This window comes from Rattus norvegicus, chromosome 6 (genome assembly GCF_021556685.1).
Source record: "Rattus norvegicus strain SHRSP/BbbUtx chromosome 6, alternate assembly SHRSP_T2T, whole genome shotgun sequence".
Lineage (NCBI taxonomy): Eukaryota > Metazoa > Chordata > Mammalia > Rodentia > Muridae > Rattus > Rattus norvegicus.
In genome coordinates, this window is record NC_141539.1 from 7619360 (window position 1) to 7691448 (window position 72089).

Sequence of the window (72089 nt, forward strand, 5' to 3'; positions counted from 1 at the left end):
ATACATAAACATAAATAAATAAAATTCCTGCATGACACATGGGAGGAAGACACAAAGTTGAGCTCCAGCCAAGAAACCCTACACAACTTTAGCTGCTGAGAAAGCTAAAATTAGTTTTCTTCATTGGAGTATCACTGAGAATCCTGATCATACTCCAAGGAAAGCTTCATGCTCAGTAATAGTTGGCCAACACAAATTAGACTCCATGGTTTCTGTTTGTTTGTTTGATTGTTTTTGTTTTTTGAAGGGTGTAGGGTATAATTTATTTGTTCTCTTGTTTTGTTATTTTTTTAGTATAGACAAAATAAATGATAAACTTTAGTGGGTAAGAAGGTAGCACAGGAATGGGAAAAATTGGGAGAGAAAGAACAATAAGATCAATAAATAATTTACAAAATTCTTAAAGAATAAATAAAAACTTAAATAAGAAACAAAATATACATGCATAAGTATAAAATACCAATGTCTTTCCAAGCAATAGTTACAATGTTTTATGAATAAAATTTACATCACTCTTTCAAGTACATCTGTATTCTTTTGTGATTCCAGTGGACTTTCAAACCATTTTATGTCAGGTCTCCACAGCCCTCCTACTTGCCTGGGAATCAGGTACTTCACACCATCCAAACTTCACTGGGAAACAAAATGAACAACAGCAGCCAATGCACAGAAAATCCACCCAACAAAGATAAGACTAGATGTCTGCACCATGAATCCCTTTAAATATTAAAATTCTGGATGACTAGATCCTATCAAGAACCAAAACAACAAAAATAACAAAAATTTAATCAAAAGAAAACAAACAGAACAAAATAAAACAAACAAACAAAAAACAACTAAGACGATGCAAATTTAAGAATCAGTAAACCCTATTATAATTGGTCCTGGGAGAAGTAATATAAATTAATCATAAAACAAGAACATCACTGTAGCAATTATGATTATATACAAGGATAATAAAGAGTCTATAATTTAGTACCTTAATGAATATTATGAAACTACTACAAAGAACTGCTTGCACAAGTTGAAGCCATATAAATTCCCAGTACAGTAATGGAAAAGTAAACACAAAATACCACCCTCAACTCAGAAATTACTTAAAATTGATACTTGCTGGGAAAGGGGAAATAACTTTTTTGAATTCAGTGTCATTGAGTATAAAACTACACTTTAGGGAAAGCCCATCTACAGGTGTTGTTGGCCAAAATAAAACAGATTCTTTAGTCCTTATTTGTTTATTTTTACTTCTTCAGTTGGGAATGCAAACATGTATAACTACTCTGCAAATCTGGTGGTTTCTCAGAAATTTGGGAATATTTCTACCCTAAGACAACACTTTACCATTCCTGGGTATAAACCCCAAAAGATTTTCTACCCCAAAGACAAATGCTCCATTATGTTCATTGAAGCTTTATTTATAATTACCAGAAACTAAAAAAAATATGTTGCACTTCAACAGAAGAATATACAAAGAAAATATGGTTTGTTTACACAGTGGGATACTAAACAGATATTAAAATAAGGACCGTCTGAAATTTGTAGGCAAATTAATGGAACAGAAAATCTCATCCAAATTGAGGTAACCTAGTTCCAATATAATACTCATTACATGTACTCACTTGTAAGTGGATGTTGCCAAAAAAAGTACAGGACACTCATGCTGCAATCAATGTACTCAAGCCAAGGAGGGTCCAAGGGTGGAAGGCTTCCTTCATAAGTGGAAACAAAGTAGATATCAGAGGTCCATTGAAGGAGGGAACTGGGATGAATGAGGGAACAGTGTGAAAGGAAGGATAGGGAGAGTAATAGGGCGAGGGAGAGGAAATCGTGTTTCTGGAGAAAAGGGGAGAAAGAAATGGGATTGGCTGGCAGGGGGGACAATCTTTAGAATATGTCAGAGATGTAGTATGGGGAGAGGACACAGAGGGTCTATGGGGTCAACTCAAGTTGAGAGTACTAGGAGTAAAGAATATGGATCCTGAAATGGCCACTTGTTGTATTCAGACAGAACTCTCAATGTAGGGCTAAAGACAGCAACCCACCTACTAAGCCTTCTACCCTAAATCTATATGGGCTACAGGATATGTGCAGGGACAAAGATAGAACAGAGACTGAAGGAATGTTCAATATATTACTGACCCACATAGAATATATATATATATATATATATATATATATATATATATATATATATATATATATATAGAGAGAGAGAGAGAGAGAGAGAGAGAGACCCATCCCATGGGCAAGAACCAATCCCTGACACTATTAATCATGTCTGTGGCAGACAAGAACCTAGCTTAACTCTCCTCTTAAAGGCTCTTCCTAGCAGTCAATTGTAAGAGATTCAGAGACTAATATATACACATTAGATGGAGCTCTCATGGAAGAGTTGGGAGATATTGAGGTACCCAAAGAGAGTAGGGACCCCATGTGAAGATAGTATAGTCAACTAGCTCAGACCCTCGTAGATTTTCAGAGACTATAGTACTAACCAAAGAGCAAGTAGGAACTGCATCTAGGCCCCCTGCCCTTACGTTACAGATAAGTAGCTTTGTCTTTATGCTTGTTGCCAACAACTGGAGCAATGTCTATACCTGAGTCTGTTGACTGCCTGCCTGTGGATCTTGAATCCTTAAATGGGCATATGTGTCTGACCTCAGTGGAAGAGAATGAGTCTATCCGAACAATGACCTTATGTGAAGAAAAGGTAGGGGTTAAAGTGGTTGGGGGACACAGAGAGGGAGTCTTCAGTGTATGATCCAACCCTCAGAATTCTGTGGGCATAGCAAGCTGGAGTCAATGGTTATTTTAAAAAAGAAAGGATAATAAATGGCAAGAGAAAGATGTGGATGGATTTGGAGAAAGTGAGGGAGAGGTATGAAGTGTGAATGTAATTAAAATAGATATGAAATTTTCAAGTAAAATATTTTAAATAATTAAAAACAACAATGCTCAAAATATTCATCCTTGTCAAAAAGAGAAGATAATTATAAAAGTAAATAAAAAATTAGAAACATATACCAAGGTAATTAATTTTGGATACTGAAGGGATACATTAGTATGTTTATGCATACACATAACAGGCAAAGGCAAAACAAATAGTATTTGAAACACAGGAAAATATTTGAACAACTTTACCCTAAGCAGAAATCACATCAAAGTAGAAATAAGGTCAGGCAAATGGAGCCCTCTTTTGTGATTTGAAATAGAAAATGAGATAATTTTCTATTCCTGGAGTTTATAATACTTTATTTACTCATATACTTAGAGATGTTAGTAAGGTAACATACTGTAATGTAGTTTTTTTTAAATACACAATGGGACTGGCATAGTTTAAACAGAATGTTTAGTTGCAATATCACCCCATATTATCCTAGCAGGGACAACAAGGCAAAGCACCAATTTTGACTCCACATATATTGCAGATACAGAAAAATGGGTAAATTAGCTTCTTTTGTGCTCTTCTTGTTGCCTATCTTGACAATCAGGAGAACTGTGTGGCTGTGGTTTTGGCTCACAGAGAGGCTTGCAGAAGAGAAATTTAGGGGTTCAAACCTCATAGGGAAACATGGCCTACAAATTGACCAGCAGTCATCATGCTAAGAGAGTGAACATAGATTATATGATAGGAGGTATTCATTTTAGGTTGCAATCTGAACATGTCTGAACTCCAGCAAGGAAAAGGAACAGTCTATAAGCAGGAACAATTTTATAAGAGACAAATTTGGCTTTTAAACAATTAAAACTCAAAAGGTTATCAGCAAGCTCCCAAGATTTAATAAGTTATAATGTTGCAATTTTGTATCCCTATAACTGTATGAACATCAACAACCTACTTAACCTCTCTCTGCCTCAGAGTCTCTCTCTGGACAATAAAATCTGAAGATCAGAGATAGAGATATTATATGAGTTCCCTCCTCTCTTTATGGTTTGTGGGTCTATGAATAATAAAGGTAGAAGCCTTTGTAGTGCTTGGTCATATTAGCTGTAATGAGACACCTTGAAAACTTTTGTAGTATGGTGACTCACCTCCTACCTATGTATTTAACACTATTGTAGAATCTTAGATGTCTTAATGATAATTAAGTCACATGCTCTGATTTAATGATAATTTGTCAATCAATCCATCAGTAGTGAATATGTTTGAAGATTCATGAACTTAGAGCTGTGATTGCCTGCAAAATATCAAGCCAGATAATGTTATAGTATGGGGCAGAAAAGGTTTTATAAGCATATACTCCTCTGTAAGAAGATTTGGCCCTTGGAATCTCAAGGAGACAGTGTTCAGTTAGCTCAGTATTGTAATTCTTGGTCTTTTAGTTGTCATGTCCACCTGTTCAACATTTATTAGGTTGTTAAGAAGATTGATAGCTGTCATTGAATTAGACACTGTACCAAAGGTTTTCTCAATCTTTCTGATGATCAACCAAGACTTAATATATTAATTACCTAAGGCTAGTGAAAGGGGCTCAATTCTTTCTCCTCACCTACCAGAATACATTATACTTATATTGTTTTAACTTATTTTTGTTTCTTGACTTTATTGCTCAAACTTGCCTTCACATTATCCTGTGGGAGACCTATGAAGGATCTCCAAGCTGACAGTGTGGTTAGATTCCCAAGGCTTGTTTTTGCTTCGTTCATTCAGGTCACCATCCAGACTTCTTTCAGCTTGAGAGTTCACTGAGTCTTTGTTCCCACCTTGCTTGTCTCTGATGCACAGTCTCTTTCACGTATCTGACTGAATTTTTGTTTTCTCCCAAGAAGCTGCTATAGAGTAAATGTCCTCCTCAAAGTTGTGATTGTCAAAAACCGCTTTTATATGGATATAATATACAGTAGGGCATAAATTCCAAGTAGAGGGGAATTGGACTCACTAATCTTCAGTGACAATAATGTCCAGATGTGACCTGTGCTATTGGAAGAAAAGAAAAATTGGTATTAGAGGGAAACAACTAGGAGGCCTGGTCATTCTATGGCATATCTGTTCAACTGTCCAGGTTGGATCAGTGAAAAAAAAAAGGTAAAAGTTTAAAGTTGTATCTATGTATAAAAATCCCTCAGAGGTCAAACTAAAAATGATTAAGTGTCCTCATTAGCTACCCATACTGGCATTCAAGGTATTCTATTGGTTTTGACCACATTTTACCTAATGCTCACACATTAAATGAACTTTATTAGGAATGGCAGCCAGAGAATGATGTGACACTTAAAACAAAACAAAGCAGACAAACAAAAAACAACAAACAACAAACAAAGAAACAAAAAAAAAACCCCACCCTTTAGTTTGTTGGAGAGTCCTTCGGAATAACATATTTATATTATATTATTTTGTGTTAATGAGAAACAAACTCCATGCAGAGAAATTGTAAATGTCAAATCCTCTCTTGCAGACAAAGAAATGCCATCTTCTTTTCAATGACCCCTTTCTGTGTGTCTCTGAACCAGGGCAGGACATAGAAATGTATGTTTTAGCATAGGAATTATAACTTGAAGTCTATTGCCTTTTCCTGGGCAGTGATCCACTCCTTCAAAATTGTGTCCACTGGTAGTTTTCCTGCTGGTGTTTGGTCATACTTTTATGTCCTTTAAGAATGGAATTTATTTTTCTTGTCCTATAAGATGGTATTGTTTGTCATCATCAAATGCTTTCAGGATTTGAATTCATTAAGATGTTTTAATAGGCATGGATAGAATTTCATTTGGAAATGAGTCTTGATAATTCCAAACGATAAACTAATATAAGAGAATGCTATCATAATGTCAGAGAGTGAGACAACACAGATAAATTACATAGTTTTCAGCTCTAGCAATTATGAGTTAGAAAACACTAATCTGATGGGATTTGCTTATTTTTGGTGATTTTTGATTTCTGAATCTCAAAATATATGTGGGGGTTGGGGATTTAGCTCAGCGGTAGAGCACTTGCCTAGCAAGCGCAAGGCCCTGGGTTCGGTCCCCAGCTCCGAAAAAAAGAAAAAAGAAAAAAAATATATGTGAAAGTACTACTAATTTTTTTTTGAGACAGGTGAGTCCTAGGTACATCCTTGTAAATGATTTTCTGCACACAAACACGGAATATTGATGTTAAACACAATCCCAGAGATAAACAACACTTGCTGGCCTCTTTCAATAGTGCATTTACAGAGTATATCTTACACTTAAGAGTTACCAAGACATGTTACATTTAAACTTGAACTAGTGTTGTGCCCATATTGCAAGGGGAAATTAAGTGGGGTTTGCTAATGAGGTTTTCTTTATTGTGACAAAATTATCAAAAAACATGATTAGAACTATATTGTGAACCATCTATTTTATAGCTACAGATTCAGAATATCATCCTGGAAATCATCATATAGTAATCTTTAGAAATAAAGATGTGTATAATAATTTTGGCTTAAAATTGTTAGTAGTGATGTTTATTCCTCATTTTTTATACAGAAGATAAATAATGCACATGAATAAATAAGTCATTTGTATTGAAAATACAATGATTTATTGTGTATGATCTAAAACATTTTTGCATTTTTCTTTTCTGACGTATCTGATCTCAACCAGTGTACAGTTCCATAAACCTACCTAATACACCTGTGTCAAATCCTATAAATTCCTTTTAAGTTTAGATTTTCTTCTCTTTCCTATTTCTCCTTCCTCACTGTCCTTAACTTTCAACCATACTTCTCCATTTCATTGAAATGCAAATATCTATGGCCTAAACCACCCAGCTATGCTACAACAGAAATTATTGACAAGGACTGGTACATTTATCAGTGTTTTGAAACTAAAGTGTGTAAAATGAAATGAAACTTTAAAAATAATTGAAGCTTTTGCTGTCTCTGTTATTTATAAAATTGAAACACTGATATTTATGATGTATATACATGGAAACTGGACTTGGATCAACCATTGTTAATCACAATGATGCTGTAGCAAAAGAAATGACAGGTGTGACTTGCCAATTACATGAAGTAATGTATAGAGGACAGAGATGAAAAGAGAGTAACTATGTGAAATTGAACATTATTTCTTATCAGTATCTAAACAGAGGAGTGGAGGCTCAAACCTTTGAAAGACATAGACTGTATAGATATACTATGCAGGATGAGCTTCAAGACAACTTTTTTTCCTTCTGGAACTAAAAAATATTATCACTCACCCTTGTTAAAAGAAAGAAGGCTTGCTGTTTAAAGATTATACACAGGTCTTAAAGGGGGTAGTTACCTTATAACGCAATGTTTTCTTTCTCAGAGTCTATTGCCATCATTGTACCATACTTCTCAAGAAGTAGTAGGTCTACTTAAGGAGGAGAAGGATGATGTAAAGAATGAGAGGCAGTTGTATGATGTCCTTTTTATTATTATTAATCATTTCATTTGTTTTCATTCCAGATGTTATCCCCCTGTCTGGTCTCCCCTCCACAAACCCTCACCCTGTTTCTCTCTTTTTCCTCTAAGATGGTGCTTTCACATGAACACACCCAATCCTGCCTTATTCTTCTAGCATCCCCCTTCTCTGGAGCATCAAGACTCTATAGCACCAAGCACCTCACCTCCCACTGATGCCAGATGCCTTAGTAAAAAAAGGGCAGGATCATCTTGTCCATTATATTTGGAGTACAGACATGAGAGATCATATATATAGTCTTCTTCTGCTATATATGTAGTAAGAATCATGTACACTCCTTGGTTGGTGAGAATTTTGGGGGATCTGTTTAATTGATGATGTTGATGAGAAATGAGAAAATATTCTAATAATAAATATTAAAGATCATGAATATACTATTTAAAGGTTGAAAACATATTTTACACAAAACAGAATCAATGCAATCCCCATCAATATTCCAACACAATTCTTCACAGAGTTAGAAAGAGTAATTTGCAAATTCATTTGGAATAAAAAAAAAACCCAGTATAGTGAAAACTATCTTCACCAATAAAAGAACTTATGCGGGAATTGCCATCTCTGACCTGAAGCTTGATTAGACAGAAATATTGATAAAACCTGTGTGGTATTGGTACAGAGTCAGTAAGGTAGATCAATGAAATACAATTGAAGACCCAGAAATGAACTCACACACCTATGGTCATTTGATCTTTTACAAAGGAGTTAAAGCCATCCTGTGGAAGAAAGATAGCATTTTCAACAACAAATGGTACTGATTTAACTGGAGGTCAGTATATGGAAGAATGAAAATTGATCATTCTTATGGCTCTGTACAAAGCTCAAGTCCAAGTGGATCAAGGATCTCCACATAAAACAAGATACACTTAAACTAATAGAAGACAAATTGGGGAAGAGCCTCAAACATATGGTCACTGAGGAAAATTTCCTGAACAGAACATCAGAAACTTATGCTCTAAGATCAAGAATAGACAAATCAGACCTCATAAAATTACAAAGCTTCTGTAAGGTAAAGAACACTGTCATTAGGAGAAAATAGCAACCAACAGATTGGGAAAAGAACTTTATCAGTCCTTCATCCCATAGAGGGCTAATATCTAATTTATACAAAGAACTCAAGAAGATGGCCTCCAGAGAATTAAATAACCCTATAAAAAATAGGATCTAGAACTAAACAAAGAATTGTCAACTGAGGAATGTCAAATAGCTGTGAAGTCCCTAAAAAAAGTCCAACATCCTTAGTCATCAGGGAAATGAAAATCAAAACAACTCTGAGATTGTACCTCATACCAGTCAGAATAGCTAAGATCAAAAACTCAGGTGACAACAGATGATGGTGAGGATGTGGAGAAAGGAACAGTCCTCCATTGTTGGTAGAATTGCAAGCCTGTACCACCACTCTGGAAATCAGTCTGGAGTTTCTTCAGAAAAATGGACATTGTACTACCTGAGGACCCAGCTATTTCACTCCTGGACATACACCCAAAAGATGCACCAACATACAACAAAGACTCTTGCTCCACTATGTTCATAGAAGCATTATTTTAATAGTCAGAAGCTAGAAAGAACCCAGATGCCCTTCATCATAGGGATAGATACAGAAAATGTGGGATATCTACACAATGGAGTACTATTCCACTATCAGAAACAATGACTTCATGAAATTCATAGGATGGGAATAGAAAAATACCATCTTGAGTGAGGTAACCCAATACCAAAAGCCACTATCACTGATAAGTAGCTATTAGCCCCAAAACTTGAATTACCCAAGATTCAATTCATAGGGCACATGAAGCTCAAAAAGGTTGGCCAAAGTGTGGACACTTCAGTCCTTTTTTAAGGAGGGAATAAAAATATTCATAGGAGGAACTATGGAGAGAAAGTTTAGAGCAGAGAATGAAAAAATGGCCATTTAGAGCCTGTTCTACCTGGGGATCCAGCCCATATATATACAATCATCAAACTTAGACAATATTGATAAAGCCAAGAAGTGCATGCTGACAAGAGCCAGATACAGTTGTCTCCTGAGAGGCCCAGCTAGAGTTTGACAAATAGAGACAATTGCTTGCAACCAACCATTGAACTGAGAATGAAGTACCAAGTGGGAGAATTAGAAAAAGTATTGAAGGAGTTGAAGGGGCTTGCACCCTCATAAGAACAACAATAACAACCAACCAGATTTCCCAGGGATGAAACCACTACCCAGAGAGTACAGAAGGACATACTCATAGCTCCAGTTGCTTATGTTGCAGAGGATGGCCTTGTTGGGCACGAATGGGAGAAGTCCATTGTCTTGTTAAGGCTAGACCCCCCCCAGTGTAGGGGGATGTCAGGACAGGGAGGCAGGAAGGACTGTGGTTTTGGCAGGGAACACCCTTATAGAAGAAGGGGTAGGGAGATGGGATAAATGGCTTATGGTTGGGGAAAGCAGGAAATGGAATATCATTTAAAATGTAAATGAAAAATATCCCATAGAAAATTAAAAATAATACAAGACTTACTACTAACAGCCATTCCTATGATACTATTTTAATAGTTTTATAGTCTGGAAGCAGCTGTGTAATTAATGGAAAGTAACAAAACTGATGTGAAATAAGAACAATGATGGCTGCAGATGCTATTGAGGAAGTTGTGAGACAATGCCTTATGGACATATGAATTGTTTGTGTACCTGTGTTTAATAATCCTTAACTTTGGTTACTATAGTTTGTGATAATAATTTCAAATCCTTTTTTGGAGACAGTAAACCAAATGCTTTTCATCGTTTCGAAAATTGCTCTTTTCCTTAAGACTATCTACTTGGCTTTCAGGAGGTATTATTATTATACATTAGACACACAAGTTTTTGTGAAACTGAATGTTAAAATTTCAACATAAAACTTTTTATATTATTTCAAAATTGTTTTAACATTCATTTCTTCCTTATGAATGCAATGATCAGTTACATATAAATGCTAAATTGTTATAATTTCTGGAATTTATCTGATTGAAATATTGGAAATTTTCTAGATTTTAAATTTGTTCGTATCTGTTAGGGTAAACGCTAATGTTATGCCCTTATTTTAGTCACAAAAAATGTATAAAGAACATTGAAGATAAAAAGAATAATGAAGAATTCAGTTCTAAAAGTTCCTAAATAATTTGAAAATGAGAAAGCATACATTATTTGTTTATATTGATCAACCTGTAATTCTAATGCTCTTCTGAAAACTATCAGTGAAGATCCATTCAGTATTTCCAAATGTCTCTGTATTTTACTCAGAATGAGTCCCCTCCCTACTCAGAGCCTGCATTAAAAATGTAAGCATGTTCCTTAAAGCCAATCAACATTTTTCAATCTCAAGATATCCTTGATGTTTACATTAACAGGGAATGACAATGCTGGTACCTCAAACAGTTATGGAAAAGAAAACATACAGCACTTGAATAAAAAGCAACATTTAATAACGTAGAGTAAATTTAAAGTAAAATAGCTTTTGTATAACATATTGTCTATCTGTTGATAATTTAAAAATACATGTGAATTCTATTATAAATTGTTTAATACTATTTACTCAATGAATTTACATGATATAAGTTGTTGATTTTCATCTGAATGCTTGGAATCAGATGACTAATTATCTTTCAATGAGTTTATATGTGTCCGGACTTTCTGCTCCAATCAAGGTCTTGTAATGATCAGATATGTTAAAAGGAAATAGGACCTATTTTTAGGCACAGCACCTGTATATGGTAGGATATGATGCCTGGGCAATAAAAGAATCATAGGGAAGGTCATAGGATCTAAACAGCTGGCCAGTAAATGTGGCAAATATTAGACTTGAAAAGTTAATGAAACTTAAATTTAAATGAAGGTTTTCAGAGTCATCAACTGCTAGACCCACATTAAGTAGCTCTAGGAAAAGTAGTCAATGATCCGTAGACATTTATGAACAAAGTTAAATAAAGGAAAGACATATGGATTATGCATTTGGTCGAAATACTAAATAGGTAGGTTAAATCAAAGCAAAGACGCCTCTGTTAAATTTTCTCATGCTATCAGATTGCAATTTTAGTGTTTTAGTTGGCAAAATATGATTTTGCTAATACATTCCAAATGGTAGTAACACCTATTACATCATAATATGTTATGTCAAATAGAAAAGTAGGAATGGAATGGCTATTTAGAGGGCTAAAGATAAGTTAGGATGAATTGTAATTGGGCTGTGGACCTGCAACAGTCAAAACTCTCCAAACTCATTAAAATTCTTAATCACTTGTTTGACCTCACAGAAGGTTCTGTTGAAGGTGTGTTTTCATTCTGAGGACTGTTGTTCATGTTGCCAAAGTAAATCTTTAATAATTATCCATAAACAAAACACACCAAATTCTTGATTATGAAATTATGTTATGTGGGATGATTCAATATAACAAACAAAATCCAAATATAAACCATTATTTTCATGTTTGTAGGGATATTGAGACCAGTTAAACAATGCTTTCTATACATGTCTGTTTTCTGATAAGAATGGGTATACTTTACAGGTATTCAAATTGGACTATGTGGGTATTCATGTTTGAATCAAGGATTAAATTAGAAAATATGGTTGGAGTCACAGTTCAGTAATAAAGTGTTTCTCTAATATGAGAAAGCTTGTGTTTGATTCTCAGCAGAACATGGAAAGGAGAGAGAGGGAAAGGCAGAGAAAGAGAAAGGGAAGGAGGGATAGAGGAAGAGTAGAAAAGAATGAGTAGGAGAAATGAAATCCTCTCCTCATGACATGAAACTGGAAATCTAAAAGGAACACTATGAATGACCTTTATATTAACGAAAAAGCGTATTTTAGATGAAATACTAAGAGAAGAAAACACAAAATAAAATTGTATTTTTTAAAAATTAGAAAGACAAAGTTTATTTTACAATTAATATTAAATTTATATTTTTGCTGTTAGATGAAAGATTAAACATTATTTTCACGTGGAAAAATTAATAAAATAATATAATAAACCTGAAAAACACAATTTACTCCCAGTATGAGCGAGACCCCAGTGGCCATACCCTGCAGCAGCAGCAGCAGCACAGTGACAGCAGGGCCAGCAGGAAGCAACCCAACGGATAAGGATTTGCAGGCTAGTACCAGCTTCTCTTCCAACTAGCAGATAGAGAAAGAAACCAGGACTCCCATGAAGAAGGAAAGTAAAGTCAGTGTGAAAAAAAAAAAAGTCAAAGCTCCTATACACCATTGCTAAGAAGGAACTGGCTGACATCACTTTAGAACCTCCACTAAATTCCAGCACCAGTCCCAAAGGTCACATCTCTGAATAGAGATCAACCATTCTTGGGCTTCCAAGATCTGTTTATGAGGGTGGTGTCTTCTACCTCAATATCAGTTTTACACTACGATATTCTTTCTAGTCTCCAAAAGTTACATTTTTTTACAAGAATTTATCACTGTACTATCAATAGCCAATGAGTTATTTGCTTATACATATTGAAAGACAACTGGAGTCTGTCACTCCCTATCTCAAACGTCTTCTTTTTCTGCTCACTCCTTATAGAATGCAATCCTGCTGACTCTTTTGTTGGAATTATTGCCACCCACTGTATGACAAACATAGCAGAACATGGCAGAATGCCTAGGCAGTGAACCAAGAGATACACTATAGAAACTGTGTTGGTAATACTTACATATTTTGTCAGTCACAGAAGAAAAGTTCTTATAATTTTGAAAGCAACAAGGTCGTATTTGGTAAAGAGTAGGTTATTTCTATAACAGATATTATTCAGTCTTACTTTCCAGGATTTTGTTGTAATTTAAGGTATCTTGCTCTGGCAGAAAAACTGGTAATAATAACTTTAGAGCTGTTACTTTGCAATATATGCTGACTTTTAGTGCAACAGTAAAGAAAGCATGTGTAGACATTTGGGTTCCAATGATTGTACTCCACCATAATTTCAAAATCAGCTTATAATTTTAAAGATTACATAATGGTTATTTATCTAAAGTCCTACTTTCTTGTTTAAAAAATGGAATTTGTTTTCCCTTAGAACAAAACAGTGGTATTTAACAATGTGCAAAGACTGTTAACTCATATGTGCAAAATCAACACCTGGCTACAAGATACCAGGTAGAAAACAGTAGTTAATGTATTTTATTTCATATGTAAATTATTTCAAGGGTTGAAACAGGATTTGTGGAATCCTGCAGTGAAATATTTTAAACTTTAATTGTAAGCATGAAATAGAAACTGTTCAATGAAATGATAGTTTCATACTTCTTATGTCTGTTTTTGTAACTGTACTAATGAGCAATATGAAGAACAACAACAATAACAAAAACATAATTAAGAGGGAATATAATGAAGATAGCCTAATATAATGGATTAATATTAATAACAATATTAATGATAATATTTAGCATATATATTACTCTTATTTCCTGTCAATCTGATTTCATGTTTACTAACTCAGTTAATGGCCCATCATTTATCAAGTAGAGCTTACAGTTGAAAAGACAAAACTGCAGTGAGCAAATTATTACTTATTTATTAAAAATATTAAAATAGACAGAACTCTGTTATGATTAATCATGACAAAAATTTCCAGATGCATTTTGAGATAAAATTGCAAAATAATATTGAAAAAAGACATTAAAATAATTAGATGTTTACTAAAAATGATGTTCTGCCAATCATTATGTAAAATAATATGAGCAAATTAGCTTACTTCAGAACTAAAATACAGCAAGTTAAGTCAACAAAAGGCAAACTTCCCAGTAAAATAAATATAAAGTGAGAATACAATTTTCTTTATAATATTTAAATATACAATCATAAAGTATTCTTTGAAGCCTGTTTACTTTTACAGACATCTACCAGGCAACCAAACCAGAATTAATTAGTTTTATGAAATTCACCTAAGTGTGGTATCAAAACCAAATTCCAACAATAGAAAGATATCATTTACAGTATCATTTAGAAATTAAAGTATAATTGTTTTGAATAAAATATTAAGACAAACATGTCCAAGAAGATTTTATTTTCATTTCTTTATTATAATTTAAGTTATATTTTTTCTGTGTTCTATGTGTCTATATGTGAGTTTGAGTGTGTTTATGCATGTGTGTGTATGTGTGCATGTATGTATATGCACATTCTCATTCAGAAATAAGCAGATTAAATGATAACATGCAGGAGTCGTTTCTATCTTTCTTTCATGTTGGTCACAAAAGTGAGATTCAGTTTCTCAGTCTTAACAGCAAGTGTCTTTACCCACTGATATTTCATGGTCCCTCAGCAACGTTTTGGTTTGGTTTGGTTTGCTTTGGTTTTTGTTTAGTTTGGTTTGGTTTTTTGGTTTTTGGCTTTCTTTTTGTTTTGTTTTTGATATGGTCAACAATATTAGAGTGCAGTGATAGAGTTTGTTAATAAATTATTATAAAAATCCCTTAATATGATATACATATCAGGGATGTTTAAAGGCTTAATGGCATTATCATCCTAAGTAGCAGTAAGTCTGATGCAGAAACTGAATCTCCAGTCATAAATGTCCAGGAAGTCAGCAAATTAAACTCACATTCCTTACAAGGATTATCCAAACCAGCAGCAATATAAAATCAATGCAATGCTTTTGAGACATTGTTTAAGTATGGTGATGGTAAAATATTTGTTATATGTTCATCAAGCAAGAAAATAATTAACAAATGGATATTGTAAAGTTCAGAATCATGTGTCTATCGCTTTCTTGGTAACAATGGTGAGAAGTTTATTACCTTGGATGTAAAGTCATGAAAGTAGTATGCTATCTTTCCTTGAACTAAGCTAATATTTCTCACACTATGTGTAGAATTCAAGTCAATAAATTTTATTACATTTTAGTATTATATATATAATACTAAAATGCAATTTTATTGCATTTTATATTATACACACACACACACACACACACACACACACACACACACACATTGCATTCACCGCTTCATGGAATAAATATAGAAAAGCATCACTAACCTTTATTTGTATTAAGAAGAGAATAGAGTTAAGTGCCCAGTGGCTGTAGGGGCAAAACCAAAACATAACAAAACAAAGAAATATACATATGTTACAACAAAAATCATTCAAATGTTTAAAATAAGATTTACTCAAACAATAAAATATAAAGTCTCAGTGTAATAAAATTTCAATATTTTATAGAGAAGAGTGTAGAATATTAATCGTAAACAAAAAAGGTAATTTCATTTTGCCAGTACTTATGAACATTAATAGGAATCTGCAGAAAAATAAAAGTTACAGCATAATACAAATTTTTTCCAATCAAACATAAATAACACAAATGGGTACATATAAGTAGATGACTTAACATTGGTGTTGTACCACAAAAAATAGTATGATATATAATTTGTAAAATTGAAAATGCATAGAATACAAGCCCTGATAATACCATAAAACTCCTATAGCTTTTAATTTTTATTCTGGAGATTTGCTAATGTGACATAAGCTAGAGTTATTTGAGATGAGGAAATACCTTAACAAAATTGGCCTGTGGGCAAACTTATGCTTCATTTTTTTAAACAATGATTGTTTAAATGAGAAGGCATGAACCATTGTGAGTGGTACCATACCTGGTCAAGTGGTTATAGAAAGTATAAGAAAACAGGCTTTTCAAGGAGAGACAGAAGGGAAGTAGCACTCCTCCATAGCCTCTTCTTCACTTCTTGCCTCCAACTTTTTGCATTAATTTCCAAACCTGACTTTGGTCAATGAGGAAATGTGTTGTCGAAATATAAGCCCAATGCGTGAATTACCCTAGATGCACAGAACACATGAAACCCAAGAAGGATGACCAAAATGCGAATGCTTCACTCCTTCTTTAAAAGGGGAACAAGAATACCCTTGATAGGGAGCCGGATGTAGATCGCTCCTGAGAGACACAGCCAGAATACAGCAAATACAGAGGCGAATGCCAGCAGCAAACCACTGAACTTAGTAATATTATTTCTGCTTAATAATCAGCAGAAATATTTTTATTTAATAAACTAAAATAATAATGCGTCATGTTTTAAAATTCAGTGATTATGTATACAGTGAATAAGAATAGGGAAGCAAGAATAATAATTATTATTTTGTTAGAATTTTGAGTGTAGAGTTCAACACCCGCGGATCCCGGCCCGCAGCAGCTCTCTGCTCCCAGACACCATGGGAGAGAGACCCGACCGCCTGGTCAGGTGGGCACTCCTGAGGCTGCAGAGCGGAAGAGACAACCAACACTGCCCACCCCTGCCCACATCCCTGGCCCAAGAGGAAACTGTATAAGGCCTCTGGGCTCCCGTGGGGGAGGGCCCAGGAGCGGCAGGACCCCTGCCGGAGACACCGCCGGACCCTGAAGGAAACAGACCGGATAAACAGTTCTCTGCACCCAAATCCCGTGGGAGGGAGAGCTAAACCTTCAGAGAGGCAGACAAGCCTGGGAAACCAGAAGAGACTGCTCTCTGTACATACATCTCGGATGCCAGAGGAAAACACCACAGGCCATCTGGAACCCTGGTGCAGTGAAGCTCCCTGAAGGGGCGACACAGGTCTTCCTGGTTGCTGCCGCCGCAGAGAGCCCTTGGGCAGCACCCCGCGAGGAAACTTGAGCCTCGGGACCACAGGTAAGACCAACTTGTCTGTTGCAAGAAGGTTGCCTGGTGAAATCGGGACACACAGAGGCAGAATTCCTCTAGGACCGGGCACGTCCTGTGTTTACCTGAAGTCCCACACCCGCGGATCCTGGCCCACAGCAGCTCTTTGCTCCTAGACCCCGTGGGAAAGAGACATCACCGCCTGGTCAGGTGGGTACTCCTGAGGCTGCATAAGCTCCCGGAAGGGGCGGCACAGGTCTTCTTGCTTGCTGCCGCCACAAAGAGCCCGTGGGCAGCACCCCGCGAGCGAACTTGAGCCTCGGGACCACAGGTAAGACCAACTTTTCTGCTGCAAGAAAGCTGCCTGGTGAACTCAAGACACAGGCCCACAGGAACAGCTGAAGACCTATAGAGAGGAAAAACTACACGCCCGAAAGCAGAACACTCTGTCTCCATAACTGACTGAAAGAGAGGAAAACAGGTCTACAGCACTCCTGACGGACAGGCTTATAGGACAGTCTAGCCACTGTCAGAAATAGCAGAACAAAGTAACACTAGAGATAATCTGATGGCAAGAGGCAAGCACAGGAACACAAGCAACAGAAACCAAGACTACATGGCATCATCGGGGACCAATTCGCCCACCAAAACAAACATAGAATATCCAAACACAACAGAAAAGCAAGATCTAGTTTCAAAATCAAATTTGATCATGATGCTGGAGGACTTCAAGAAAGACGTGAAGAACTCCCTTAGGGAAACACAGGAAAACATTAATAAACAAGTAGAAGCCTACAGAGAGGAATCGCAAAAATCCCTGAAAGAATCGCAAAAATCCCTGAAAGAATTCCAGGAAAACACAATCAAACAGTTGAAGGAATTAAAAATGGAAATAGAAGCAATCAAGAGAGAACACATGGAAACAACCCTGGATATAGAAAACCAAAAGAAGAGACAAGGAGCTGTAGATACAAGCTTCACCAACAGAATACAAGAGACGGAAGAGAGAATCTCAGAAGCAGAAGATTCCATAGAAATCATTGACTCAACTGTCAAAGATAATGTAAAGCTGGAAATGTAAAATGGAAAAAGCTACTGGTCCAAAACATACAGGAAATCCAGGACTCAATGAGAAGATCAAACCTAAAGATAATAGGTATAGAAGAGAGTGAAGACTCCCAGCTCAAAGGACCAGTACATATCTTCAACAAAATCATAGAAAAAACTTCCCTAACCTAAAAAAAGACATACCCATAGACATACAAGAAGCCTACAGAACTCCAAATAGATTGGACCAGAAAAGAAACACCTCCCGTCACATAATTGTCAAAACACCAAACGCACAAAATTAAGAAAGAATATTAAAAGCAGTAAGGGAAAAAGGTCAAGTAACATATAAAGGCAGACCTATCAGAATCACACCAGACTTCTCCCCAGAAACTATGAAGGCCAGAAGATCCTGGACTGATGTCATACAGACCCTAAGAGAACACAAATGCCAGCCCAGGTTACTGTATCCTGCAAAACTCTCAATTAACAGAGATGGAGAAACCAAGATATTCCATGACAAAACCAAATTTTCACAATATCTTTCTACAAATCCAGCACTACAAAGGATAATAAATGGTAAAGCCCAACATAAGGAGGCAAGCTATACCCTAGAAGAAGCAAGAAACAACAAAACAAAACAAAGAGAGAGAAAGCACACAAACATAACCTCACATCCAAATATAAATATAACGGGAAGCAATAATCACTATTCCTTAATATCTCTCAGTATCAATGGCCTCAACTCCCCAATAAAAAGAAATAGATTAACAAACTGGATACGCAACGAGGACCCTGCATTCTGCTGCCTGAAAGAAACACACCTCAGAGACAAAGACAGACACTACCTCAGAGTGAAAGGCTGGAAAACAACTTTCCAAGCAAATGGTCAGAAGAAGCAAGCTGGAGTAGCCATTCTAATATCAAATAAAATCAATTTCCAACTAAAAGTCATCAAAAAAGAAAAGGAAGGACACTTCATATTCATCAAAGGAAAAATCCGCCAAGATGAACTCTCAATCCTAAATATCTATGCCCCAAATACAAGGGCACCTACATACGTAAAAGAAACCTTACTAAAGCTCAAAACACACATTGCACCTCACACAATAATAGTGGGAGATTTCAACACCCAACTCTCATCAATGGACAGATCATAGAAACAGAAATTAAACAGTGATGTCGACAGTCTAAGAGAAGTCATGAGCCAAATGGACTTAACGGATATTTATAGAACATTCTATCCTAAAGCAAAAGGATAGATCTTCTTCTCAGCTCCTCATGGTACTTTCTCCAATATTGACCATATGATTGGTCAAAAAACGGGCCTCAACAGGTACAGAAAGATAGAAATAATCCCATGCGTGCTATCGGACCACCACGGCCTAAAACTGGTCTTCAATAACAATAAGGGAAGAATGCCCAAATATACGTGGAAATTGAACAATGCTCTACTCAATGATAACCTGGTCAAGGAAGAAATAAAGAAAAAATTTAAAGACTTCGTAGAATTTAATGAAAATGAAGGTACAACATACCCAAACTTATGGGACACAATGAAAGCTGTGCTAAGAGGAAAACTCATAGCGCTGAGTGCCTGCAGAAAGAAACAGGAAAGCGCATATGTCAGCAGCTTGACAGCACACCTAAAAGCTCTAGAACAAAGAGAAGCAAATACACCCAGGAGGAGTAGAAGGCAGGAAATAATCAAACTCAGAGCTGAAATCAACCAAGTAGAAACAAAAAGGACCATAGAAAGAATCAACACAACCAAAAGTTGGTTTTTTGAGAAAATCAACAAGATAGATAAACCCTTAGCCAGACTAACGAGAGGACACAGAGAGTGCGTCCAAATTAACAAAATCAGAAATGAAAAGGGAGACATAACTACAGATTCAGAGGAAATTCAAAAAATCATCAGATCTTACTATAAAAACCTATATTCAACAAAACTTGAAAATCTTCAGGAAATGGACAATTTCCTAGACAGATACCAGGTATCGAAGTTAAATCAGGAACAGATAAACCAGTTAAACAACCCCATAACTCCTAAGGAAATAGAAGCAGTCATTAAAGGTCTCCCAACCAAAAAGAACCCAGGTCCAGACGGGTTTAGTGCAGAATTCTATCAAACCTTCATAGAAGACCTCATACCAATATTATCCAAACTATTCCACAAAATTGAAACAGATGGATCACTACCGAATACCTTCTATGAAGCCACAATTACTCTTATACCTAAACCACACAAAGACACAACAAAGAAGGAGAACTTCAGAACAATTTCCCTTATGAATATCGACGCAAAAATACTCAACAAAATTCTGGCAAACCGAATTCAAGAGCACATCAAAACAATCATCCACCATGATCAAGTAGGCTTCATCCCAGGCATGCAGGGATGGTTTAATATACGGAAAACCATCAACGTGATCCATTATATAAACAAACTGAAAGAACAGAACCACATGATCATTTCATTAGATGCTGAGAAAGCATTTGACAAAATTCAACACCCCTTCATGATAAAAGTCCTGGAAAGAATAGGAATTCAAGGCCCATACCTAAACATAGTAAAAGCCATATACAGCAAACCAGTTGCTAACATTAAAATAATTGGAGAGAAACTTGAAGCAATCCCACTAAAATCAGGGACTAGACAAGGCTGCCCACTCTCTCCCTACTTATTCAATATAGTTCTTGAAGTTCTAGCCAGAGCAATCAGACAACAAAAGGAGATCAAGGGGATACAGATCGGAAAAGAAGAGGTCAAAATATCACTATTTGTAGATGATATGATAGTATATTTAAGTGATCCCAAAAGTTCCACCAGAGAACTACTAAAGCTGATAAACAACTTCAGCAAACTGGCTGGGTATAAAATTAACTCAAATAAATCAGTTGCCTTCCTCTATACAAAAGAGAAACAAGCCGAGAAAGAAATTAGGGAAATGACACCCTTCATAATAGACCCAAATAATATAAAGTACCTCGCTGTGACTTTAACCAAGCAAGGAAAAGATCTATACAATAAGAACTTCAAGACACTGAGGAAAGAAATTGAAGAAGACCTAAGAAGATGGAAAGATCTCCCATGCTCATGGATTGGAAGGATTAATATAATAAAAATGGCCATTTTACCAAAAGCTATCTACAGATTCAATGCAATCCCCATCAAAATACCAATCCAGTTCTTCAAAGAGTTAGACAGAACAATTTGCAAATTCATCTGGAATAACAAAATCCCAGGATAGCTAAAGCTATCCTCAACAATAAAAGGACTTCAGGGGGAATGACTATCCCTGAACTCAAGCAGTATTACAGAGCAATAGTGATAAAAACTGCATGGTATTTGTACAGAGACAGACAGATAGACCAATGGAATAGAATTGAAGACCCAGAAATGAACCCATACACCTTTGGGCACTTGATTTTTGACAAAGGAGCCAAAACCATCCAATGGAAAAAAGATAGCATTTTCAGCAAATGGTGCTGGTTCAACTGGAGGTCAACATGTAGAAGAATGCAGATCGATCCATGCTTATCACCCTGTATAAAGCTTAAGTCCAAGTTGATCAAGGACCTCCACATCAAACCAGACACACTCAAACTAATAGAAGAAAAACTAGGGAAGCATCTGGAACACATGGGCACTGGAAAAAATTTCCTGAACAAAACACCAATGGCTTACGCTCTAAGATCAAGAATCGACAAATGGGATCTCATAAAACTGCAAAGCTTCTGTAAGGCAAAGGACACTGTGGTTAGGACAAAAAGGCAACCAACAGATTGGGAAAAGTTCTTTACCAATCCTACAACAATAGAGGCCTTATATCCAAAATATACAAAGAACTCAAGAAGTTAGACCGCAGGGAAACAAATAACCCTATTAAAAAATGGGGTTCAGAGCTAAACAAAGAATTCACAGCTGAGGAATGCCGAATGGCTGAGAAACCCCTAAAGAAATGTTCAACATCTTTAGTCATAAGGGAAATGCAAATCAAAACAACCCTGAGATTTCTCCTCACACCAGTGAGAATGGCTAAGATCAAAAACTCAGGTGACAGCAGATGCTGGCGAGGATGTGGAGAAAGAGGAACACTCCTCCATTGTTGGTGGGATTGCAGACTGGTACAACCATTCTGGAAATCAGTCTGGTGGTTCCTCAGAAAATTGGACATTGAACTGCCTGAGGATCCAGCTATACCTCTCTTGGGCATATACCTAAAAGATGCCCCAACATATAAAAAAGACACGTGCTCCACTATGTTCATTGCAGCCTTATTTATAATAGCCAGAAGCTGGAAAGAACCCAGATGCCCTTCAACAGAGGAATGGATACAGAAAATGTGGTACATCTACACAATGGAATATTACTCAGCTATCAAAAACAACGAGTTTATGAAATTCGTAGGCAAATGGTTGGAACTGGAAAATATCATCCTGAGTGAGCTAACCCAATCACAGAAAGACATACATGGTATGCACTCATTGATAAGTGGCTATTAGCCCAAATGCTTGAATTACCCTAGATCCCTAGAACAAAGGAAACACAAGACGGATGACCAAAATGTGAATGCTTCACTCCTTCTTTAAATGAGGAAAAAGAATACCCTTGGCAGGGAAGGGAGAGGCAAAGATTAAAACAGAGACTGAAGGAACACCCATTCAGAGCCTGCCCCACATGTGGCCCATACATATACAGCCACCCAATTAGACAAGATGGATGAAGCAAAGAAGTGCAGACCGACAGGAGCCGGATGTAGATCGCTCCTGAGAGACACAGCCAGAATACAGCAAACACAGAGGCGAATGCCAGCAGCAAACCACTGAACTGAGAATAGGACCTCCGTTGAAGGAATCAGAGTAAAAACTGGAAGAGCTTGAAGGGGCTTGAGACCCCATATGTACAACAATGTCAAGCAACCAGAGCTTCCAGGGACTAAGCCACTACCTAAAGACTATACATGGACTGACCCTGGATTCTGACCCCATAGGTAGCAATGAATATCCTAGTAAGAGCACCAGTTGAAGGGGAAGCCCTGGGTCCTGCTAAGACTGAACCCCCAGTGAACTAGACTATGGGTGGGAGGGCGGCAATGGGGTGAGGGTTGGGAGGGGAACACCCATAAGGAAGGGGAGGGGGGAGGGTGATGTTTGCCCGGAAACCGGGAAAGGGAATAACACTCGAAATGTATATAAGAAATACTCAAGTTAATAAAAAAAAAAGAATTTTGAGTGTGAAGGCTTTAGGCATAAATAGAGCACTATGTTGAGAAAGGAAGAACAATAATGGATTTGACCACAACAGCCACAAAGTCTGTGTACACAACTTTACTTAACAAAAATGAGTTACTAGTTATATATATATATATATATATATATATATATATATATATATATGTATATATATATATATTGATTATATTGAATTATTTTTGTCATTGTTTTATATTAGTATGATTTTATATAAAATTTATTTTGTTGCCACAGCTTAAATATTAATTTTCAAAGATTCTTATTTACTGTTAAGCTCTGAAAATTGGAATAGTTTGTTTGTATGTGCGTGTGTGTTTGTGTGTGTGTGTGTGTGTGTGTGTGTGTGTGTGTGTTTCAATGCAGTTGTTTATAGATTTTTATAAAAGTTTATTTTATGGCCACAAAATGAGTTATATACAATGTGGAAATATAGCACTATGCTAATTCATGTTCATATTTTCTTCCCAAAGAAAGCCTGCACATAAAGGTCATGCTTATTTTATTTCACATTGGTGAGTCCTTGGCAGGGCATATTGTTTGCAAAGTAACTACAGTTGTTTAGTTAAATCATAAATTTGACTCGAGTATTTTAAGAATACAAACAACTGATGTAAAATGAGCATTTAACATGACTTAAGAGAAACCATTCTCCTAATATCTGAGGGAGCTTCATGAAAATTCATCACTACAATATACTGGGCAGTATATTGAACAGAAGAAAAGCTGGCTATTAGTCACTCTCAAAGTTTTGGGGACATACTATATATCACCTAGTTCTACTTTAATAGATTCCAATATGGAAATTTAATATGATGTACAAGGAAATCACAATGATTCTTACATGTTCAGAATATTTAATCATGAACATTGTGTATATATAACAGATTATCTATTAATTTGCAGAAGATATATATGTATGTAATATTACATTGTTTAGTATGTTAATAATAACAGTAAAAACTTTATGATTGGAATTAAGTGTAAGGAGTTTAACTTTGGAGATTAAGTTAAAAATTCAATAATATTACTTCTTCTTAGTGTCCATTACTTATAATAAAATATCATTTCAAATATTCAATACCAGTCACATGGGATACTATAAATAGATTTTGAAAAGAATTTAGATATTTTGGTAAGAATCTTAGGTATAGAAGCTTCTTGAACTTTCCCTTATTTTTCTTTTCTTTAGGATAGTGGTTCTTAGATTTCCCCACACCTGACAATTTAACCAAAAAAAGGAATGATAAGAAGTACATTGCTTATATTTCAGGAAAATAGTGCTTAACTAATCTCTGGAGAGTGGGTATAAAATCAATAATTGGCTAAGTTTAGGTAAGTCAAATACATAGCCACAATCACAAAAGTAATGAGATCTATGACTTTTTAAAGGAATAAGGATTTAAAATTCTTTGTGAATTCCATACAACTTACTGTGACATTATTCAATGCCCTCAGCATGTGGCATATCCATGAATTCAAGTCCTGAATTTCACCATACTCATTAATTTTGAAGACTGTTCTATGAAATATATAAATCACGGATAAAAGAGTTTAGACCAGCAGTTTTCAAACTGTGGGTCTTTAACGTATTTAAGTATATACTGACTTTCACATTCCTTGTCTGAGACTATCTGAAAACACATATACTTGCAATACTTTTTGTGAAAGTCTCAAAATTACAGTTATAAAATAGCAAAAAAAAGTATATATGTGGGAACACACAATATGAATAATCTTACTAAGTGATCACACCAGTAGAAATAGTCTGGTCTGGATTTTCTCTGTTTTTCCATACCCAGATAACACGGGAAACCCTGGTCCAGCAGAATAACAGCTTTAAACTCTTCTTCACTCTGTCCATGCCTTCTGTTGATTGCAAAGACCATCAACCCCTGGTTTCCCTCCCCATCTTGCTGTGATTCAACTCCCAACAAGGGGCAGACAGCCCTTGCTTATCATGAATTCTAGAAGGCAGAGTAGGCTGTCAGAGATCTTCTGCATTCTCTTTGTTTCCTGAGACACAATTTTGAATGTTATTTCTAGTACTGCACTAGACCAATTCAACAAAGACAAAACCAAAAAATATTACCTAAACCTATCACTATCCCAAACCATATTCTTAGATTCCAATATAAGAACACAATCAATAATAATTGACCAGAGCCCAGCCATCCTATTTTAGCAGACACTGAGTGTTTCAAGTGAGATGAAGGACAAGAAGACAACCTTAAACTATGTGAGAATGACAGAAGTCTTTCAAGAGGCAATAAACAAAGCCCTTAGTGAAATTCAGGAAGATATAAACAATTGGAGAAAATGAATAAATTCCTTAAAGAAAGCTAAGAAAAACTAACAGTTGAAGGGAACAAATAAAAAATTCAAGACCAAAGAGTAGAAATAGACGCAATAAAAACAACACAAACCAAGGGATTTCTGGACATCAAAATATTAGAAATATGAGCAGAAACTTCAGAGGTATGCTTTACTAATATTAGATTAGATGGTAAAGACAATCTTGGACATTAATCACTGTCCTCCCTTCTTTACCTTCTTTATTATACTGTATTATATCCTCAAAGAAAATGATAAATCGAAGTTCCTGACCCCACCCCCAATCTAGGAAATCTGATTCAGTCTGAAAAGAACAAATCAAAGAATCAACAGTAATAGATGAAGGAATTAATTGTATCTCAGCCCAAAGACCCAGAAAATATTTTCATAAAAATCATAGAGAAAATTTTCTAAGCCTATAAAGGTAAATGAAGCATACAGAACATCTAATAGATTCATTTAGAAAGTTCAAGTGTAGATAATACCAAACAGATTGGTTTAGAATGACTGTTTATGAAATGGATATTTCTGGTTTCTTTGGAGATTCAGTTGTTTCATGTGGTTTTTTTTTCTGAAAACTGTTTTATGACAAGATGTTTTGGCTGAAGCAGACACATGGGAAAGCATTTGGCTGATAACATTTGTTTTGCTAGAAGCTGACTGGAAAAGGGGCATGTAACGTTTTGCTACACTGGACACTTCAGAGAATGCATGATGTTTGGAAAGACAGTGACTGAAAGTTTGTTTCATCGGTTCATTTTGTGGGCCTTTGTTGGACTTTGCTGATGCTGGTCTTCACTGAAAACACTGTGTGGTATTTGTTCACCTTACAACCCCTGTTGGTCATCCTTCTCATGCCTTTGTATAAATGTATCAAAAAAGAACTTGTGGTGTTCAAGCAGCTTCTTATTGATTCTTCTGACTCAATCCTATTGGCAGAATCTTGCAGTTTCTTCTGGATTTAACTTTCATTGTTGATTTGTGAGTGCTGTTTGTGAGTATATCTAGTTACTGCCACTGATTCATGTAAACCGACATGAAATTTGAAATTGGGCCAAAAAAACCCTCCCAAAAAAAACCTACTTCTAAAGAAGTCCACATCTTTCTTTTCCCTATTATCCTTTTCTTTTCACTACCTCTGGTGATTGGAGGGCTAGCAGAGAGGTTAAAGCACTTGAATGCACTTTTTAAAGAAGGTTTTGAAAAATTTAAGCCTATACTTTTGACACATAATAAACAAAACAATGATTATACAGAAAAAATAGAGAACACTAAAAACTGTAAGAGAAAATGTCTAATTGTCACATGATGGCACAGCTATCAGAATTATACTTGACATTTCAATGAAGAAGCCTAAAACTCAGTAAACAGGCTATGGTGGCTGGTAAGTCTCAGGGATTTGCTTACTTCTACTTCACCAGTACATATAAGACACACATTCATCATCTTTATGTATTTAAAAATTTTAGCTCCTTGTGATAACATGGCAAGTATATTACCAACTGAGTTGTCCCTTTTGCTCTAGGCCCATGTTCTTATCAAAGCCATAGTAAGAGTACTGTGAAAATTTAGTAGAAGACAATTCAGAGGTTAAGTGTTTCTGTTGGAAATTATTCTATTGAAGCCCATTCATAATGAAAAGTATTAGGGTTTTATTGCCCATGTGCTGAATCTATAGAACTTTGCTTAGAGACTAAGTTATACATTAATGTAAGAAAATAGTCGCAGTGACCCATATATGTAATTTTAGTTACATAGGAAGATGCAGGACAAGGGTTACAAGTTTAATACTTGAGACTACCCTTAGTAACCCAGTAAATCAACCAAAATAAAAGCAAAAAAGGAGTATTTATAAAAATTAAAATAAAAACATCATCCTAACACCTATGTTCATCAACTGATGAAATATCACAAAACTGCAGCACATAAACGGAGTAGAATTTGATTCACTTTTAAATAAAAATAAAACTAATAACATTTCAAAAACATTAAATTTAGATTATTACAGTAGTTACAGTAGTTCTATCTCAAAAGGATAAATACCACAAGATTTCTCTCATATGCTGAGACTAGCTTAATAGTTTTATACCATCATCTATGTGTGTAAGTATGGCTGTCAATCATGAAAATATAATGGAGATCCCTATATTGGAAATAGTTTTTAGGGGTGTGGAATAATAAGCATCTGCCACACTGAAACAGAAAGAGGAACAGAAAGATAGAGGTTGGATTGTGTTCTAGAGAATGGAAAAGAAAAGTCAGAATGGATCCAACACAAATTATGAATTAAGATACCATAGTAAGAACCTTTTCTTTGTATACTGATTGGTAGAAGAAACAGAACAAAATAAGCCAAAAAATAGTAGTAGTAGTAGTAGTAGTAGTAGTAGTAGTAGTAGTAGTAGTAGTAGCAGTAGCAGCAGCTGCAGCCGCAGCAGCAGCAGCAGCAGCAGCAGCAGCAGTAGTAATGTTAGAGAATGAAGAACATTTAGGAGAAGTCGGATTCTTTTCACAACAATAACACACAGACACACACACACACACGCACACACACACACGCACACACACACAAATAACTATATTTTCTTTTTAATGACAAAATCCTAAAGAATAACATGTTAAATTAAACAAATATACAAAATATTAAGACAATAAAGAACAATAATTAAATAATAGAACTTGCAAACGTAGATTTTAAGCAACTATCAGTATTTCATTGTTTAAATGGAAAAAGAAAGATCTGTTATTAGCATACAACATATTGAAAGTAGTCTTAAGAAGTTTCTGTATTAAATAGCAAGGAGAAATATTGTCATGTTGGCAAAGTGACAGGCTCTCCTGGTCTATGGAGACTTTACTGTTCTGTTCCATAAGTGGAATGTGTGTTATTTCACAAAGAAGCAAATCATTTGTTCCATGAAAGCTTCTCTCGAAAATACTTCCTCTTTAAATAATACCTTTCTCTCTCTCTCTCTCTCTCTCTATATATATATATATATATATATATATATATATATATATATACATATATATATATATATATATGTTTGTATGTGTGTGTATGGGTATGGGCATACATGCATATATATATGATAGTTGCAGACTATTTTCATTTCAGCAATCTGCTTGAAATTGCACAATTAATGTGTTATGAAGTTTTTAACTTATTTACATAAAACTGCAACCATAAGGAAAATAGAATATCATAAATGAAACTGATCTTAAAATATGCTAAAAAGCAGGGGACCATTTGAAAATTCTTTATTTAGTTCCATTCTATTACTTGGATTTCCAGACATAAATGGAGATTGTTTTCTCATGGAAGAGCCATCCTTTCCAACCAATCACACACCTTGACCGTTGCATTCCCCTATTGTTGCTTTTAGTTCACCAGACAGAAGACTGCATTTTAACTTACTCACTCTTTTTTCTAGTCATGATTTTTTTACTTGTGATATTTTTACATGTACTGGCACAAAAAAATGTTGATAAAACATTTCACTAGTTATTAAATAACAAGTTAAATGATCTATCTATATTGTATGCACACTGAACTAAAATACTTATTTTTTCAAGTAAAAGAACAGTATACTATTATCCGTGTTATGCAATTTCTTGGAGTGAATCAAAATAAGCAACTTCTGCTGTCTCTTCACGTTTGCTGGTGTCCATGTTAGGACACTCATGAAATACTTTGTTTGACCCAGGGAGAAAGTAAGAAACCCAATTTCTAGTTTCAAAGTATCAGTAGAATGATTTTGTTTCCAACATCTGTTTTGATGTTGTTTTTTTGTTTGAGTGAGTGATTGATTGATTGATTCCTAGTCAAGCCTTCAGACTACAGTAGCACAAACTAATGTAAAGAATTGCCAACGATAATTCATTTTTTAAACATTGAGCACAGATTCTAGAAAATATAATAAATAATATTATGTGATTGCCTTAAATTTTGGAAACACCCACAGCTCTGTACCCAAATCCTATGGGGGAGAGAGCTGGGTTCTCAGAAGTGTGGACAATCCTGAGAGCTAAGTGGAGACTGCCACTCCTGTTCACATTACTGGTCCAAGAAGAACCTGCCTTGTGCTCTCTGGATACAGGAATGTAAGAGCCATCAGGTGCAGAAACTTTCTGGTTTCTGCTTATGCCCAGAACTGAACTGAACCAGGTTCACACATCCCTGCACCCAAATCCCATGGTGGAGAGAGACAGACTCTCAAAATTATGGACAATCCTGAGAGCAAGAGGAGACAACTCCTTTTGTCCACATTCCTGTCCCAAGAGGAGCCCACCTAATGTGCTCTGTGCCCTCTGTGCACAGAGACCTAGGAGCAGTCAGGGACATGAACCTTCTAGTATCTGCCTCCACAGAGAGCGTAAATCCAGTCATCAGGAGCACCTACACATATAAGAGCACAGGGAAAACCAACTCTTCTGTGGCAAGCACCCTGCCTGGTGGCCTCAGGACACACAAAGGCAAAAGCCAACTGGGACAGGACACTTCCCATTTCTGGCTGTGCCAGGTGCTGAACCAGGCCCAAAGCACTCTACAAACAAATCCTATAGGGGAGAGAGATAGACTCTCAGAAGTTCAGATAATCCTGCGAGCTCAGGGTAGACTGCCACTCCTGCTCACACCCCTGGCCTTAGAGGAACATGCCTAGTGCCCTCTGTGCCGGCAGGGCAGCACAGAAACCTAAAACCAGATGGAGCAGGACACTTCTGGTTTCTGCTTCAGTTCAGAGCCTAAAGCCAGCCACCTGGAGGTCTGACATATCAGAGAGCAGAGGTAAGACTCTACTGCTCCTAGTAATCCCCCTGGACACTTCAGGGCACATAAACCCAGAAGTAACAATCTGGTCCAAGATCCAGAAGAAAGAAATCACAAACAAAGGAGTGCTGACACACAGGCTTACAGGAGGGTCAAGCCACTGTCAGAGACAGCAAGACAAGCTAACACCAGAGACAACTTGATGATGAGACATAAGCATAGGGAACTAAGCAACAGAAACCAAAACTACTTAGCATCATCAGAGCCCAGTTCTCCCACCAAAGGAAATACTGGATATCCAAACAAATGGGAAAAGCAAGATTTGGATTTAAAATAAAATCAAAGGAGGATGATAAGGGACAATAAGAAGGAAAAAAAACCAAAAAAGCAAAATCCTCCCTTAAAGAAATACAGGGCAACACAGGTAAACAAGTAGAAACCTTCCGAGAGGAAACACAAAAATCCCTTAAAGAATTAAAGGAAAACACAACCAAACAGATGAAGGAATTGAACAAATCCATCCAGGATTTAAAAATGGAAAAAGAAACAATTAATAGAAACACAAAAGGAGACAACCCTAGAGATAGAACACCTAGGAAAGATCAGGAGTCATAGATGCAAACATCATCAACAGAATATAAGAGATAGAAGAGAGAATCTCAGGGACAGAAGATATCACAGAAAACATCAACAGAACCTTCAAAAGTAATGAAAAACACAAAAAAAGATCCTATTCCAAAACTTCCAGGAAATCCAGGACATGATGAAAAGGTCAAATCTAAAGATAATAGGCAAATAAGAGAGTGATGACTCGTAACTTTAAGGGTCAGTAAATATCTTGAACAAAGTTAGAGAAGGAAACTGCTCTCAGGAAAGAAATAACCATAAACAAAAAGAAGCCTAAAGAATTCTAAACAAATTGAAGCAGAAAAATAATCATTCCATCACATAATACTCAAAACACAAAAGCACAAAACAAAGAAAGAATATTAAAAGAAGTAAGAGAAAATGGTCAAGTAACAAATAAAGCAAGAACTTTCAGAATTACACCAGATTTCTTACCAGTCTATGAGAGCCAAGAGATCCTGGGCAGATGTCATAGAGACACTAAGAGAACACAAATAATAGCCTAGGCTGCTATATCAAGCAAAAATCTCAATAAACATAGATGAAGAAAACAAAATATTATATGACAAAACCAACTTTACACAATATCTTTCTACAAATTCATTCCTCAAAGGATAATAGATGGGAAACTCCAATAGGAGGGAAACTACACCCTAGGAAAAGCAAGAAAGTAATCTCTTTGCAAAGAATCCAAAAGAAGAGAGACACACAACCATATTTCCACCTCTAACAACAATAAAAAAAATAATAGGAAGCAACAATCACTATTATTTAATATCTCTTAACATCAATGAACTCAACTCCCCATTAAAAATTAGACTAACACAATGGATACAAAAAGGGGACCCAGAATTTTGCTGCATACAGGAAACACAACTCAGTGACAAAGACATACACCCCCTCAGAGTAAAAGGCAGGAAAAGAACTTTCCAAGAATATGGTCCAAAGAATCAAGCTGGAGTACCTATTCTAATACCCAATAAAATCAACTTTCAACCAAAAATTATAGGGAAGATAAATAAGGACACTTTATATTCATCAAAGAAAAAAATCCACTACTACGAACGCTCAATCCTGAATACATGTGTTCCAAAGGCAACGGCACCTACATTCATAAAAGAAACCTTACTAAAACTCAAATCATACATTGCACCTCTTACAATAATAGTAGGAAATTTTAACACGCCACTCTTATCAATGGACAGATCATGGAAAAAGAAATTAAACAGAGACACAGTAAAACTAAAAGAACCTAAGAAAACTGGATTTAACAGATATCTATAGGACATATCATCTTAAAACAAAAGAATATACCTTCATCTCAGCACTTCATGGTTCCTTCTCGAAAAGTGACCATATAATTGGTCACTAAAAAAATGTCAACAGATACAAGAAGATTGAAATAATCACATGCATCCTATCAGATCATCATTAACTACAGATGGTCTTCAATAAAAACAAAAGCAACAGAAAGAACATAACATTCTACTCAATGATAACTTTGTAAAGGAAGAAATAAAGAAAAACATTAAAGATCTACTAGAATTTAATGAAAATGAAGGCACAACACACCAAACCTAATGGGCCAAAATGAAGGCGGTGCTAAGCAGAAAATTCATAACTCTGAGTACCTTCAAAAAAACTGGAGAGCGCATACATTAGCAGCCTGACAGAAAACTTAAAAGCTCTAGAACAAAAAGAAGCAAATACACTAAAGAGTGTAGAAGGCAGAAAATAATCAAAGTCAGGGCTGAAATCATCCAAACAGGAACAAAAAGAACTATTCAAAGAATCAACAAAATGAGGAGCCAGTTCATTGAGAAGTTAACAATATAATTTTTTTTCTTTTTTTCATTTTATTATTAACGAGTATTTCTTATTTACAATTCGATTGTTATTCCCCTTCTCGGTTTCTGGACCAACATCCCCCTAACCCCTCCCTCTCCCCTTCTACATTCGTGTTCCCCTCCCCATCCTCTCCCCATTACCACCTTCCCCCCAACAATCACGTTCACTGGGTGTTCAGTCTTGGCAGGACCAAGGGCTTCCCTTTCCACTGGTGCTCTTACTAGGCTATTCATTGCTACCTATAAGGTTGGAGCCCATGATCAGTCCATGTATAGTCTTTGGGTAGTTGCTTAGTCCCTGGAAGCTCTGGTTGCTTGACATTGTTGTTCATATGGGGTCTTAAGCCCCTTCAAGCTCTTCCAGTCCTTTCTCTGATTCCTTCAACGGGGGTCCCATTCTCAGTTCAGTGGTTTGCTGCAGGCATTCGCCTATGTATTTGCTGTATTCTGGCTTCGTCTCTCAGGAGATATCTACATCCAGTTCCTGTCAGCATGCACTTCTTTGCTTCATCCATCTGATCTACTTTGGTGGCTGTATATGTATGAGCAACATTTGAGGCAAGCTCTGATTGGGTGTTCCTTCTGCCTCTGTTCTAAACGTTGCCTCCATATTCCCTGGCAAGGCTATTCATGTTCCCCTTTTAAATGAGTAAAGCATTGACATTTTGGTCATCCTTCTTGAGTTTCATGTGTTCTGTGCATCTAGGGTAATTCAAGCATTTGGGCTAATATCCACTTATCAATGCGTGCATACCATGTGTGTTTTTTTGTGATTGGGTTACCTCACTCAGGATGATATTTTCCAGTTCCAGCCATTTGCCTATGAATTTCCTAAAGTCACTGTTTTTGATAGCTGAGTAATATTCCATTGTGTAGATGTACCACATATTTTTTATCCATTCCTCTGTTGAAGGGCATCTTGGTTCTTTCCAGTTTCTGGCTATTATAAATAAGGCTGCTATGAACATAGTTGACCACATGTCTTTGTTATATGTTGGGGCATCTTTTGGGTATATGCCCAAGAGAGGTATACCTGAGTCCTCAGGTAGGTCAATGTCCAAATTTCTGAGGAAGCTCCAGACTGATTGCCAGAATGATTGTACCAGACTGCAATCCAACCAACAATGGAGGAGTGATCCTTTTTCTCCACATCCTCATCATCATTTGTTGTCACCTGATTTTTTGATCTTAGCCATTCTCAATGGTGTGAGGTGAAATCTCAGGGTTGTTTTGATTTGCATTTCCCTTATGACTAAAGATGTTGAATATTTCTTTAGCTGGTTCTCAGCCATTTGGCATTCTTCAGCTGTGAATTCTTTGTTTAGCTCTGAACCCCATTTTAGTAGGGTTATTTGTCTCACTGCAGTCTAACTTCTTGAGTTCTTCGTATATTTTGGATATAAGCCCTCTATCTGTTATAGGATTGATAAAGATCTTTTCCCAATATGTTGGTTGTTGTTTTGTCTTAACAACAGTGTCCTTTTCCTTACAGAAGCTTTGCAGTTTTATGAGATCCCATTTGTCGATTCTTGATCTTAGAGCATAAGCCATTGGTGTTTTGTTCAGGAAATTTTCTCCAGTGCCCATATGTTCGAGATGCTTCCCCACTTTTTCTTCTATTAGTTTGAATGTATCTGTTTTGATGTGGAGGTCCTTGATTCTCTTGGATTTAAGCTTTCTACAGGGTGATAAGCATGGATCGACATGCTTTATTCTACATACTGACCTCTAGTTGAACCAACAGGATTTACTGAAAATGCTAACTTTTTTCCATTGGATGGTTTTGGCTCCTTTGTCAAAAATCATGTGACCATAGGTTTGTGGATTCATTTATGGGTCTTCAATTCCATTCCACTAGTCTGTATGTCTCTCTGTACCAATACCATGCAATTTTTATCACTATTTCTCTGTAATACTGCTTGAGTTCAGGAATAGTGATTCCCCTGAAGTCCTTTTATTTTTGATGATAGTTTTACCTATCCTGGGTTTTTGTTATTCCAGATTAATTTGCAAATTGTTCTGTCTAACTCTCTGAAGAATTGGATTGGTATTTTGACGGTGATTGCATTGAATCTGTAGATCGCTTTTGGTAAAATGGCCATTTTTACTTTATTAATCCTGCCAATCCATGAGCATGGGAGATCTTTCTGTCTTCTGCGGTCTTCTTCAATTTCTTTCTTCAGAGACTTGAAGTTCTTATACAGATCTTTCACTTGCTTGGTTAAAGTCACAGCAAGGTATTTTACATTATTGGTACTATTATGAAGCATGTCGTTTCCCTAATTTCTTTCTTGGCTTGTTTCTCTTTTGTGTAGAGGAAGGCTACTGATTTATTTGAGGTAATTTTATACCCAGCCACTTTGCTGAAGGTGTTTATCAGGTTTAGTAGTTCTCTGGTGGAACTTTTGGGATCACTTAAATATACTTTCATATCATCTGCAAATAGTGATATTTAGCCAGACTAACCAGAGGGTACAGAGAGTGTATTCAAATTAACAAAATCAAAATTGAAAAGGAAGACATAACAGCAGAAGCTGAGGATCTTCAAAAAATCATCATATTCTACTACAAAAGCCTATATTCAACAAAGCTGGATATTCTAAATGAAATGGGCAACTTTTCTAGACAGATACCAGGTACCACACTTAGATTGGGGTCAGATAAACTAACTAAACAATCCCATAACTCCTAAAGAAATTGAAGTAGTTATTAAAATCTCCCAACCAAAAATTGCCCAGAATTTAAGTTACCTGATCTCTGGAATTAATTTTTGAACAAGAAACAAAGTGGCCTATCTGAGAATTTTAAGGTTTAGAGCCATGAAATCTGTATTAACGTGAGTTAAAAATGTTCTGCATTTTACAAATACAGAGTATTTGCCAACATCAAGTACTGAACAACAATGTGACTTAGTCCTGGTTACAGTTACATTCATTTAACAATCAGCCATCTTCTGTCATTTCCATTCATCTATTTATCACTATATTCAGATCAAAATATGAAGTGTAGCAAATAGTTCTGTAGACATTGATATATATTTTCTGAGGTTCTTATGAGTTTTGCCAATATAGCATTTCTCTTAAAATTAATTTCTTTTGGCTATGCTTTATTCAGTGATATAAAAATAAATTATGTCAGTATAAAGTACACATATTTAGAATGTATTTTAACTATTATAAGAGAAAAGCTAGACTATAAGTAGAAAAACAAACTCATTCACATAATTAGAATATCATTTTCATTGTAGTACAGCTATGTGCATGCATAACCTAGGTGAATTTCCCGCAGTCTGCTTGCTAGTAGAAACTAAGTCATGTGCCTCTGGATACTTGTTCTGAGAATTTGTTGTTTTAGGAAATCATTTTGAACTTTGCAGCAAAAAATGAACTAAATAGAATATTGAACACAGTTACTGGACAAATTTGTCTCCATATACATTTTTAAATGCTTGCTTCTTATACACATCTAAAGTAATATTTTACAAAATATGAAATTACAGATCATGAGATGATTATTTATTAACATTCAAGGCCATATTAGATCATAATTAATCATTGTAAGAATGAACAAGAGAAACAAACCATGGATTATATTATAAATGAGAGAGAGAGACAGAGAGACAGAGACAGAGACAGAGAGAGAGACAGAGAGAGAGAGAGAGACAGACAGAGAGAGAATTTGTCCCTGAGCACATTTCTCGAAGGTTCTAAAAATATTTTCTGCAAAACAGAAAATGACTGTTTACCAAAACACCTCCTGATTCTTTTGACAAGTCTCTCCACTTTTAGAGAATAAAACAAAAAAACGCACTCCAAAATAAAGGTTATCAAAATTTAATTCTTTAATTAAAGTGTGTAATATGCTATAAAATAGATTATAAAAATATAAATTTATAAATGTACTGAAATACATATTAAATTTTATTTCTTGTATATTTTATGTATTTACATTCCAAATGTTATCCCCTTTCCTCCCTCTCCTATACTCCCTCCTTCCTCCTCCTGATTTAATGAGAATGCTCCCACACCCTCCCACTCACATGCACCTCAATGCCCTGGCATTCCCCTACATTGGGAAAATGAGCTTAGGCAGGACCAAGAGCATTTCCTCTGATTGATGTTAGACAGTACCATCCTCTGCTACATATGCAGCTCGAGTCATAGGTCTAATGCTTTATACTCTTGGGATAGTGGTTTAGTCCCTAGGAGCTCTGGTGGGATCTGTTTGGTTAATATTGTTATTCTTCCTATGGGGTTACAAACATGATTCAGGTCCTTCAGTGTTTTCTCTAACTTCTGCATTGGGATCTGCATGCTCAGTCCAATGCTTATCTGCAAATAGTCTTGGTTTCTGTTGCTTAGGTTCCTACCCTTGCCTCTTGCTATTACGTTGTCTCTGCTGTTAGCTTGTCTTGCTGTATCTGACAGTGGCTTGACCCTCCTCTATGCCTGTGTATCATCAGTGCTGTAGACCTGTTTTCTTTCAGCTGAATCTGGAAACAAAGAGCTGCTCTTGGGTTTGTGCAGCCTGAAGCCTCCATGTGGGTCACTTAGAGTAGAAGGGTTGTTCTTACCTCTGGTTTCAGGTGTGCAGTGCTCCTGGAGATTGGCTTTCAGCTCTGGTCTCAGAAAGAAACCAGATGGGTCCTGTCCCTGACAGCTCCTAGGTTCCTGTGCCCAAAGGGTATAGAGATCACTTGGCAGGCCCTTGTTGGGTCAGCAATGTGGGCAGAAGTAGTTGCATCCTCTGAGCTTTCAGGATTGCCTTTATGTGTGGAAGACAAGCCCTGTCCTCCAAGGAATTTGGGTACAGAGACTATGGGAGCGGTTCAGCTCAAGGCACAGGCAGAAAATAGAAGTGTCTTGTCCCAGACTCTTCCTGCCTTTTTGTGTCTTGAGGTCAACAGGCAGGTCTCTCAAATCAGAAGAGTTGCTCTTACCTCTGCTCTGAAATTTGTTGAGCCTCAGGGCAATTGGCTTTTAGCTCTCCAGGCAGGCAGAATCCAGAAAGGTCTTGCTCCTGACTGCTCCTGGGTTCCTGTGCCCAGAGGGCACAGAGCAAATTAGAAAGGTCCTTCTTGGGCCAGGAATGTGACCAGAAGTGGCAGTCTCCTGTGAGCTCAGTTTTGTCTGTACTTCTGAGAGTCCATTTCTCTTCCCAGTGGGATTTGGGTGTTTGTCCTCTATTTCTTTAAGGGAGTTATTTTTGTCATTCTTAAAGTCCTCTATCACCATAATGAGATGTGATTTTAAATCAGAATTTTGATTTTCTGGTGTGTTGGGATATCCAGTATTTGCTGTGGTGCCAAAATTGGGTTCTTCAGTAAAGTAGAAATATTGTAAGACTCTAAAGCCCAGAAAGATAGTTACTAGATAGTGACTGCTGAAGGAGTTAGAATTAGTTTTCCTCAGGGATAAGCACTCAGTAACTCTAAGTGTTCAGTACTAAACACATGTACATAAACTAAATCAGAATAAGTAAAGTGCATACATTTTTGTATATAATATATTTATCTAATAATTAATTTAACAACAATGTTTGAAAAAGAGGTAATGGTTTGATATGAGATGAAAAACATGAGGTAGATGGAGGGGCCTATTATATGAATACAATTATATATTCACTCATGTATAATGCTCTAAAATATTGTGAAAAAGAAACAAAATGTGAAAGATCCCCAGAGGGGGGAGACCCTCACTCAAGTCTCGGGATGACCCAACACCCCCACCCCACAAGAACCCACACAAGACCATCCTTGCTGTAATCACATGAGGTTTATCGATAGGAACCAGTGCACTGGGGTCGAGACTCATATCCCACGCAGGGGCAGTGGAGTTTGACCCTGAGAGGCTGGGAGAAAGAGTATTTAAAGGAAGAGGCTGTGAGCACCAGGGGATGAGAGGATGTCAAAGGGGAATGCACCACAAGTTACAGGATTGTTTTATGGCTCCAGGAGATAAGGGGATGGCAAAAGCTTTTATGGCCCCCTGGTTCCTGGAACAGAGCTACTAAATCAGGAGAAGGGTCTGGTCCTCAGGTCCTCATTATTTTTATCTCTTGTCCTGTCAGGGTAAAAGTTTGTCAGAGTTGATGAAGCATCTGCATTTGAAACACATCTGGTTAGACTTGGGCCTCAGGTTTCCTGGAATGCTCTCTGCAGGACATAATGACTGGAAGGCATAGTGGGGGCTTAAACAAACATCAGAGGGGCAGAACAGTTACTCACACCGGGTGATAAGCAAAGTAGTTCTCTTGCATTTTTAAAAATCTGTCTTCCTGAGTCAGGTCCTGTTGCTGAGTTTTGGGCTTTTTTAAAACTATATCTCTCAAATGTAAATAAATCAGTGAGCATATTATGTTAATACCTAGTGACCAGTAAAGGAAACCTTCTAGAGACTTATATATGTTAGCACTTAATTGAATAGTTTATATGCAAAGTACAAAATAGCAAATGATATAGCACCTATTATAGCTCTTTATGTTAATTGATTAAGAGTTGAAACTAGGGTTGCCGATTTAGCTCAGCGGTAGAGCACTTGCCTAGCAAGCGCAAGGCCCTAGGTTCAATCCCCAGCTCCGGAAAAAAAAAGAAAAGAAAAAAAAAGTTGAAACTAGACCTGTGTCTCCTCAGTTGAAAATAAAATATGTGCACCTTAAATATTAACTTCGACCCTATAGGTTAATGTAAATTTTCATACATTTACAATAATAGTGGTAATTAACTGTAAAAGAATTATTCTCATTAAGGGACCAAACAAGCTTGCAGATCACTATACTAGCTCAACTTTCACAACTTATCAAAGGCTAAAATATTAAAATCTCTTTCAGTTTATTATGGAGTTATAATTTATAAGAATAAATGCATATTAATCCATTGAACTCCAGAAGTAATTTATGAACAATATTCTCACAGAGGAGAAAAATTCAGTGTCAATTAATGCAGCTTGATTTATATCATTGATTTCTCCATGGTTAAAAATAATTTAGTAATAATGGAATAATACTATCTTCTACTTTTAGAAAAAAATTATTAAAAGATTCATGATGGATTTTAACCTTAGTCAAGATATATATATATATACATATATATATATATATATACATATATATACATATATATATATATATACATATATATACATATATATATGATTAAGATTAATAATGTGTGTGTGCGTGTGTGCTTTCTTCTTTTTCTTCTGAGATTATTCTCTACTCCTAAGTACTGCTAGTTTTATAGAAAAAAAAAGCCTGATTCCCTTAAAAATTTTGAGTTCATTATTTTGCTTCTGTATGTTAAATCATTGATTAATGTACTCAGAATGTACTTATGAAATAATGTATACATTTAATATTTTCGGTAAATAAAAGTTTATAGGAAATGGCAGAATATACGAATACTCATTCCAGCTACACTATTGCTTAAATATGATACCATTTTTGTACCATAGTTTGACCACCCATTTAGAGGACAGAGATGTGATTTACTATGTCATGTCTGATACAATAAGTCATATTGTATTCAATAGAGCTATATTGTTTGCCATAACACAAAATTCCCTGGAGAATAATATTGATAATCTTGTGAGCTTGATCATCTTTTTCTGACCTAGAGTCAGATTATTCTGAGATCATTGAGGGATGATCTGCACTTTTCATGTCATCATTCATATGAAAATGGAGACAGAGAAAGAAACCATCTTTTCCTGAGTTATTGTGTTATTATTTGCAGGAAGTATATGGCTAACTAAATCTACAAATTAGTTTTGTGTTTTGTCTTTTTGGTGAATAATCAATAAATGACCAAAAAATAAACTGGCCAATGTAGGTGCTTCACAAATAATTAGAATATACCAATATTACATGGTGCTAAAATTAAGGAACTCTACATACAAGTTTTAGCAGATTTTTTCTACTAAAAATTAAACAGTTATTGTAGGTGTAAAAGGCAGGTGCAAAACAAATATTTTCACTGTGAAGTTATAAAAGACAATGAACATAGGGACCAACTTTGAATGGCTTCTTCCTTTAATTTATTTGGCACTGAAAAAAATTAGCATTTATTACAAACACTGGAATCACAATTTGAAATAATTTATGTGTGTTACCTGATAACTAATGTGAACCTTCAGAGTCTATTTTACACACTAAGTTTTATTTACCTACTACTGTTTTTATGCAATGAAACAACCCATTTTGTTAAATGTTTTTCTATTCTGGGTTGCAATACAGACTCAGATCATGCAGAAGACCATAACAGTATGACCTGCTATGTATATATTGTGGTTCTGCCTAGGAAGGGAATTCATTAGCAAAAGACTCATGATGCAATGTTTCTCTTTGGCATATATATATATATATATATATTTCATCATGAATATATGTATATATATTCATGATGAAAATTTCAATTATATTACACTGAGTATACTCATTTATTCACTTCTCTCAATCACAACCTTATCAACCTTATGATTATACATATAGATATATGTGTATACACACACACACGCCTGTGTGTGTGTATGTGTAACATTATGGATATAATACATATTTTCCTATAAGTTATGTCCTTAAAATATAAAAAGACAAAATAAATTATATTGTAAAATATACTTATATGTGGTAAAAGGAAAAATGTCTAGATTGCTATTATAGACTACAGCGATTTAGTAAAGTAGTATTTGTAGGTTTTTCTTTAAGATCCATGACTTCATTACCACTAAGTAGTTGGCTAGGTTTCTATGAAAGCTAGTCCTCAGAGAGAAACATTCAGATCAGTTCCAGCTCAAGAGCCCCTGAACCATGTTTCTGAATTGCACGGTGTCTTAAACTATAGTGACATAACTTCCAGTGGAGAGAGGACTGAGGTAACAAAGGGCAATTGCAATAGGCTTAATGTCTTGGAGAGCAAAACTGAAGTTTAAAAAAAAAACAACTTTACATTCTAAGGTTTGAAATATCAACATGTAGATCTTTGTGAGTTATCAAAGTCGAATATCTTCTGTTTGTCAATGAACACTTAGGTAAATTCCATATTATGACTACTACTGATAGTGCTGCAGTAGGTATAAATGGGTAGACAGATCTTCAAGAAAATTTTCTTCACTCGTTTTCCCTTTTGAGTACAATAAAAAGAGTGGTTCTTGGCCTTCCTAATGCTAGAATCCTTTAATACAGTTTCTCATGTTATGGTGACCACTCACTATAACATTTTTGCTACTACTATTTTGTATTCCTTTATAATCTTATAACTGTCATAGTTTCACTGTTAGGAATCATAAGTAAATATTTGATATGCATGGTATTTAATATGTGACCCTTGTAAAAGTGTTATTTAACATCCAAATATGTTCCATATTGTATCCTGCAAATCACTGTAATAGAAGATAAATTAAATGAATCAGTGTTCCAAAATTTTGTTTTGTAAACCCTAATTTCCTGTCAATAGTCTTATTGACTTATTTTCACCATTTGCTGACTATATGTTATGTTGAATGAAGATAGTTCATGTTATAATGAACATATTTAAAGACTTCTCATTCCCATAAATAAATGAGCTTTATTTATACACCCTGTAAATTCACAATCATAGCTCTTCTGACATATAAATGACCAGCCTCAAATTGGAGAGTGGTTCAGAGAGGAGTTTCTAGGAGCATTGAAAAAAAAGTACTTGAAATCAAATTATGGACCCAAGTTGATTACCTGTATTATACTATATGAAACTTTTCCAGTTTGCTTCTCTCTGTGTTTTGCATTCTCTCTGGTGATTTCTCTATCTATATTATGCTTGCTTGCTATTCAAAATGATCACTCTGTCCATGCCTTGCTTGTTTGTGTGTGTGTGTGTGTGTGTGTGTGTGTGTGTGTGTATGTGTGTGTGAGAGAGGGGGGGAGAGGGAGAGAGAGAGAGAGAGAGAGAGAGAGAGGAGGGGAGAGAGACAGAGAGAGACAGAGAGACAGAGAGAGACAGAGAGACAGAGAAACAGAGAGACAGAGAGAGACAGAGAGACAGAGAGACAGAGAGACAGAGAGACAGAGAGAGAGCTAAAAATTCTGATTAGATCTTATCCTTCAGAAAATAGGTAGAATATTTTATTTTACATAACAATCCAGTTATTTACTAAAATTTCCTTCTGATTATCTTATAAATTACCATCCCTTGATTTGACCTCAACCCTTTAATTCTTAGGAGACAGGAAGCAAACTTTTTTCTTAACATTGAAAAGAAATTCAGAAATCTATCTGCCTTTTGTAAGCATAGGAAATAAATGAAAGCAATTAGCCCCTGACCTGAAATTACCATTTCCACAATGTCTGAACCTAACAAACCTTGCACTGTCCTAGGCTGAAAGTGAACTCAGTAATCTCTCTGCCTTTGTAAGCATTAGCAAACAAACAAAAGAACTTAAATGGGTGGGATCTACTGCAATCATCATTCGCTAAATCTCTTTAACACCTTCTTTTTAGTAATTTTCTAACAATTTTTTCACAGCAGAGGTGTTTTTGCTCCTTGATATTTTTGAAGCCCTTTATATAATTGATATTGCATCCTTATTCTTTGTGTAGTTGAGAGTTTTGAACTCCTGTATTCAAAGTTCTTTCCCATAGCGTTAAGGGCTATCCTGAATGTCCCAGTGTTTACTGTTTTGCTGAGACATAGGCTTTCCCTCATATACTGGACATATGTTGTTTCTAATTATTATAAAGTCATTAATGCTAAAAGGGAAGACATTCTTCCAAAAGAAAGTGTCCTCCACTGGTAATGGGTGCAGATGTATATGAACATCATTATTCAAACAAGCTTCACACATGAGAAGGCTACGCTGACTCACTAACAGATTAGGCCTAAATCTCTGTTTCCAAGAGTTATACAAGTAGAGGCAAATTCATGCCTCAGAAGCTTCCAGGCATTTGGGTTGAGACAAGGACAATGGTTTAGCAGCAGTTTCCAGACTTCCTCAGCAACAGTTTTCAGACATCTTGAGCAAGTTTCCAACACCTGAGACCCCAGAAATTATTCTTGATTATCCTTAGAGATGGAGCCAAGATCAAGATAATGTTTAACTGTGCCTCCTCAGAATTCCACTAATGTGCTTTAAATATGGTCTGAAGGCTCATTGATTGTCTCTCTATCTTGGTAATGGGAGACCAAAGCATGCTGGACTTCTGCAGAATAAAATACCCTTTGCATTTACATACTATTTAAGTCCTATGTTTCATTCTTCAGCAAATCATAGACCCTTACATTTGGTGGCTCTTTTCTGGGATTGCTGATGATCCCCTGACCCAAAGAGTAGAGTGTTTTTGTTTTTGTTTTGTTTTGATAGGTAAGTCCAGGTACCCAGTTGTCTTTCTTCTTGTTCATCTCTGTGTTTGTGTTTCTGGTTTAATCCCTGTTTCTACTTTGGGTTTAATCTGAAGGCCAAGAGGGATAAAGCAGATTCATATTTTGTCACCTAGCAGGGTGATGTGGCCTTCCTACCAGAAACAACAGAACCTGCTCGTTCTCATCTGAATTTTGAACTGGCTGTGGGTCTATGGGCCTGCCACGAACAGGGAGGAAGACCATCTGAAACAACATTTATTTTAGTGGGAATGTCTTTCTATATTTGTCTATGTGTATTCTGTTTGTGCTTTTTTTCATCTTGAACATTTCTGTTTCTTGAATTCTAATATGGCACAGGTACAAAGCACCCCACTTACCTTGGTCCTGAGCCATGTTAAGGACATTGCAGGAGTCACGGAAGGCTTGCATCTGGTTGTTCTTAAGGAACCTGGGGCTTTCCTCTAACCTTACACCCACCTGCCTTGAGTGAAGGCTAGGGCAAGTTCCATTCTCCACCCACAGTTCTCTCAGAATGTACTGACTGATAATCACCTGATCCTCTGAAAAGTTGCAGATATAGTTCAAATGAATGTCATGATCTGCCTATGCTTGGTACCAATAGATTTAAAGGTCAATATGTTTAGCCAATAAGTTTGAACTATAACCTTGCTGGTGTAACCTATGCCCCTAAAAAGTAGAAAAACTGTTTGCAATAGTCACTCAGGGTCACCTTCTAGTCCCTTGCCTTGAGGGAATAGTTGAGTGTTGATCCTGGCATGCTGGAAAATAAAACCTTTGCTTTTGCATCGAGATGTGTCTCAGTGTCTCATTCAGGGTCATCTAGAAAGCAAGTACCACTAACCAGCAGGGGGTGGGGGGTATCCCAGATTTGAAGAGACCTGCAAGTGTCCACCAAATAGACTGATCAGAGGAAAAAAGACCAAGCTCAGCAACAGGCACCTGCTTGTATTTGCCTCTTTGTCTTTTGCTTTCACTTTTGGCTTGAGAGCACTGTTTCAGCTTTGGTCTGGTGAAGTCAATTGCAGTGGGCAGATGTGCCTTAACTTGAGACCTGGAAGAGTTTGAAGGATGCTTCAGGACCCCTTGAGGGAGTCAGGAGGGCTCTGCTCATTTTGGAAATGTCAAGACACAGGCAGGAGCTGAACAAGAGTTGCTATACCCTGGTTTCTGCACCCCTGGCAGGGGCAAATACGTTGTGTGTTGATTGTCTTTTTCTGTTTTCTTGGACTTGGACTGACATTACTTTTGGACATGAGACAGACAGAATCTACCCTGTTAAACATCCTAGTTTAACAATGGAGGGAAGTTAGGGAAAGAGGAGAACACTTGTCAGTAGTAATAAAGAAGGACAAGTCAGTTACTCTCTGCTCCTCTGAATGGCCCACCTTCTGAGTAGGGTGGCCACTCATAGAGACCTTTGATTTGTAGGCCATGAAAGCAGTAGAGGAAAGAGTTTTTAGACCAGTATCCCTTGGACACTCAGACCAAGTGCCCTGGACAGATCTAATGGAGGACTCGCCCCACCCCTTGGGTAAAAGCTTATTTGTCTCTGAGAATTTTGCAGGTCCTAGCCATGAAAAAAGAAAAGTCCCATAAAAACCAACAGGTTTGTAAAGGAGATTATCCCATGATCCTTCCACAGTAGATCTGCTGCTAATGGACCCTCCAACCCCTTATGCCCAACCCCTTATCCCATTGAAACTACCCTGGTTCCCAAGGCCTCTCCTCAATTATCTCCCTTGAGTCCTCATCCAGTATCCCTTTACATCCTCTTCCTCCAGCCTGTGCATGGTGGGAGCATGGAGAGGGACCCTTGGAACTAAGACTTGCCATGGGGTCCCAAAGCAAAATGGCCATTCCACCCTTTACAACAGTGGCCCTACCCCTATGAGCCTATTAGCATTCAATGAGAATGCTAATCAGGCCATGCAATACTGGTCCTTCTCTTCAGCTGACTTGTACAACAGCAAAGCCCATTACTCCCTTTCAGATAACCCCATGGGGCTGAATAATCTCTTTGAGATTCTTTATTTAGTCATCAGCCCACATGGAATGGTATCCAACAACTCATTAGAGTGTTCTTTATGACTGAAGAGTGAGAGAGGATAATGCAGGAACCCAGAAAGTATGTCCCCTTAGACACAGGTGGGGGGGCACCATTGATTTAACAGGCTGTCATTGACAGCGGGTTTCTTCTGACTGGACGTGACCGGGATTTTAATATGGCCGAATTTAAAGGGCACCTTAAAATTTACCACCAGGCTCTGATGGCAGGTTGTAAGGGGGCTCCAGGACAACCCACGACTTTGACCATGGTGTGTGAGGTTAAGCAGTGAGTTGCTTGCAGCCTTTCTGGAGCAACTCATGGAGACATTCAGTCACTATGCACCCCATGACTCCAGCAGTGAGTAAGATAAAGCCACTTTCACTAATGCCATTATTATGCCTGGCTAGTCAGGACATCAAGAAAAAGTTACAAAGACTGGGAGGGCTGCAGCAGAAGTCAGAGAGCTTTAATGCAGAGTGTTGAAGTTTACCATAATAGGGAAACAGAAGAGAAGGAGCAAAGAAAGAGAAAGGAAGAGGATGAAAGGGAAATGAAGAAAGAAAGAAAGAAAAAGCAGGAAAGAAATTTGCAGAGAATCTTGGCCACTGTAGTCAGACAGAATAGGGAAGAAAGGACCCCTTCCAGTGAGAGGGATAGGAAACCTCTTGAAAAAGATCAATGAGCATACTGCAAAGAGAAGGGGCATTGGGCCAGGAAGTACACAAATAAACAGAAGCAGGGAGGCTCAAAGCCCTGAGAAAAATGTGCAGAGACCACCAAAGTGTTGACTCTGGGTGAAGATAGTGACTAGGAATATGGGGTTCAAACCAACTCCTCCCTGAACCCAGGGAAATTCTGAGAATGGAGGGGAAGTCTACTCAATTCTTGGTGTACACAAAGCTCAGTACTTGGTCCTCCTTCAAAGCAATGTCCCTGTTTCCACAAAAGAGAAAAAAATCTTGAGTCCAAGGAGCCACTAGCACAAAAATGTATTCAAGGACTATCCAAAGAGTAGTGGACTTAGGGATAGGCCAGTTATCCCAATCATTTATGGTCATCCCAGAATGCCTTTACCCTCTGTAGGTGTGAGACTTATTCTCCAAGATGGGGGCCCAGATACACTTCCTGCCTGATGGGCTGCAATTAACTGGTCCAAAAGGAGAGCCTATACACATTGTGACTACCAAACTAGATGAGGAGTATAAATTATTTGAAACCACCTTTACTCAGAACCAAGAATTCACTTGGTAGTTGGAAACATTCCTGTCATCCCTGTCAGAAGCGACAGTAATGGGCAAAGCAAAATGCTATCCCCCTGTGGTAGTAGACTTTAAGGTGTAGGCTACCATATAGACATATGAGTGGCCAGAGAATGAATTAAGCCACACATCTACAGTCTCCTCCTGGTTTCAGTATTGCCTAAGTGCCCTTTGACCTGGACCATACCACTTCTGCCAGCTAAGAAGCCAGGTACTTATGATTTTCACCCAGAACAGGATTTATAAGAGGTATACAATGGAGTACATGACATCTACCTTACTGTGCCTAACCCCTACACACTTTTGAGTCCTTTGCCACATTCTAGAATATGATATGTGTTCTTAGACTTGAAAGATGCTTTATTCTGCCTGCTCTTGGCACCCCAAAGTCAAGAATACTTCACCTTTGAATGGAAAGACCCAGAGGATAGTAACACCAGTCAGCTGACATGGACCAGATTACCCAAAGGATTAAAAACTTGCCCACCATCTTTGAGGAGGCATTACATGAGGACCTGAGGCCCTATTGGGAGGTCAACACACAGTTGACTTTTGCCATATGTAGGACATTCCCCTGGGCACCGAAAGCAAGGAATGGTGCCTCGAAGGGACTGAGAACCTGCCGCCCTAGTGGAGAACACTTGGGTATCAGGCTTAATCTAAGAAGTCTCAAATTTGCCAAAATCAGATAAAGTACTTGGGGTATCTCCTAAAGAATGGGTAACAATGACTGTCATAAGCCAGATAAAAGACTATACTGTATAGGATTGGCATACAGGATGGCAGTTACAAGATAGAACAAGGCCTGTCACTGGATGAGAAGGAAGGCTGGGTGGGAGAAAAGGCTGAGAGAAGAGGTGGAAACTGGAACTGAAAGAATAGGAGACTAGGGGAGAGAAGCAGATTATCTGTGGAGAGAACATGGCAGCTGACGTTAAGATTCCACTCTGTGTATTTACACATTGTTATGAATATTCTTTTTTTTTAGATCCAATTGATAAGATATAATTGCCCACTTAAACATACAAAGCCCGGTACCATCCGTCCCTTAGGAACATTGATAACAACCTGTAAATATGCAGAGCAGAATATTAACATCACCTGCCATGGTTTCTCACCCTCTCCTCTGTCCTGTCTCCTCCTTTCTGTTCTAGTCTCCTCCTCTTCCTTCAAACTTCTCTCCTACCTTTCCTTCCTTCTCCTCCAATGACAGGCCTCCTTCTATCCTGTACCTGTCCCTCAACTGTACTTTACAAATTCAATGGGGAGGTGGTTCTGGTGAAGTTACCTGAGTTCTGAGTACTGACTAGGCAGCTGTCCTTGGGAGGGGCATTAGCATCAAAATACAGATAACTTCAGGGCAAACCACAACATTTCCCCCTTTTTGTCCAGTTAAAAAGCCTTTTCACTTATATATAAATTGAGTACAATTATTACCATTCTACAATTTATAAAACATATGATATACTCAACACCCAGTCCATCACTACATCCATTAAACAGAACATTCAGTTATCTATTCCAGCTTAAGAAAGGCTTAGGGATGGATGTGTACAGGGATTTGTATGTTTAATTGGGCAATTACATCTTATCAATTGGATCAGAGATTATTGTGTTGTGTGTTCTTTCTTGTGGTGATTTGACTTTGGGAGAGTGTGTGGCCCCTGAGACACTGGGCCGCCACTAGGCTGCCATGGAATTGGGATGTGTGGTCTTGGTACGATATCTAGCAGATATCTTGGGGCACTATGTTGTTGAATCTAGTGGGAGTAAAAGAAAGCTGTTTTTTCTTTTTTACAACGACAATCGTCCATATTCCTCCACCTTCAAGCCCCAAGCAGATGCAGGAGTTCCTAGGCAAGGTCAGGTTTTCACACCCGCATATTCTTGGGTTTGCAGAATTATCAGCCCCTCTATACCCACTCACTAATAACAATGGGTCCTCTAAGTGGGGAAAAGAGGAACAGGAGGTATTTGATAGCATCAAACAGGCCCTAGTGTCTGACCCTGCACTTCTGCTCCCCAATGTCACCAAGTCCTTTCAGTTATATGTAGATGAGAATAGAAGAATTGCAGAAAGGCTTTTAACTTAGAAATTGGGTCTCTGGAAAATACCAATAGCTTACCTGTCCTAAAATTGGATTCTGTGGTTTCTGGGTGGCCCCCTTGTCTTAGAATTATTGCAGCAATGGCACCTTGATACTACATCCTGATGTAATGACTCTGGGAAAAACCTTGACTACAGCTACATCACATGTTCTGGGGAATGTGAAAATGCAGGCTTCTGACCACTAGCTGATGAATGCCAGGGTAACCCACTACCAGACTCTACTTTTGAAATCTGACCGAATAACAATTTCTCTACCAGTTGTGCTCAATCTGGCTACCTTTCTGCCTGATTATTATCTTGAGCCACCACAGCATGAGTGTCAATAAATTCTGTGAGAAGATCATGGGTGGAGAAAGACCTCTCTGACCAACCTCTGCTGGGAGCCAAGGCTACCTGGTTTACAGACTGGAGCTGTTTTGTCCAGAAAAGTCAGAGGCAAGTGAGTGTTGCCATGGTGAATAGCAGAAGTGTCCTCTGGGCTGAGCCTCTCCCCTTCTCTCTCTTTCCCCACATGTCAGTACAGAAAGCTGATCTAATTGCCCTTTCCAAAGCCTTGGAACTTGGAGCAAGCAAGAAAAAAGAACATCTACACAGATAGCAAGTATGCCTTTGCTACAGCCCACATACATAGGGCTATATACCAAGAAAGAGTACTGTTCACATCAGAGAGAAAAGAAATAAAAACCAAGCAGGAAATCTCAGATCTCTTGGATCCCCTGATGAAGCTGGTCACTATAAGTATTATTTATTACCCAGGACATCAAAAGGGAAGAAACTCAGTGGGCCAGGGCAATGATTAGGCAGATCAAGTGGATGAAGAGGTAGCTATGCAGGAGCCTCTCCTGGTTATGGACCTGCAAGAGACACCCATTGGGAAATAGGACTGGATTAAACAATAATATCACTTAGAATATGCAAAAGATGAAAACACCTATATTGCTAGCCACTCTACCAATTTTTACCTAGAGAAAGAAGGATAATGGCATACATAAGAAGAGAGAACTATATACTCCCAGAAAGCAAGCAAAAGACATATTTGGCCAAATGCATAAATGTACTCATTTAGGGAATGAGAAGCTCATCCAACCAGTCAAAGGATGTAAGGTATATGTAATGAACCTAAGGTTTTTAGCCCAAGAGACAGTAGAAGAGTGTAAGGTATACCAGCAAGTGAATGCATATGCAGCAAAAAGCAAACAGGACAAGATACTTAGGGGAGAGCAGCCTGGAGTATATTGGGAGGTCGATTTTTACAGAAGTCAAGCCAGGAAAATATGGTTATAAATACCTTTTTGTGTTTGTAGATAATTTTTCTGGAAGGTTGAGGCTTTCACCATCGAGCTGGAAACAGCTACCATGGTAGCCAAGAAGATATTAGAAGAAATCTTCCTGAGGTTCAGAGGATCAGTCCTGCTCTTCTTTCTAAGGTAAGTCATGGAATATCAGAGATATTGGTGTCTAATTGGAAGTTCCATTGTGTGTACTGTCCCAAGAGCTTAGGACAGGTAGAGAGAATGAACAGAACCCTAAAAGAGATCTTAACTAAACTGACCTTAAAGCCTGGAACTGACTGTGTGGTGCTCTTTCCCCTGGTCCAGTGCCAAGCCCATAACACCTGCTAAGATTTTCAATCTGACTCCTTTTGAAATCCTGTTTGGTACCCCATTTCCCTTGGTGCCCACTGGCTCCTCTCTGGAGACATCTCAACTTATTTAGTGGAACCTCTTCTTGAGACTGCATGCCCTTCAGACAATACAACATGAAATTTGGCCCAAACTGTTTGCCTTATATATTCCAGAGATGACAAAAACCACCATACCGCTTCCAGTCTGGTGGCTGAGTGCATGTCTGGAGACATCGGGCAGTCTCTAGATCCCCTGTGGAAGGGACCCTTCAATGGTATTGTTGCCAGGGGGGCATGTTTCTCATGTAAAACTGGCAGATGTCCCACTCCCTGGGGACTATTACTGGCCAGTACAGAAAGAAAATCAGCTCAAACTCACAATTTCCTGTCTCTCCATTATGATTGAAAGACCTCCAGAGAGGACCTTTCCCTCAGGAGGAGACCCCAAGTGCCCAATGACCGAGCCGAGGCCACTCGGATGCAATCAGCAAGAGGGTTTATTGGAAAACACAGGTACCTGCGGGCACACAGTCTCTTCGGAGGACTTGCGCGCCCAGCAGCTCCAGCATGGGGCTTTTATAGGGTTTGGGGAAGCAGAAGCGGGCATACAGAAGCAGATGCATAGTTACGGGGATTGGTGGATTTAAACGAGGCGTATAGACATGTTCACATATGATTGGTTATTTCACATGATGAGGTAATAAGGTATAGCCACACACATTGGCAGGTTTGAATCATATTTGAATGAGGTTGTAACATGGTAAAAGGGTACGTGCAGGCTGGGACGTCCTGAATGTCGGGGGCTAGGGGCTTATCCCTTCCTGCCAGATCCGGTACTCCTAGTCTGTTCTGTATTCCTTTCCTTTTATAGTCTGTTAGTTTTAACGGTGACTCGGCCCTAGGTATCTGGGCGTGTCTGGGCTCATTCAAGCCTGTTGCAGCTCTGAGTTAAGACTCATGGGGTGGGTCTTTTATTTTCCCCCATTTTCTTTTAGACTTGAGTAAAATCCTTTACTCAAATCAAATTCTAAGGAATCTCTTCCTGTTGTCTTACCCTCTGGTATTGTTGGGTGAGAACAAGCATCTGAATGACTGAGAGTCTGTTCTTTATGAACTGCATCAATCTGTTTAGAATGCAGGGGCCAAAGAGGAGGATTAGGAGGAGGATGATTAAGGGTCCCATCAAGGTGGACACCAGGGTAGCAAACCAAGGGGATCGGTTAAACCACCCCTCGAACCAGCCTTGTTGGGAATCAAACAGCTTCTGTCTCTGGGCCAAGCATTCTCGGAGCTTAGCCATGTTATCTCTCACTAATCCTGTATGGTCTGCATAGAAACAACATTCTTCTTTTAGAGCAGCACATAGCCCTCCTTCATGAAGGAACAGCATGTCTAGCCCTCTCCTATTTTGTAAGACTACTTCAGACAAAGATGTTAAGGACTTTTCTAATGCACTCACGGATTCCTCGATAGCTTTTAGATCTGCATTCATGGCCGCTTGTAGCTGACGAAAGTGACCGGTCTCGATGAGGGCGGTGGTCCCCGTCCCTATACCTGCAGCCATTCCTCCTAAGGTGATTCCTCCTAAGAGTAGAGCTAGGGTCATGGTGATGGGTTCTTGCCTGAATCGAGTCAGCCCCTCAAAATGTGAGTATATGTACTCGGGCCCATGGTAGGTGACCTTAGGCCAAATTTCTACCAGTACACAGTAGTCGGAGGATCTGCGGACTATTGCGGCGGAGATACAAGGTGTCAATCCGGTGTTACAGGCCCAATAGGTGCCTGTAGGAGCTGGTGGGTAGTAGCTTCCAGTGGGGATCCTCTTGGTGATAGCGCAGAGGACCTGGTGAGTGGGGGGTATGGTCCCTATACAGAGTCCCTGTCCTGAGACTTCCGGCAATGTCAGCCTATGGCTAGGGAGGGTTGCGCAGCTGGCTGGGGCCGTGGTCTGATTAGTATAATTCCCCATGACTGCCACACCCTCATAATAGGGCGGGCTAGAGACCAGGCACAGCCAGCATCCTTGGGTCTTGTCAGGTTCTGAATAATTGAGTGCCAAGTATGCCCCGGTCACTAAGTTGATGAGCTGGTCTCCCGTTCCTAGCAGCCGAGGGGCCGGTGTGGAAGGGTCCCTAGTCGGGGAGGGAGTTGTCAAGATATCCCCGGAGTTCTGAGTGGTGTTTAGCCACAGTGGGGGTTCGACCGGGGACAGTGCCCGTGCTGGTCGGGAAGGGGACTTTTGATCCATGAGAACTGGGTTTGGACCAATCTCTTGTCTGACCCGTTCTCTCACCAGTTGGAGGGAGAAAAGGAGTCCTGGGTTAGTTTGGCCAGGGGTATACAACCATATCCCCCACCTACGCCCCACCTTCCAGTCTGTGTTTTTACCTTGATCCGTGAATTCTATTGTAATTCAAGATTCACCTGGAGTCTCAGGGGAGAAGGCCACTAAGTCCCCCTTCTTGGTCCCCCACCATCCTCGAGTGTAAGTCTCACACCCCTACTTAGCGCAGAAGGTCTCAGGACCTCCGCACTCCCATGTCCTCTTACCTCCGGGACAAGTATACCAATCAGAGTGTCTGCAGGGTGGGTATGAGTTGTGGGGAGTCCGCTCAGTATGCTCCCAGGAGTCCTTAGCCAGTTGACAAATGTCGAAAGTCAAAGGGGGCCACCAGGTTCCTTCAGCATGCTTACCATTAGCTAGGACTTGAGACCAGCCCGTCTCTAAATTAGTTATTATCCAGGACATATTATATACCTGGTGGGGGCTAGCCTCCAGACTCGCCCCACCCCTAGTCCATAAGACAGTTAAGAGCAACAACGTGAAAATCTTAGCTTTAGGGGGTTTTGAGTGCATTGAGCCTTCCATGTCTGGGGTGCGATGTTGTGATCTGCCGTTTCCTCAGGTCGGGCTGCCTTGGCGTGAGACGCGTGGATCCAAGCCGCAATTCCGTCTACCTTCAAGGCTGTTGGGGTAGTCAGGAGAACTATATAGGGTCCTTTCCACCGAGGCTCGAGATTCTTGGTCTGATGTCTGCGCACCCACACGGTGTCTCTGATCTGGAACGGGTGTGGCACCATCGGTTGTTCAAGCCTGTCTTGGTAGGCCGCGGCTAGAGGTTTCCAGATGTCTCTCTGCACGATTTGTAGGGCCCAAAGATGTGCTGCCAAGGAAGGGCTATTAGCGAATTCAGCGATATTTGAATCAAAGAAATTGATAAATGGGGGTGGGGTCCCGTATACTATTTCAAAGGGAGTCAGGCCATGGGAGCCCGGTGTATTCTGGGCCCGGTATAGGACTAGGGGTAGTAGGGACACCCAATCCTTTGAGCCAGTTGCAAGCGTTAATTTAGATAAAGTCTCCTTAATTGTTCTATTCATGCGCTCTACCTGTCCTGAACTTTGGGGTCTATAAGCACAATGTAACTTCCAATCAATCCCCAATAACTTGGCCACCAACTGACTTACCTGGGAGACGAAAGCGGGCCCGTTATCTGACCCCAATACTTGGGGCATTCCATACCTGGGGAAGATTTCTTTGAGGAGCTTCTTGGTCACCACCTTGGCCGTTTCATGTTTTGTGGGGAGAGCCTCTATCCATCCGGAGAAGGTATCTATGAACACTAAGAGGTATTTGTGTCTGTACATACCAGGCTTGATTTCAGTGAAGTCAATTTCCCAGTGGGTACCAGGCTGATGTCCTCGGGGATGGACTCCTTGTCCAATTTTAGCTTTTCCTGGGTTTACCTGAGCACAGGCTCTGCAGCTTTCAGTCACCTCCCGCAAGGCCTGATCTCGTCCCAGGATGTAGGTGTCAATCTCTTCTCGTCTTAAGAGGGTCTTCATCCTCTTGAGTCCCAGGTGTGTTAATTTATGTAGGTAGGAGATTAATTCAAAGGTCATCTTCGTAGGCATAACTGTTTTCCCTGTGTAGACCCACTGTTTTAGTTGTGGGTACCAAACGGCCCCCATATTCTGTAGGAGTTTTGTGTCCTCCGTGGTGTAGAGCCAACCGGTCTGTTCCGGCTGTGGAGACGTGGGTTGATCTTGGTCTTTTAAGGACAGAACTTGGGTGCCCATGGCGGCCTCACGCGCTGAGACGTCAGCTAGCTGATTTCCCCGTGCCTCGGGGGTGTGTCCCTTCTGATGCCCTGGGCAATGTATAATACTCGGTCTTTTTGGTAGGAACAGAGCTGCCAGGAGGGCCAGAATTTCAGTCTTGTTCTTAATGTCCTTACCCTCAGATGTGAGCAGCCCTCTTCTCCGGTAGATCTCTCCAAGGATGTGTGCTGTAGCAAAGGCGTAGCGGCTGTCTATACATACATTCAGCATCTTACCTTCTGCCATTTTGAGCGACTGGGTTAAGGCAATGATTTCAGCCCGCTGTGCGGAGGTACCAGCAGGCAAGGTGCTTGCCCAGATCACTTTGTCCTCCGTAGTGACCGCGGCTCCAGCTTTTTGTTCCCCTTTCACCAAATAGCTGCTACCATCGGTGTACCACGTATGGTCAGCATCCTGGAGAGGTCGGTCCGATAGGTCTGGTCTGGTTCCATGTACTTCTGCAAGGATTTGCAAACAGTCGTGCTGTTCTGCCTCCTCTGGCAAAGGAAGCAGAGTGGTTGGGTTGAGAGCGACCACGGGCCCAAACTGGACCCGTTCCGCATCCAGTAGCAAGGCTTGGTAGTGGGTCATGCGGGAATTAGAGAGCCAGTGGTCAGGGGGCTGTTTTATCAAAGCCTCCACTGCATGGGGTGCCAGGATGGTGAGTGGCTGCCCCAAGGTCAACTTCCCAGCGTCTTTAGTTAGGACTGCAATGACTGCCACCATTCTCAGGCATGGTGGCCAACTGGAGGCCACAGGGTCTAATTTCTTAGACAGGTAGGCTACCGGGGGCTTCCAGGGTCCCAGTCTTTGTGTTAGGACCCCCTTAGCATACCCTTGCTTCTCATCCACAAATAGGTCAAAGGGCTTGGTGATGTCTGAGAGACCCAAGGCAGGGGAGGACAGCAAGGCCCGTTTAATGTTATCAAATGCCTCCTGTTGTTCTGCCTCCCACTGGAAGAGCACCCCCTGTTTAGTGAGAGGGTACAAGGGGGCTGCCATCTCGGCAAACCCAGGAATCCAGAGGTGGCAGAATCCCGCCGTTCCTAGGAATTCCCGTAGCTGTCAGCCATTTCTTGGGGCTGGGATGTTGGCCACGGTCTGTTTCCTAGCTGGAGTCAGCCATTGCTGTCCGTCCCTTAGTTGATAGCCTAAATAAGTAACCTGGGTCTGGCAAATTTGAGCCTTTCTGGCAGAAGCTCGATAGCCCAATCACCCCAAAGTCTGCAAGAGGGATTCTGTTCCCTGGTGGCATGCTGTCTCAGAAGTGGCCCCTAGGAGAAGGTCATCAACAAACTGAAGTAGTATAAGAGTGGGGTACTGGACTCGAAAGTCAGCCAAGTCCCGGTGTAAGGCCTCATCAAAGAGCGTTGGGCTGTTTTTGAAACCCTGTGGTAACCTTGTCCAAGTCAACTGTCCCGAAAGCCCCATTTCAGAGTCTTTCCACTCAAAAGCAAATAAGCGCTGGCTTTCTGGGCTCAGCCGGAGGCAGAAGAAAGCATCCTTCAGATCTAAGACTGTATACCATGTATGGGTGGGAGGCAGGGTGCTGAGTAGGTTATAAGGGTTTGGGACAGTTGGATGAATATCTGCTACTCTTTTGTTGACCTCTCTCAAATCTTGTACCGGCCTATATTCTCCAGTGCTGGGCTTCTTAAAAGGTAGCAGAGACGTATTCCAGGGTGACCGGCAAGGGACTAGGATGCCTTGGTCTAAGAGCCTCCTGATATGTGGCTTTATGCCCTGATAGGGTTCCCATGATATGGGGTACTGTTTAATGGAGACAGGAGTCGTGGTGGCCTTTAACTGGATAATTAGGGGAGGTTGTTGGAGTGCCAACACCATCCCGCCAGTCTCCGCCCAGGCCAGTGGGAATTTCGTGACCCAAGAGTCTATTTCTAGAGATTTTGGCTCATCCTGTTCTGGTTCATATAATCTATATTCATCTTCTAACTGAAGGGTTAAAATCTGAAGAGGAGTACCACGGGGCCCAGTTACTCGGGTCCCTCCTTCTTCAAAATGGATCTGAGCTTTAAATTTGGTAAGCAAGTCATGGCCCAGCAGAGGGTATGGGCAATCTGGAACATGTAAGAAGGAATGGGTAACCTTACCAGTAGCCAGCTGAACCCGTCGATCTGTAGTCCAACGGTATCTCTTGCTGCCAGTGGCTCCTTGTACCCAGGCCGTCCGGTCGCTGAGTTGTCCAGGGGCCTGGGTGAGGACTGAGTGCTGGGCTCCTGTGTCCACCAGAAAGGTGACTGGCTGCCCCCCAACTTCAAGAGTTATCCGGGGCTCGGGGGGGGGGCTCCTGGCCCTGACCTCCCTAATCTTCATCTAGGGCCAAGAGGGAGGTCTGTGGGCGGGGTCTTCGAAGCCCGCTGGGTTTCTTAGGGCAATCTCTGGCCCAGTGTCCTCTTTCTTTGCAATAAGCACATTGATCCTTATCTAGCTTTGGCCCCTTTCGAACTCCCACCCTCTCTCCCCTTTTCTCTTGACCCTGAACTACGGCGGCCAAGATTCGACTCAACTCTCTGCTTCTTTTTCGGTCTCTCTCATCCTTTTCTCTATGTACTCTATCTTCCTTTTCTTCTTGTGTCTCTCTCTTGTTATAAATTCTTTCTGCCTCCTTAAGTAAATCCTGTAATGTATACCCTTGTAAATTCTCTAGTCTCTGTAACTTGGCCATGATATCTGGTGCTGCCTGCCAGATGAAGGACATGGAGACACTTGTCATTTGTCCTGGATCATCTGGATCATAAGGGGTATACATGCGATAAGCTTCCTTAAGTCTCTCTAAGAAGGCTGAGGGAGTCTCCGGAGCCTCTTGTACCACTTGTTTCACCTGAGCCAAATTGGTGGGGCATCGTGCCGCCCCTCGGAGACCCGCTAGGAGCAACTGGCGATAAAGGCGTAGGTGTCTCCTACCTTCAGCCATGGTGAAATCCCAATCAGGTCTCGTAAGTGGGAATGCGTCATCGATCTCTTCTGAGAGCAAGGTGGGGCGTCCATTGTCCCCCAAAACATGTTTCCTGGCCTCTAAGAGCACTCTCTGCTTCTCCTCAGAGGTCAAGAGGGCCTGTAAAAGTTGCTGGATATCATCCCAAGTGGGCTGATGGGTAAGCAAGACAGATTCTATCAGGTCGGTGAGAGCCACCGGATCCTTAGAAAAGGGGGGGGTTGGGTTGTTTCCAGTTTTATATGTCGGCCACCGAGAACGGCCAGTATTGCGTCTGGCCGCCGGTCCCTTGTCTAAGCAGAAAGGCCTGGGAGGTGGAGTCTGGCACCACCTCGTGTCGTCCCCGCAGTCTCCAGCCACAGGGGAAGGGGCCGCCTCGTGTCGCAGTCTAGCAGGCGGCTCCACTTCCACTTCTCTGGGTGGGGCTGTAGGTACAGGGTACGGAGGAGGTTCTTCCAACTGGAGATCTATAAGGGGGGGAATTTGGGTCCGCTGGGAGGACAGGTTTCGCGGGAGGGACTTTGGGAGACTCTTCCTTAGTTAGAGCAGGATAGAGAGAGGAAGAAGCAACCAAAGGGTCAGGTGGGCTCAGGGAAACAGGTTTAGGGGAAATAGGAAGCCAATTCGGGTCCACAAAGGGTTCTGCCCAAGGAGGAGGGCTAAATGCCAAGCTCTCCCAGGTGACAATGGGCACCTGGTCAGGGTGTCCGTATGGCTTCTGGCAGAAAATCAGGTCCTTAACCTGCAAAATAGTGCTCTTGTTAAAAGTGCCGCTCACCGGCCATCCCACATCGTAAGTGGGCCACTTGGACATGCAGAGGGTCTGCCATTTTCCTTTCTTGATCTCGACCCACTGATCACGTGCTCGGTCTCGGACGTCCTTCCAATGGTCTAGAGTGAGACTCAAGGGGGTTGTTAGCGATTGTCCCATGGTAGCTTCAAAGAAAATTAGGGCACAAATTAGACAGACAAATCCAACGATCAGACAAACAACAGACAGACGCGCTGTGCGGCTTCGACGTAAAACCCAAAACAAAGAGTCAGATGGAGGTGCCAAGGGTCCTGGACCCTCTCCTCCAACCAAAACCACGTATCCTTCTGATACGGGCTGAGCCCCAAAGAACCGGGCTCCTGACACCCTTGGAACATCTTCCAGGGCTGCAGGAAGGGGGTGGGGAGAAGTCCGAGCTCGTCAACTCCTTCTCTGACCCACCCAAACGAAGGTGCTGAGGGTCCTGAACCCTGAGACACTGAAGGCCCTGGGCCTTCTCCTCCGACCAAAACCCAGATCTGAGTCCAAAACTGAGACGAACTGATCATGCACACAGGACAAGACAAGACAAGACAGAGCAAGACACGACAGATGCCGGCCAGCTTACCTCCCGGTGGGTGGTCGGTGATCTTTGGGCAGAGGATCTCCAGATCCCGGATGAGCCCCCAAAAATGAAAGACCTCCAGAGAGGACCTTTCTCTCAGGAGGAGACCCCAAGCACCCAATGACGGAGCCGAGGCCACTCGGATGCAATCAGCAAGAGGGTTTATTGGAAAACACAGGTCCCTGCGGGCACACAGTCTCTTCGGAGGACTTGCGCGCCCAGCAGCTCCAGCATGGGGCTTTTATAGGGTTTGGGGAAGCAGAAGCGGGCGTACAGAAGCAGATGCATAGTTACGGGGATTGGTGGATTTAAACGAGGCATATAGACATGTTCACATATGATTGGTTATTTCACATGATGAGGTAATCAGGTATAGCTACACACATTGGCAGGTTTGAATCATATTCGAATGAGGTTGTAATATGGTAAAAGAGTACATGCAGGCTGGGACATCCTGAATGTCGGGGGCTAGGGGCTTATCCCTTCCTGCCAGATCCGGTACTCCTAGTCTGTTCTGTATTCCTTTCCTTTTATAGTCTGTTAGTTTTAACGGTGACTCGGCCCTAGGTATCTGGGCGTGCCTGGGCTCATTCAAGCCTGTTGCAGCTCTGAGATAAGACTCATGGGGTGGGTCTTTCATGATAGAGACACCATGAAGACGCTATGATACTTCTTCCTGCCTGGCTGCTTTATGTCTTTAAACTCCCACCAACCATTCAATCTTACTAAGTTAGGTGAGAACTCCAAGGTGTAATACTGGGCTATACTTGAAAATACCAGACAACTTGTGGGTGGCTTCTGGTTTCCCGACCTAATATTTGATCTATGCAAACTGGCTGAGGGTTCATGGTCAAGTTCTGATACTTGAAAGATCCTAAGTGATACATATCTCATCAATCAATGGAGAACATTCTACTTCAGTCATGGAGGAAAGAGGACTGCCAATTGTGGAGGACCAGTGTAATTTTACTGAGTCATAGGGATTCGAGATGTCTGTGGGAGGTAATAACCCCTGGACGAGTTCATGGGTGGACCTTGTCACCATAGCTAGGGAAGGTACAGATATACTGGTATAACTTAAGTTTTCAATGAAAAGAAAACAGGCAAAGGGTTAGGAATCCAGGAAGTCCTGGGCTCCTAAGACTAAGGGTCACAGGAAGATATGATTTTGGGTTACTTTTCACCATTAGACTTTTGGTACTGACATTTGCTGACCATTTAACCATACCAGTGGACTTAACCCAGTGTTAGCACCCTCTAAGACAATATTGACCCAACCTCCTAATCCTGTAGTTCCTAGGCCCTCTGAGCACCCCCTCTCTAGAACCTCAATCCCCATTCCTTTTCTCAAGTTCTCGTAACCAGAAGACTCTTTCTGGTCTATGATGTTTAAAACCTTTCAGATCTTAAATAACTCACAGCCTGCATTCACCACCTTGAGCTGGCTATGTTACAATACAAAACTTCCCATCTATGAGGAATTAGGCAGGTAGCAGAGGATAAAATTTCAGATGGCAATAAGATATGCAGATGGTCTCAAGAGGGGCCTGTTTGACCTTATGTAAGATATCAGGCCAAAGTAGATGTATCAGCGTTGTTCCAACTCCCTATATACATTTATGTACCCAGACTAATTCTTCTGTACCATAGACTCCCCTGATCAAGCCTGGTAGGTTTGCACACAGGGTTGACCCCTTACATGCATGGGGAAAATCTCAATTCTTACCACTGTAAAGGATTTTGTGTGCTAGTCCAGTTGGTGCCCCAAATAATCTATTATTCTGAAGAAACTGTCCTCTGGGCTCTATTATGGAACCCAACCAGAAGTCTAATGATATTGGAAAGAGAACCTGTCCCCTTTGACATTGGCCCTAATTTTGGATTAGGCCTAGCCGGGGCAGACACTGGTATTGCAACATTAATCCTACAAGATAAGAATTTTTTCCCACGTGGAAATGTTTAATGAGAGAAGACTAGAAGAGAGGAAAGGCTGACCATGGACAGGTTGGGGGAAAAAGAGGGTGGGAAGAGAAGGGACGGAGAAAAGGGCACAAGAGCAGAAAAGATTAAGAGCAAGAGGAAGAGACAAGATAAGAATTATAATAGTGTCAAAACAGATTTTGACAAATATATTCAACATCTAGAGATATCCATCTCTCATTTAGATGTCAATGTTAATTCCCTGGCAGAGGCTGTATTACAGAAAAAAGAGGGTTAGGTTTGGTACTTTTATAACAGGCAGGGCTATGTGCTGCTTTGCATGAGGAATGCTGTTTCTCTGTAAATCACTCAGGGGTGATTAGAGAGGTCCTAGCCAAAGTGCAAGAAAGTTTAGAGCAAAACCAAAGAGAACTAGGAAATTCTAAAGGCTGTTATCATTCCCTTTTTGATGCTTCTCCTTGGTTAACCACCCTCATATCCACCTTGTTAGGACCCTAATTGTTCTTCAGCTATTGTTGACCTCTGAACCCTGCATATTGAACAAGCTTACAGCTTTCATAAAATAGAGAATAAGAGCAGTACAGCTGATGGTCCTGCACCAACAATAAGAGAACCTGATAACAGGACCTGAAGAATATGTGATAGTTAGCAGAGACCCCTGAGTGTAGCTCTAAGATTGAAGCTTGTATAAGAAAAAGGGGAAAATGAAGGATCCTGGGGGCTTGCTACCATCTTACACCCACCCATCTTGGATCAAGGCTAGGCCAAATTCCGTTTGCCAACCACAGTTCTGAGGATGTACTAGTTGATAGTCACCTGACCCTCTGGAAAGTACCAGATAAAGTTCAAATGTGAGCATGATCTGTGCATCCTTGCTAGCCAGATTTAAATGTCAATATGCTTAGCCAATACATTTGAACTGTAACCTTGCTGATGTAACCTGTGCCCCTAAAAAGATATAAAAAATGCTTATATTAGTCATTCAGGGTCACCTTATAGTTCCTAACCATAAGAGACTAATTGGTGGTTGATCCTGATGTGCTGGAAAATAAACCTCTTGTATTTTCATCAAATCGTGTCTCAGTGTCTCATTCCGGGACATCTCAAAGTAAGTAAGAACGAGGGTTGAGTTCCTACAATTCATTCTTGCGAACTTATTTTTTGTAGGAATAGCCTATCTATAAAATAGAATGGTCTGAAGATGAGACATTCCATCTCCCCACCATTTACAGAGTGATGGTTTAATTTATGAGACCTGGGGCTATTTGGACCAAGTACCATATATCACCATTTGAGAATACCTGGATGAAAAACCCTCTGCTCACATTAGACTTTTTTGTTATGGACATCCATTGCCTTTCTCTCTCCTTCTTCTAAAAGAGTTTCTGCATCAGCCCCTTGCCTTGCTCCTCATTTCTGCTCCCTAGGAGAATCCCTGTTTCTCTCCTTGTGTTTTTGTTTCTGCCATTGCTGCCTTTGTCCAGCTAGCACAGGCAGATAGTTAAACATCTCCTGACTCCCCGGACATCCCAATGACAGACTGGTGTACTTTCAAGTACTACTTTTGAATAATCCTCAAATAAGATATAACTTACCATCTTCCCTAAACCCAGCCTGCTACCTGACCCATTCTCAGATGTCCAGGATGATTGCTCCATAATTCTAGGCCACATGCAGAACACCAGGCCGGACTTGACTGACAACACATCTACTTCATGGATGGGAGGAGCTTCATCCAGAATGGAATCAGCTATGCAGGGGTGGCAGTACTTTAATCAGACTTTGTTCTTTGGATAAATGTTTTGCTGCTGGGGACTTCAGCCCAGAAAGCTTAACTAAAGGCTCTAACCTAGGCTTTAAAACTGGCAAAAAAGGAGCCATAATTCATATTTAAAGTGAGAGTAGATGTACCTTTTCTATAGCTCATGTACATGGTCTCATATACCAAGAGAGTGAATCATTAACTGTTGGAGGAAAAAAACCATCAAATATAAGGAGGAAATGCTTGCTTTATTAGAGACATTATGGGTTCGTCTCAAAGTGATCATAATTCATTGTCCGTGGGTATCAGAAAGGGTTATCAGAAATAGCCTGAGGGAATAGGTTAGCTGATAAATCTGAGAGACCACCTAAGCTTCCACTTCCAACAACAACTCCCATCCACCCTGAATATATTGCTGAAGACAAATGATATTAGGCAAAATACCAAAGAGTTTACAGACATGACAGATGGTTACTTACCTCTGAAGGCTGCACCATTCTACTTAAGGAGTTTGCCAATCAAATCTCCCATCAGACTCATCAAGCACCACACATGGATCACTGAAAAATGAAGAAATTGCTATGAGGGCCAAGGTACAAAATATTTGATTTAAAACACTTGGTTTATCAGGTAATTTCAGACTATGGGATATGCCAGGCTCTGAACTCCTCAAGCCTCAACCAAGGACTGCTCTCAGAACCAGAATCAAGGGTCAATGACCAGGGGCTAATAGGGAAACAGATTATCCAGGAATAAAACCAGGAACATATGGATATAAGCCTTTGTGATTTTTTTACAGATACCTTTTCAGGATAGGTAGAAGATCACCCTACAAAAGAGACCACTAACTTAGTTGAAAGGAAGCTTCTAGAAGATACCATACCCAGGTGTGGTTTGCCTCCTGTTGTTGGGTCTGTCAATGCATCAGCATTCTTCTCTCAGGTAACTCAATATCTAGCACAGATTGTAGGGACCGATTGGCATTCAGGGCAGGTTAAGAGGATAAATTGGACCTTGAAGGAGACATTGCCCAATGGTCTTAACCCTTGAAACTGGTGGACACTGGGTGTCCCTCCTACTTATTGCCTTATATAGGCCTAGGACCACCCCCATACTTTAGGTCACACCTCCTTTGAGATCCCATGTGGAAGGCTTTCTTTCACAAGGCTTCCTAAACTATAGGAATATCAGCAACATAAGATTTTAGAATCCTTGGAAGTCCTTCATAGGGTACAGAAGGAACTCTGACCTACCATTTGCCATGTTTATGAGACTTGATATCTTCATAGCCCCCATTCTATTGAACCAGGTGATGAAGTCTAGATTAATAGATATAACCCCAAGACTCTGTAAACTCCAAGGTTGGTCCTCACACTGTAATCCTATGGCTGTTAAGATGAATCAGTATATGGATATACCACTCCCATGTTAAACTTGCCAGGAGACAGTGGATCTTGCATTTGAGGAACAAGAAGATAATTCTACAAGAATGATGGAACGTCACCTCATACCTGGTGGATCCTGATCCTGCTTGCTTGCTGCTTACAATTTGATGCACCAGACACTATATGCCATAGTATCTGCTCTATCACACCCCCTGGTGTGACACAGCAATCTTTGTATCAGGTTCACAGTGGCTGGCAAGAAGGCTGATTAGACTGCCAGTGCTTAACTCTTCTCACCCAGGACTTAAAACAGAACTACCGGATATCAAACAGGGACTCTGTATTGGAAATAATGTACCCCCAGCCTATTTCCACATCTGCATCCACACTGCAACCACTACACTTGCAGGATACATGGTGTGCCCAGAGAATGCTTGGTGAGCTCGTACATTGAGGCTTACTCCAAGCACTTAATGGCCTGGTTGTAAATATGACTTTTTTTTCTATGACTTTTATGTTCTAGTACAGCTTGTAGCAAGAATGACTTATTATTCTAAGGAGGATGTTTTCAAACATCCAGCATCTCCAAACAATTGAGTTAAAAGTATGGTCATTTCCACTGTGTCCCTAGGTTCTCTCTTTGGCATATGGCTGGACAAAGGTACTAGTGTAGGGGTCTCAGCCTTAATATTTCAAGAGAAAAATTACAAGACACTGTGGATGGTTGTAAATGAAGATATATAGAGATGGAAAAGTGCATTATGGCTCTGAAAGATTCCCTGACAGATGTTGTCTTACAGAACAAAAGAGACCTAGACTTGCTGTTTCACCAGCAGGGAGGGATTTGTGCAGCCTTACGTGAGGAATGTTGTTTCTATGCTGGCTATTCAGGAGTGGTCAAAGAATCCATGGTCTTAGTCAGAAAGAGCCTACAATACAGAATAGAAGGAGAACAGTCTTAGGATTGGTTCATCTTCAGCTTGTCTCCTTGACTGAATAACCTTGTGTCTGCCCTGACAAGTCCTGTTATCCTATTGATGGTAACCTTGACATCATTCCTGCATAATCAGCGCTTTCATTAATTTTGTTAAGGAAAGGATTTCCACCATTGAATTGATGGTTATAAACAACACCAGCTCATAGAAACAACTCAAAGATTCAATATGGCTTAAAACTGAAGAGGATGCAGGAAGGACAACGTGTCTTAGTTTGTGTTTTACTGTGAACAAACACCTTGACCAAGGAACTTCTTTTAAAAACAACATTTAAATATAGCTGGCTTACAGATTCAGAAGTTCAGTCCATTATCATAAAGGCAGGAACATGACAACATCAAGGCAGGCATGGTGCAGCAGGAGTTGAGACATCTTCATTCATAGCCAAGTAGGAAAAGAGTAGCTCCCAGCAGCAAGAAACAGTGCCTTAAAGCCCATACCCACAGTGGCATGTCTACTCCAAGAGTCTGTCTTCAAAGAGAGCTACTACCTTGGCCAAATATATTCAGACTACTACAGAAGACTAAGCTGACTCCATGACATGCTTCAAATTAGCAATTCAAACTAGACCTAAATCTGTTTCCAAGAAATGGGCAAGTCTAGGCCTCAGAAGCTGCCCTGCCACCTGACTTGAGGGAAGGAAAATGGGTCAGCAGCAGTTTACATACTTCATTAGCAAGTTTACAGATTCCCTAAGCAATAATTTTCAGACTTCACCAGCAACAATTTCTAGTTCTCCAGGCCCGATAAATTGTTCCTGGGATCTCCCTAAAGATAGAGCCAAGACAGAGGTCACCTACCCCTCTCCAGAAATCCCCTAATATATTTAAATTGGGCCTTCAAGCTCACTTCCCTATCTCTTCATCATTGTAGATGGTAGACCCCAGCAAAAAACCAAACCAAACCAAACCAAAACAACAAAAATGACATACTATTTGAGTCTGTGGTATCATTCTTCAGCAAATCATGTACCCATACCCACAACAGCATTCAACTTACGTGGAGGCTTCCTTTCTAGGGGTATGAACCATGGCATACTGTCCCCACCAAGGCCAAGCAGGGCTTGGCACTGACAGACACCCTGAGAAATGCACTACAATTTTTAGGGGGTATTGTCTAATTGTTTGATTGGGACAATAAGGATGGCAGAAACTAATTTGGGTTTTCCAAGTCACAGGAGGAAGAGTAGGAGACAATATTAAGAAAGGGCTTTTGATCCAGGCTGTGCAGTAAGAAGCATGGGCACCATGTAGACCTGGGAGTTATTAGAGTGGAAGGTTGTCTCCTTCATTTGCCCATTTCCTATCCATCTTGTGGAATTTGTCATATTTCCTGGCATTATCATTTTTCAGAGTTACTTCCCTCTCTGTGACCTCACTCTAGGCAGGGTAGTTTCCTGTTTAGATCATTTCCTTATCTGTCCTCCCTCCCACACCCCTGGCAGGGTGGTGACCTGCTATTTCTGACAGGGTTCTCATACTAGGTCCTTCATTCAGCACTGGATGTATTCTAATAAAGAATAGCTGATGAGTTTAGGACAAGAGATTTCCAGCCTATTGGTTATATCATTTGACTAATTTTAAAATATTGTCTGATGTTTTCCATCCATAATGTTTTGGGAGGAGAAGAGAGAGGGTACAGTCACAGGGAAGTCACTGGCAGCTACAGAACAAGCCTGCTTTTATGGGCAAAGTGTTAGCTAGCTGGTGGGTGAAGAGACAGCTGCCAGTTGGTTGCTGTTCTTAGTGCCTAGCCAGAGCAAGAGTGCCTTTTAAAATTATACAAAACAAAATTTTACTAAGAATGTGGTGTTATGTTAAGAGAACATATTATATAAAATCAATAGTGACAAAGCAGGGATTCTAGCTGGCGCCCTAACCTTGCTGATCCTGGCCCACAGTTCCCTGCTCCCAAACCCTGTGGAAGAGAGAGCAGATCACCCAGAAGTGTGGACAATCTTGAGACTGCAGGGCAGGAGAGACTGCAACTTCTGTCTACCTTTGCCCACATCCTTGGCCAAAGAGGAAACTGTATAGTGCCTCTAGGCATGGGAAGATTGAAGAAGTCAAGCTGCAGGAGCCCTGCAGTCCTGACTGAACCTGGATCTGAGTGGACCCGGTCACACAGCTCCCTGTACACAAATCCCATGGGAGGGAGAGCAAGACACTCAGAGGGTCAGAAGTGCCTGACCATGTTTCTGACCTGCCCATATTTCTGACTTAAGAGGAAAACACCTAGCACTGTCAGGGCGCCCTGTGCATAGGGACCTAGGAGAAGTAGGAACAGGTCCTTCTGGTTCCTGCCCAGAGGAACAACTGTATATCAGTGGGCAGGAATAACTACACACCTGAGAGCAGAACACTCTGTTCCCATAACTGGCTGAAAGAAAACTGGAAAAGAAGTCTACAGCACTCCTGACACCTAGGCCTATAGGAAAGGTCAAGCCACTGAAAGAAATTGCAAAACAAGGTAACAACAGAGACAACCTGATGGCGAGTGACAAGCACAGGAACACAAGCAACAGAAACCAAGACTGCATGCCATCATCAGAGCCCAATCCTTCCACCAAAGCAAATACTGAATATCCAACCAAACCAGAAAAGCAAAATCTAGATTTAAAATCACATTTGATCATTATGATGAAGGACTTTAAGAAAGACATTAAAAAACTCACTTAGAGAAATGCAGGAAAACACAAGTGAACAAAGAGAAGCATTAGAGAGGAAAAACAAAAATCTCTGAAAGAATTACAAGAAAACAAAATCAAACAGGTAAAAAAACTGAAAATGGAGATAGAAACAATAAAGAAAGCACAAAGAGAGACAAGTCTGGATATAGAAAGTCAAAGTAAGAGACAAGGAGACGAAGATACAAGCATCAACAACAGAAAACAAGAGATAGGAGAGAGAGACTCAGGAGCAGAAGATTCCATAGAAATCATCGACACAACTGTCAAAGATAATGTAAAACAGAAAAAACTACTGGTCCAAAACATACAGGAAATCCAGGACACAATGAGAAGATCAAATGTAAAGATAATAGGTATAGAAGAGATTGAAAACTCACAACTCAAAGGACCAGTAAATATCTTCAACAAAATCATAGAAGAAAACTTCCATAACCTAAAGAAAGAGATGCCCATAAACATAGAAGAAGACTACTTAACTCCAATAGATTGAACCAGAAAAGAAACTCTTCCCAACACATAATAGTAACATATAAAGGCAGACCTATCAGAATTAAACCAGACTTCTCAACAGAGACTATGAACGCCAGAGGGGACTGGACAGATGTGATACAGACCCTAAGAGAACACAGATGCCAGCCCAGGTTACTGTATCCAACAAAAATCTCAATTAACATAGATGGAGAAACCAAGATATTCCATGATGAAACCAAGTTTACATAATATCTTTCTACAAATTCAACCCTACAAAGGATAATAAATGGTAAAGCCCAACACAAGAAAGCAAGCTACAACATAGAAAAAGCAAGAAACTAATCTTTTTGCAACAAAACAAAAAGAAGACAAGCACACAGACATAATCTCACCATCGAATATGAAGATAACAGGAAGCAACGATCACTATTCCTTGATATCTCTCAACATCATTTGACTCAGTGCCCCAATAAAAAGATAATGATCAACAAACTGGACACATAATGAGGATCCAGTATTTTGCTGCCTAGACAGACACTACCTCAGAGTGAAAGGCTGGAAAACAACTTTCCAAACAAATGGTCTGAAGAAGCAAGCTGGAATAGCCATTCTAATACCGAATAAAATCAATTTTCAACCAAAAGTCATCAAAAAAGATGAAAAAGGACACTTCATACACATCAAAGGAAAAATCCACCAAGATGAACTCTCAATCCTAAATATCTACGCTCCAAAAACAAGGGCACCTTTATACATAAAAGAAACCTTACTAAAGCTCAAAGCACACATTGCACCTCACACAATAATAGGAGATTTCAACATTCCACTCTCATCAATGGACAGATCATGGAAAAAGAAATTAAGCAGAGACCTAGACAGAATAATAGAAGTCATGAACCAAATGGACTTAACAGATATTTATAGAACATTCTATCTTGAAACAAAGGGACACACCTTCTTCTCAGCAGCTCATGGTACTTTCTCCAAAACTGACCATATAATTGTTCACAAAACAGGCCTCAACAGATACAGAAAGATAGAAATAATCCAATAATCCAATGCAACCTATCAGAATACCACGGGCTAAAGCTGCTCTTCAATAACAATAAGGAAAACTCCCGCATATACATGGAAGTTGAACAATGCTCTACTCCATGATGACATGGTCAAGGAAGAAATAAATAATTTAAAGACTTCTTAGAATTTAATGATAATGAAGGTACAGCATACACAAACTTATAGGGCACAATGAAAGCTGTGTGAAGAGGAAAACACATAGCTCTGAGTGCCTGTAGAAAGATACAGGAGAGAGCATATATCAGCAGCTTGACAGCAAACCTAAAAGCTCTAGAATAAAAAGAAGAAAATACAACCAGGAGGAGTAGAAGGGAGGAAATAATCAAACTCAGAGCCTAAATCAACAAGTAGAAACAAAAAGGACTATACAAAGAATCAACAGAACCGAAAGCAGGTTCTTTGAGAAAATCAACCAGATACATAAACCCTTAGCCGTACTAACCAGAGGACAGAGTGTGTTTTCAAATTAACAAAATCAGCAATGAAATGTGAGGCATAACAAGAGAATCAGAGCAAATTCAGAAATAATCAGATTCTACTACAAAAGCCTATATTCAACAAAACTTGAAAATCTCAAGGAAATAGACAATTTCCTAGACAAATACCAGGCACTGAAATTAAATCTGGAACAGTAAACCATTTAAACAACTCCATAGCTCCTAGAGAAATAGAAGCAGTCATTAAAGTCTCCCAACAGAAAGAGCCCAGGTTCAAATGGGTTTAGTGCAGAATTCTATCAGACCTTCACAGAAGACCTCAAACCAATACTATCCAAACTGTTCCACAAAATTGAAACAGAGCACTACTGAATTCCTTCTATGAAGCCACAATCACTCTGATACCTAAACCACACAAAGATCCAACAAAGAAAGAGAACCTCAGACCAATTTCCCTAATGAATATTGATGTGAAAATACTCAATAAATTTCTTGCAAAACAAATCCAAGAACACATCAAAACAATCATACATAATGATCAAGTAGTCTTCATCCAAGGTATGCAGGGATGGTATAATATACGGAAAACCATCAACGTAATCCACTGTATAAACAAACTGAAAGATAAAAACCACATGATCATTTCATTAGATACTGAGAAAGCATTTGACAAAATTCAACAACACTTCATGATAAAAGTCCTGGAAAGAACAGGAACCCATACCTAAACATAGTAAAAGCCATATACAGCAAATCAGTAGCTAACATTAAACTAAATTGAGAGATACTTGAAGCAATCAGGGAGTAGACTAGGCTGCCCACTCTCTCCCTACTTATCCAATTTAGTTCACGTAGTCCTAGCCAGAGCAGTCAGACAGCAAAAGGAGATCAAAGGGATACAGATTGGAAAGGAAGAAGTAAAAGTATCACTATTTGCTGATCATATATTAAGTGACCCCAAAAGTTCAACCAGAGAAATACTAAGCCTGATAAACACCTTCAGCAAAGTGGCTGGGTTTAAAATTAACTCAAATAAATCAGTAGCCTTCCTCTACACAAAAGAGAAACAAGCCAAGAAAGAAATTAGGGAAACAACACCCTACATAATAGTCCTGAATAGTATAAATACCTCAGTGTGACTTTAACCAAGCAAGTGAAAAATCTGTATGATAAGAAGTTCAAGTCTCTGCAAAAAGAAATTGAAGTAGACCTCAGAAGATGGAAAGATCTCCCATTCTCATGAATTGGCAGGATTAATATAGTAAAATTGGCCATTTTACCAAAAGCAGTCTACAGTTTCAATTCAATCCCCATCAAAATTCCAACCTAATTCTTCATAGAGTTAGAACAATTTGCAAATTCATCTGGAATAACAAAAAACCCATGACAGCTAAAACTATCATCAACAATTAAAGGACTTCTGGGAGAATTACTCTCCCTGAACTCAAGCGGTATTACAGAGCAATAGCGAAAAAAACTGTATGGTATTGGTACACAGACAGGCAGATAGACCAGTGGAATAGAATTGAACACTCTGAAATGAATCCACACACCTATGGTCACTTGATATTTGACAAAAGGGCTAAAACCATCAAATGGAAAAAAGATAGCATTTTCA

The 72089-nt window shown here is 39.4% G+C and overlaps 1 protein-coding gene and 1 pseudogene across 1 annotated transcript; one reads left to right on the top strand and one right to left on the bottom strand.

Moving 5' to 3' along the window:
* The first annotated feature begins 12417 nt into the window (after positions 1 to 12417).
* Positions 12418 to 52233, top strand: LOC148005017 (ubiquitin-conjugating enzyme E2 E1-like; annotated as a pseudogene).
* A 60-nt stretch (positions 52234 to 52293) lies between these two features.
* LOC148005018 (MLV-related proviral Env polyprotein-like) lies at positions 52294 to 55361 on the bottom strand. Its single transcript, XM_087555184.1, has 4 exons — positions 55059 to 55361; positions 54289 to 54605; positions 53832 to 54073; positions 52294 to 53684 (listed from the first exon to the last, which is right to left on the bottom strand). Exons 1-4 carry the CDS (start codon positions 55359 to 55361, stop codon positions 52309 to 52311), a joined length of 2238 nt encoding a protein of 745 aa, XP_087411310.1. The 3' UTR covers positions 52294 to 52308.
* Positions 55362 to 72089: the final 16728 nt, after the last annotated feature.

Excerpts from the sequence above, each read along its gene's own strand:
- LOC148005018 (XM_087555184.1), bottom strand. The coding sequence starts at position 55,361 with ATGGGCACCCAAGTTCTGTCCTTAAAAGACCAAGATCAACCCACGTCT. Across the intron at positions 54,606-55,058 it reads GAGATCAGGCCTTGCGGGAG|GATTGGGTGTCCCTACTACC; the intron begins GTGACTGAAAGC and ends ACTGGCTCAAAG. Across the intron at positions 54,074-54,288 it reads ACCAAGAATCTCGAGCCTCG|GGGTGGGGCGAGTCTGGAGG; the intron begins GTGGAAAGGACC and ends CTTATGGACTAG.